Consider the following 72089-nt stretch of genomic DNA (forward strand, 5'->3'; position numbering starts at 1 on the left):
AACGACATGTTATTTGCTGTATGCCATTCATTTTATAAATCAAGCAGGATGAATACAGTAAATGCACTCTATTGTTGAGGCTCATAGGCCTCAGAGCTAATGTAGAGGATAAAAAATGTGAATCCAGAGGATTAAATATGTGCTGGTATTTTAGATGAGCTGTATTTAGTGGATGCCTGGAAATCTCTTAATAACCACAGAAAGAGCTTTTCCTATTATTCTAAACAACTGAATTCATATTCAAGACTAAGTTATACTTTGATGTCTTCATTTTACCTCAAAATACAAAAGAGATCTAAAAATTTACCACATAGTGAATAGATCATTAGTAGAACTGGGTATTAAAAGATAAAAAACTCAGTTTCTTAAAAATAATCTTGCTACAAAGAAAATGTACCAACAATAAAATAGAAAAGTACTATGCATGTGTGGCCCTGAGTTTTTGACTCTTGGCAACTGCCTAGACTAGTCCCTGCAGTTTTCTTGGTAAGATTTCAAAGATGGTTTTGCCCTTTCCTCCTTCATAGGGCTGAGGGAGAGTGACTGGCCTAAGGTCATCCAGCTGGCTTCATCCCAAGATGGGACTAAAATTCACAGTCACCTCTCACAGCACCAAACTAGATCCCCACTAAAACACATTTTTTTCTTTTTATTAACTTTTAATCCCTATATTCGTGGTGGAGTCAGGGCAACTGAATGAAGCTGAGAGTTTACTAGCCGGATGCCCTTCCTGATGCCTACACAGAGTTCACAGCAGATATTTTCTCTTTGTGCCCTGATAGAGAAATGTCTGCCACTATCTAGGATTGAACTCTCAACCTTCAGAATGGGAAGTGAGCATCTTCACCTCTAGGCCATTGTGCCTGGTTATCCCCACTAAAACACTCCTTTGATGTAAAGGAAAAAGGCAGAACTACTGAGACCAATTAGTAGGACTGTATGAAAACACTTGTTACAGGAACTGGTTAGTGAGCACAACACAAATGAAGAGATTAAAAATTAATAATGGAGATTAAGGAATTAGATCTACAGCATATAAACAAAAGATGAATGAAAATGTATATACGGCTTGAGGATAAGAGGAAGGAATTTATTTTTTTATTTTTGTAAAGATTTACAATGAAATGCAGAATATAATTGGAAGTGCTAAGAATTCTAAATTGCTATCTAACTATATTAAAAAGAAAAGTTGTTGTGGTGAATTCAGAAAAAGAAAGGACAAAAAATACATTCATAAAAGTAGGATATGTAGAAATGTTTTATTTATTTTCGATTGTCTCGATTGTTATCTTTTATCTCTACTCTTCAACAAATCCAGAGAAATTAAAGATGTCATTTTGGTGTAGATATACTGGAATTTTTTTAAAAAAAAACCAAACATATAAATAATTTTAGTAAATCTATTAGCACAAGATGTAATTATTTTTTAAACAATTAATAATCATTTAAGAAGGGTTTAAGAAGGATAAGTTTAGTAAGAAGTAAGAATTTTAAACAAGGACAAGAATATTCTTATTTACCATATTTTGTCTCTTCAATAGTATTTTAATGTGAAAGTAATATTAGCATTCTGAAGAAGTGCTAAAATATTAGGTAAAGGAAGGAAATTGTTATCTTTAAGATCTATTATTATTAATCAAGATGAAAATAATTTATAGCTCTTACTAAATGACTTGGTAATAAAACACCAAATCATATCTTTTTGGACCCAGATGGGTGTATTAAAGCACGGCAATTGATTGACTTGCTAAGTAAAGCATTGATTATTATAATTTAAAAACAATAACTTAAAATTCCTATAATTTAATCTCATTGGATGCAAAGCTTTTGATAACGGTGAATTGTTCCTTAAGAAAGAATGAGCAGATAAATAAGGCATGGGAAATTTCCATTCAATAGAAATAACAAACAAGAAAGTCTATCATCTTCCCCATCTTTGTCATGGCACTGAATGCTTTGCTAATATAATATGTTCTGATAATGAAATTCATGATAGTAAAATTAAAGAAAAGAAGTACAAGATTCTGACTATTATATTTTTCTTTTTAGCAATAGGACTTAGACTTATATACTGCTCCACATTGCTTTACAGTACTCCCTAAGTGGTTCACAAATATCAGCATATTGCCCACAACAATCTGGGTCCTCGTTTCACCAACCTTGGAAGGATGGAAGCTTGAGTCAGCCCTGAGCCCCATCAGGATCAAACCTGAGGCAGTGGGCAGAGTTTGCCTGCAAATAACTGCATTCTAACTATTGTGCCATCATGAATTTTTAGCTGTATCGTGTGTGCATAATTTAATAATTATGCACTAAATACTACAATATATACTTGCAATTTAGGGTCAGTTCAAACTTTATTCCCAAATCTGATAATTGTGCAAATACTGCTGGAATATGTATGTATATTTGAGCAACGCTATGTTTTGTAAACTAAATGTTACAAAGTCAAACAATTGTAATCTTTTTTTACCTGTTTCAAAAATTGTACTACTATAGCTCCTAATATTTCCATAATTACAGAGAGAAAAATGCCACTTTAGTCCATATTTGTATATCAGATGTTGTGTCCTGCTATTTTATTCATCTTTTTTTTTACTTTATTTTGAGCTACTTTGTCATTAGAAATAAAATTTATTTCTGAATTAAAACATTTCTACATTTAGAACACAACATGTAAACTGCCTAAAGTCATTCTTGATGACGAGTTGGGTTCGTGTATAAATTTAATAAATAAATCAAAATAAATAAACATACTGGACATCATAGTTTGAAATTTTTACATGATTGTTCTAAAGAACTTCTGCACATAGAAATTTTGGGATATCAAATCCATGCTTTTTGCATCAGTTCCAATTTACCAGATCATGCATTTTAGTTTGGTTGGATAATTTTGGACAGTCTGTTTTGTTCAAAATTATCATCAAAGCATATTAAAAGCCAATGAAATCAGAGCCACCTTGAACATTGATCTCTTTTGATTGTTGATTTCTTCAGATTCTTCTCTGTTTTCCATCATGTTTATTTTCTACATTTTTTGTCATTGCACACTACATACTGAAGGTCCATCAATATGCTTAGGACATCCATCCCAAACTCTTTTATCATCTAACATAGCTGTGTGGGTGAACCCCTCTGAACTTATGCTTCAGCAAAGTAATGGACTGAATGAGGACCAAAAACTAAAACTCAATCTGGCCAAGAGGAAGATAATTTGTGAGTGGTCCATCTGTCAGCTAAGTCATTCTTTGCTTCTCTTGATGGATCTCCATAGGTCATAAAAGAGCACTCTTGAAGTGTTCCTAGAGGTAATGTCTCAATTTTATATTTTGTTTAACTTTATCGAATAAGTTTTTATTCAGTTTTTTTAGTGTGTCTTATTCACCTTTAGCTATTGAATAGATTTAAAAATTTAATATTATGTTTAAAAATTATTTTAAAAAGCAATAAAAGATAAACAATATCAAAGCCTTATAATTTTATTCTAGTAATTTACAGTAATAAGTATTATAATGTGTACATAATTTATATATTATAAATGTATTTTGAATTGTAGCATTTTTATACTATTTATAACATTTGTTCCTGATCAGATAATTCCTCTTTAACTAGCTCAGTCTCTCGGTAGAGGTTTGCAGTTAATAGAGGACTAAAGAAAGATATCCCTACCCTATCTTCTATCAAATTTAGGAGTGAAATTTACAACAAAAATGATTAGGTACCATTAATTAATGAAATAAGGAAAGAACTGAAAAGGTGGACAAAACTGTCTTGGTTAGATGAAGTGGCAGTTATAAAATGAATATATTACCTGAATTGTCATATGTGTTAACATCTCTGAAGATAGGTTTATGAGCTGGAGAAGATATTAGTCCAAAGGGAGAAAAGGACTAGATTCTTAAATAATGGAATTTATAAATCTATTAAGGAAGGAGCCTTAGTTTAAAGTTGAATTTTGGGTTTCTTCAAGTTGAACAACTACTTGACCACATGTAAGCACATTCCAATAGAGTAGGGTCAAATACGGAACAGGTAGAAAAGGAAAAAATAACCTATCCTCTTTTTATCTTTTTCATAAAAATAATTATGCTCAGCTTAAAGGCTGAAAAAATAAGGCTTAGCATTTATAGTTTAAAAAATGTGCAACCTGTAGTGGAAAATGAATGTAAGTACTTCAGTAATTTACATCAAACAAACTGGTTATAAATGCATTATGTGAGTCATTTAATCTTAACTGGAAAATTAAAGTTGAAGGAAATAGAAACAACTGGTAATGGCATGTAATCAGTAAAGGAATACCTTCCACTGCATGAAAGTCAATGTGCTCTACCCATATACTGTAGGTATCTCTTGAGATCTTAAAGAAACCTGGCAAAGGGCCTGGGATGTATGGAGGAACTTAAATTAGCATTAATTTGGCAAACATGTACTGTGAAATCAATTTTAGCCCAAGTGAGAAGCACTTGAAAGTGGACATAGAAAATATTGATTACTTATTATGCTTACTCTTAAATATGGTTCAATAAGAAGGAAGTGCCAGCAAGAAAATTAGAATGGCCTTATTTTCTTCTTTGTTGGTCAGAAATGTTGGAATACAATCTTTAAAGCATCTGGTGCAATCATTCAAAACATAATCAGTCTTCAATCTACTCAGCTCTTTCATCAATGTTTGAAGGTCCAAATGAAAATGTACTGGGCAAAGAAGGACTTGCTTGTTTGTTATTGCAGTCTAATTGCTTAGAATGTCTTCCTGGAAAAAATGAACAATACAACTAAATGCAAATATGATTTTACATATACATTGAATTGAATTGACATATGATCAAAAGATCCTATGAAGCAACAGGCAGTAGCAGAATGGGAGACTAATAGAATAAAAGCTGTAAGTAATTGTTCATACATATATTATTCTGACATTAATCTAGTTTAAGATATCCATTTTTATATTAATAATAAATTGGATTCTGATTCTTACGGTACTCTGAGATGAATGTGATAAAAGTTGAGGGTTTTGGTATTCTTGTCAACATGTTGATAACTTTATTTTTCTTGTTCAGTTTTAATTGATTTCTTTATAGCAATTTGGGGAAGTAAAATAATTAATTTTTAAAGAAGGAGAAAAGAATTTTAACCAAAGAAACTTTTTTTGGAGGAAAAATCTAACAAAACCAATGCCTGTAATTTTCATGGGGCTTCAGTTGCTAAGGAAACATCTTCAAAGAAGAATCTGTGACTCTTCTACTTTTCAGTTGTTCTGGCAACTTAAGGGAGAAAGAACCTTTTAAGAAGTCATTTCAAAGTTGTAATAACTCGGTATTTATCTTGTCAACATAAACCATAAACAATAACAATCAAAGACATGTTTCAATGTCAAGGAGGTGAGGTGTGTAAACTTGATGGAGGCAAAACTTCTGAAAGTCAGAGCAGGAAATTGGTATCAAAAGTCCATTCCACCAGTAACTATTATTACTATTATTCCATCATATCTTATTAGTTTTCAACAATGCAGTATGTAGTGAGACCCCAGTCACTTTCATCTGGAGAAGAATAAATTTCTTGTCCACTAAAAATCATTATATCAAACCCAGTATATCTGAAACTAGAAAACTGCCCAAAAGATTCAGTTGTTTTTTTTCTTGAAAATGAGGTTAATTAACAGGAAGATGAAAAGGAAGGTTGTAAGAACACTGGCAAAAGTCCTGTTGATTCATACTAATGACCCATCTTGCCCAATGAATACTTACATGTAATGACCAGTCAAATGCCAGAAGGAACCCAAACACAGATCTGGAAGGTTGTTATCTCTCCATTACCATTGTGCTCTAGTAGTTATCCTTTAAATCAGTGGTTCTCAACCTTTCTAATGCTGTGACCCCATAATACAGTTCCCCATGTTGTAGTGACCCCCAACCACTTATACATCACCGGGTGCCAGGGGCGTGGCCAAAGAAAAGGGGAAAAAATGGCACACAGCCTTGTTTGGCGACCCCCGTGAAATGGTTGTTTGACCCCAAATGGGGTCCCGACCCACAGGTTGAGAACCACTGCTTTAAATATATAATTTACATGAAAATCCCACAGAATGGTTACTGTTTTGTCAACTTGGCTTCCCCTGAATGTGTTGAGACCAGGCAATGTACTTAAGAGATTCAGACAAACTGGAAGAAGGGTAATACAGGTAGTCCTTGACTTACCAACACAACTGAGCTCCACATTTCTAATATTAAGTGAGACATTTATTAAGTGAGTTTTGCCCCATTCTATGACCTTTCTTGTCACAATTGTTAAGTGAATCACTGCAATTTTAAATTAGTAACAAAGCTGTTAAGTGAATCTGTCTTCTCTATTGAATTTTCTTGTCAGAAGGTCCCAAAAGATGATCATGTGACCATGGGTTATTGCAACCATCATAAATATGAACCAGCTGCCAAGCATCTGAATTTGATCAGGTGACCATGGGGATGCTGCAACAGTCATAAGTGTGAAAAATGATCACAACTCACATTTTTTCAGTGTAGTTGTAACTTTGAACGGTCACTAAATGAACTGTGGTAATTCAAGGACTACCTATAATGAAGATCAGGGAGTAAAAACATTATTCTGAAATGAACTAAATATGAGTAGCCTTCAAAAGAAAAGATAAAGGGGAAAACGTTATAGAGAAGAAAGTGATGGTTCTTAGGTTTGATTCTTAGGGTACAGATTGGTTGATTGGGTCTTAGATTACAGGTGATTGGTTGCTAGGTTGATTGGTTCCTAGGTTACAGAAAGACAGGTTTCAATTGAAAAAAGGGAACAGATAGAAGCCATTCAGTTGGATAACCAATTAGCTAGAAAGATAGAGGGATTGGATCAGTGGTGGGATTCAAATATGTGATCAACCGGTTCTCTGTGTGGATGCTGTTCCCTGAAGTCCATTCTTGGCCTGGGCAACAAAAAATTAGCTACTGGTTCTGCTGAACTAGTGCAAACTGGCTGAATCCCACCACTGGATTGGATGTATTCAAACTGATGACGAGTAGCTATTTTTCAGTGATGCTTTATCTTGGATTCCTGAACTGATTTTTGCTTCCAATTCTCCAATTTTAACTCCAAATTATAATCTACCACATCTGGAGAGTATCATATTAAGTTGTCAGTAGCAAATTGATCTCTCATACAAAAGTGACACATCTGCCTAATCATTTGCATAAATCAATGTCTCCATTCAAATACCCAAATATATGTATATTGAATTAATCAGTCTTTAAATCCACTTGTGTGAAGTATACCCATCCTTATAAGCTACTGTAAGCAAAATTTTATTCAAAGCTGTGCATTCTTTCTAAAGTATCCTATCATCCCCAAGCATGAAATTAGGATTAAATAAACTGCAAAATCAGAATATCTTTAAATGTTCTACATCCAGTTTCATAGGCTGGTGCAATAGTCTTTCTAGAGATATAAAAATAGCAAGAATCTTTATTATTATTATTATTATTATTATAAATTTTTACAATTTTACAATAAAAACCCCTTCCCCGATCCCTCCTAACCCAACCCAAAACCCTCCCCCATTCTTCCCAGAGCTGAATACAGGGTTAACTATAACTTATAAGAAAAAACTTTTAAACCCAAATAAACCTCAAGCAAGTATAATCACATTCAGTAAACAAATTATTAAATACTTTAACTCCATTATATATAAAAAAAACAGAAAGAGAAAAAGAAGAAAAGAAAAAAAATGAAAATAATAATAATAATAATAAAAACTGTTCTGCACTTTTAAATAATATCTTAAACTTTAAATATAAATTATTCAAAAGCTAAATAATATTTTCTTACATCATACTTATATTGTATAAAATTTATCCATCTTTTCCACACCAAGAGATACTTCTTTAAAATAGCAAGAATCTTAATATTTGTCAAAGGTTTTGAAAATCAGTATTATGGCTTGTTGTGCACTCAGCCAGATGTTTAAACTAGATTTTGCATTTTTACCCTATCAAATCCTTCCCAGGGACCTGAGACAGGCAGATTATATTGTTTAGTAGGGTTAAAGATATTGTCTCAGGATATAAACTGTACTAAGTAAAGCTGCCTTTTGTAATAGACTGATGGTGATTTTGTCAATGTTAGTGGTGTTCCATTGGCCCTCCAGATGTTTTCAGACTGCACACAAGGTACCTATTACTATTAGTACTACCTTGTTTTCTTTTATTGTTATTTGCTAACAATCCACTATTGACTCTTAGGGTCTGTATAGATCAGTGGTGGCGAACCTATGGCACGTGTGCCAGAGGTGGCACTCGGAGCCCTTTTTGTGGGCACACGTGCCATCACTCCAGCCCCCCCTCCCCCTCGGCCCACTCCTCACCAGAAGCCCCCCTGGAGGAGAATCGCCCCGGGCATGGCCCGCAGCCAAGGACATAGCCAGGCAGCAGGGACAAGACTCCACCCTCGAGCCCCATAGTGTGCAGATGATGCTGCAGGGGGTGGGTGGAGGCCATGGCTACCACGCACTGCAAGGCTGCCTGGGCAATCCGCTGTGGCGGGCCATGGAGGTGGTGTGTGGCCCTGCGGGCAGGTGGGGCAGGGGGCGGGCAGGGGCGGAGGAGGCAGGGTGAGAGGCAGAGCGGGGTCAGGGGGCAGTTTGGGGCACTTGGTCTCTAAAAGGTTTGCCATCACTGGTATAGATAATTCTCTATATGAGGATCTCTCCCTAACCTGGTCTTTCATGTTGTTTGTTTGTTTTATTGTTATCCATAGTATTCTCAGGACCAAAAGTCAAAAGCATCAATTGTCTTATCCAGATTCTTCAAAGTCCAATATACACTTCCACTGGATGTTACAAGGACACCCACTGGTGTGCTTGTGTGATTTTTATAGACAGATATAGGCAGGTTATGGCACCAGAATGTCTTTTCTAAGTCCTTCCTGGCTGCTCTATCAAATGCTGGTCTTTAAAATGCTGAGGGATTATTATTCATGTCTGCATGGGATACGTCAGTGATGGCAAGCCTTTTGAGCTTGGCAGGTCAACAATTGGGAAATGCCTAACTTGACTCTGCTGGTGTGTCACCACCACCATCACTACCATCACCCCTTAACCAAAGAGAAATAATTCATTACTTCTTTTAAAAAAAATACAGCCCAATCATGTGTGGTGCTGTGTATTTTATATAAAGAAACATCAAATAATCCAAAAACGAAAAAAGAAATACAAGTAAAACATATTCATTTATGGAGGGGGCAGAAACTGCACAAGAGCACAATCCATTCTCACACGGCCTCTACCGCCTCCAAAGCTCAGGTGAAAATGGGACGTGCTTTCAAGAATACTTTTTGTTGGGTGATGGTGAACGCTGGTGTGTCACCCAAAACATGATGGCATGTCTTCTTTGACATGTGCGTTATAGTTTCACCATCACAAAGGTAAAAGTTGGGGATAAATCTTCTAGGCATCCATAACATTGGTGAGAATGCAGGAGGAAAAGTAAGTAGGAAGATTAATGAGGTTATTTCCTTAGTTTTTTGGTTTTAAAGTGTTGGTTTCACTCATTGTCACTATTTATCATCTTTCTCTTGTCCTGTGGCAAAGAAGATGCCCTAATGTTGTTACTAATTTAAACTGCAATGATCATTTCACTTAGCAGCAGCAGATCGTTGTGTGCTTCACTAAATCATTTTGATTTTAAAAGTAAGAGCGGCAGACCTTCTATTTTCACTGATGCTGTTTAGTATTCTCAGGTTGTACATATAAAGACCTGTCAGATGGCAATTCATCTTGCTGTAGCTTACAGCCTACTGGATATAAAGGAAGAAAGCATTTATCTTTCTCCATTCTCTCTTTTATTGCAAACGTACCTTTTTATAACTTCCAGTCTGGAGCCATCGCTTCGGTTGAGAGAGATCAGATTCTTGTTCCCCTCCACCTCCCTATTGAGCTCTGTGTTCAATATTTAGCAATAGCAATAGCACTTAGACTTATATATCACTTCATAGTGCTTTACAGCCCCCTCTAAGCCCCCTTTACAGAGTCAGCATATCACCCCCAACAATCTGGGTCCTCATTTTACCAATCTCGGAAGGACGGAAGGCTAAGTCAACCTTAAGTCGGTCAGGATCTGACTCCCGGCTGTGGGCAGATTTTCCCTGCAATACTGCATTCTAACCACTGTAACCATAGCTTTCTTTATTTTATTTATATATTTGGCAGCCACAAAAACAATACTTTGGGGGCATTTCATGCCTCATCTTTGAGCACAAGCCTTTTCTGTCACAGATTTTCAGTGCATTCCCTCCAGTCCTGGATTGAAATACTGGAATTTGGAAATTTTATCCTTCTACCAGCTGCTATTACTCCAATCTACACTGGGAGTGTTTCTTGTCTTCTACTGATCAACCCAAAACACTTGTATCAGGAGTAGGACTTATTTCCTACTAGTTTCATTTATTGACATTACTGGAAGAAATAAATTGACACGAATTATAACATACAGTGTACAGGCAGCTCAAAGTAACTGGCCAACATAGGCATGCTTAATCAATCAGTAATCTAACACATTCAGCTGAGATACATACTTTCTTATATTCAAATACAATATGCTAAGTCAAAGCACTGTGATGGCTTTTGCATACCACACTCAACCATGATGTATTCAACCATACTGGCACCCATGTAGCAATCACCACTTGTGTGTCATTTCAGGGATAGGTGTTACTAGTGATAACTCAAGAAATATAGATGAGTCCCTAACCACATCAGGCACAACTTCTTTCTGTTATTTCTGTTCTGAACTGTTCAAGATGACTTCTCCAAATATTATGAGGAGGATTTCAACAGTATAAGAAGATTCAAGTCTTTTTTGATATTTCTAGTTGTCCATTTATATTTCTCTCTATACCAGTGGTTCTCAACCTGTGGGTCGGGACCCCATTTGGGGTCAAACGACCATTTCACGGGGGTCGCCAAACAAGGCTGTCTGCCATTTTTTCCCCCTTTTCTTTGGCCACGCCCCTGGCACCCGGTGATGTATAAGTGGTTGGGGGTCACCACAACATGGGGAACTGTATTATGGGGTCGCGGCATTAGAAAGGTTGAGAACCACTGCTCTATACTCTCTTGATGGTGCAGTTTGCACAAAAAATTAATTGCTCTTTTTCAGCATGAAAAATAGCTCCATTTGTTCTGGTTGATTATCCTAAATGTTTCTTCTTACATTAGGTTTGAAGGTAAAGTTCAAGTTGAAAAACAACATTCCTGGTGTCTAATTTATTGTTGTATGCATTGTGTTACAATAAGCAACTGGAAAATTTTCAAGGTTTCGGTGTGATTTTTTTTTTCCTGACTAGACATTTCTCACAAAACTTTCTTGAAACTTTGTACAAAACTTTCAGCCAATCCATCCATAGCTAGGTGATATAGTGTTGAGATGACATGCCAGATTCCATTCTTTTTCATTAATGTTCAGCTACAGATCAGCTACTGTACAAATTGTCACTCCAATAGAAGAGAATATCTGTAGTTCAGATATTATGGTTGAAATTATGGAATCCTTGGTGCTCTCTGAGCTTGATTGTTTTCTTGCAGGTGTTTCATTGCCCAACTAGGTAACATCTTCAGTGCCAGTGGGTTTTGCTCTCTATTTATATACCAAGACACTGCCTGTCAGTGCTGGTGGGAATATTGTTTTCTTCTTAGTAGTTCTTTGATTAGACTGTTGTCACTGTTTGATTGTTTGCTGAGTTGATTGGGCGTATAATTTGCTGCTTGATCATCATTCATTAAATGTTTTGGAATGCCTATCCAATTCTCTTAGTATATCTTTGGGGCTCTTGTTGAAGTCATTGGAATCATATTGAACTTGCATTCAACATACATAAAACTCTAAAGAACTAAACATCATCTGGACCATATATTAATTCTATATTAATACTTCAGGCAAAGCAAGATATTCTCATAGGTGAAGTGGTACTGATTTTAGCACCTTTTTAATGTATTGGTGATTTGAATAATTTGGCTTTCTGATCAGTTTCCAGTCATCAAACAAAACTGCAACAGATCACCTTCATCATTATAACAAGATATCCTACATATAGTTTCTCCAACATTCAAGTTCACAGCCTTGATTCTCAGTACCCACGTAATAAAAGGATAATACATCACAACACTGATAAAACTCCATAAACTGGTATTTTTGCTGTTGTATTTCCAACATTCTGGGCTGCCATATAAATTGGAAACACTATTTAGTTTCTCTTATTTTCTCTATGAATTTTCTCTATTGTGATGGAAAGACTCTCACTCTCTGTGACAGAAAACTTGTCAAAGGCATCTAATGTGGATTCTCAAATTGTTTGCTTTGTGGAGGTAAACAAGCCAATCTCTTCACATTTGTCTGATAATGTGTGTCCTTTTGAATTTTATTATCTGTTCTCCCTCAAGGAACAAAATCCAATGCTGCATTCAAGCACAACTGCAAACAGAATCTATTCTGGGGAGATTAAAGATTGATAGCAGTGGCTGTACTGTAAGTGCAGTGACCGTGTCTGGTATCACCATTTTCTTTGTATTTCTTCAGTTCTTATTTGCACTATTTTGTCCACTGCCGTGCTGTCTTCTCTTGTTGTAAATATGTTTATGGGATGGACCCCCATGAGTACATTCAGCAAGAATCAGTTATAAAAAGGATCGTGTCTGAAGCAGGCCTTGATCTTGGGACTTTTAACACTGCTTAATTTTTCTCGGTCCATTTGTCCATTAAAGCTGTGATTGCAATCTGTAATACTACATTTGAAAAATTCATGTCTATCTCATTCTTCTCTAAGGTAACAGGCATCCAAACTTTGCAAGCCTATCTCAAGACAGCCACTGGTGACAGTGATGTCATTTAAAAGCCTGTCTGAATAATCTTACCTGGAGTTCTCTCTGCCAAAGTGCTAGCAATAGTCTAAAAACATAATGGTAAATACATGGTAAAATCCGATTGGGGAAAACTCTACTTAGCATTAGGGTTAGGTCTCCATGAACTTGAAGAGCAAAATGGACGTCGCTAAAAAAACTCTCAGTCCTTGGGTAAGGTTAGGAGAACATTGGCTTTTCTAGCCTGCCCTATTTTGTTTCCTGGTAAAATACATGGGAAAATCCCATTAAGGAAAATTCCACTTAAGGTTAGGGTTAGGTCATTATGAATTCGGAGAGAAAAATGGATAACGCCAATGAACTCAGAGTACCTGGACATGTTTAGGATTTTTCGCTCCTTCCTAATCTAGATTTCCTAGAAAAATACATGGGAAAATCCCATTGGGGAAAATTCCACAAGGTTAGGGTTAGTTTCCCAGGAACTCGGAGAGCAAAATGGACATTGCCAAAAAACTTAGAGTGCTTGGGTATGGTTAGGAGGGCACTGACTTTTCTATCCTGACCTATATATGTTTCCTGGTAAAATACATGGGAAAATCCTATTTTGGAAAATTCCACTTAGGGCAGGGGTGTCAAACTCAATTTCACTGAGGGCCGCATCAGCATTGTGGTTGCCATTGGGGGGCCGGGTGGGTGGGCCTGGCCTACTGGGTGGGCGTGGTCAGCTCCATGTCACTCACGTCAGGGGTACCTGTGCGGGCCTGGGCAGGAATGAGGTGCATCTGAGGGTGGGGAAGGGTGGGTGGGACAGGGGGCGAGCGCCAGGGCATGGTCCACTGGAGCAGCCTTACTGAGCCTCAGGTTGTGTACAGGGTCCCTGGACAGTGGCATGGACTGCCAAGAGCTCTGGGCAGTGGAGGTCAGCCCAGCCTGGTCCTTGAGCTCCCATGGCATCAAAACCTCACAGCCCTGCCTAGCCTAGCCGCACTTCCCTGAGGGACACCCAGCTGCACTTACCTCCTCCTCAATTCTTCTGCTGCTATGCTCACTCTCCTTGGCCAGGTTGCTCGTAGTAGGTGCAGGAGGACAAAGTGCATGGGTCAGAGGGAGGCCTACTCCCTCTCCATGTGAGGAAACCTGGCTTTGTAACCAAAGCATCCTCAGCAATAGGATGGGAGACCACCAGGGAATGGCAAAAGGGCAACAGGGCTGCTGGCGGCCAAGTGCTAAAGCAGGATTTCCCTCAGACCCTCCTTCCCTCCCTCCCTCTTATTCCAATCTCCTTCCTTCCTTCCTTCCTTCCTTCCTTCCTTCCTTCCTTCCTTCCTTCCTTCTTCCCTCCCTTCTCTCCTCTTTCTTTCTTTCTTTCTTTCTTTCTTTCTTTCTTTCTCTTTCTTCCTTTCATAACTTACTTACTTACTTCCTCTTTCCTTCTTTCCTTCCTTCCTCCCTCCCCTTCTTCCCTGCCTCCCTCCTTTTCATTCCCGTCTCCTTCCTTCCTTCCCTTACTTTTTTCCTGTTTCCCTCCCCTCCTTCCTTCCCTCCTTCTCTCTGTGCCCAGGAAGGGACGAGGAGAGGGGAGAGGTTGGCAGCACTTCTCTCAAAGAATAAGAGTTGGAAGAGACCTTTGAGGTCTTTAGTCCAAGCTCCTGCTCAAGCAGGGGACGTATACCATTCCAGACAATGGAACATCCAATCTCTATTAAAAGCCTCCAGTGATGGAGCATCCACAACTTCTGAAGGCAAGCCTTTTCACTGGTTAGATGTTTTCACAAGTCCTTAATTCTAGGCTGGTTTTCTTCTTGATTAGTTTCCATCTATTATTTGCCTTCTGATGCTTTGGAAAATAGGTTGACCCCTTCTTCTCTGTGGCAGCCCATCAAATATTGGAACACTGCTATCATGTCACCACCCCTAGTCCTTTTCACTAAGCTAGACATACCCAATTCCCACAAACATTTGTCATATGTTTTAGCCTCCAGCCCCCTAATCATCTATGTTTACTATCCATTTAGATCAGATGGTCTCCCTGGTTTTGTTTATAGAACAGTGGCAACAAGCAGAGCCTTCTCAGAGACAGCACCCCCATTATAGAACTTTCTCCCAAGGAAAATATGAACAGTGCAACTCTCACCCATTTAGAGGCAACTCCAAACACACTGTTCAGCCAGGCATATGTTAAACAACAACACATTTTATGGTCAAACGGCACTAAGTAAATTACTACTACTATTTTTCTTTCTTAAAATACAAACTTTTAATATTGTTTTAAGCAGTGCTAGTGATGCTTTACAATAGCTGTCTTTGAGAGTTTTCTTGTAAACCACCCTGGATTTCTCAGAAACTTTTAATTTCAAATTAGATGTTGATTTAATAAATTAGGCAGAAGAAACAAATGTATGTGTATGAGAGACAGAGAGAGAGAGATTCCCTTTTTGTAAGTTTGCTTACTCTGCAACTCCCTGCTCTCTCTCTCTCTCTCTCTCTCTCTCTCTCTCTCTCTCTCTCTCTCTCTCTCTCTCTCTCTCTCTCTCTCTCTCTCTCTCTTTCTCCCTCCCTCCCTTCCCCCCCCCTCTCTCTCTCTCTCACACACACACACACACACATACACAGGTTAATAAAAAGAGGAGGGGGAGAAAAGTGGAAGCTCTCCTTTTTTGTGTCTCTCTGTCTCTGTTACACACATATACACACACCCTTCCTGTTTTCTCCTCCTCCAACAAACTTGGAGTGTTTAGATATGATTAGGAGGGCACTGACCTTTCTATCCTGACCTATATATGTTTCCTAGTAAAATGCATGGGAAAATTCTATTTTGGAAAATTCCACTTAGGGTTAGGGTTAGGTCCCCATGAACCTGGACAGCAAAATGGACATCGCCAACAAACTCAGAGTGCTTGGATATGGTTAGGAGCCATTGACTTTTCTATCCTGACCTATATATGTTTCCTGGTAAAATACATGGGAAAATCCTATTTTGGAAAATTCCATTTACCGTTAGGGTTAGGTCCCCATGAACCTGGACAGCAAAATGGACATTGTCAACAAACCTGGAGTGCTTGGATATGGTTAGGAGGGCACTGAATTATTGAGCCTGCCTAATCTAGATTAACTGGAAAAATATATGGGAAAATCCCATTGGAAAAAATTCCACTTAGGATTATGGTTAGGTCCCCATGACCTCGGAGAACAAAATGGACGTTGGCAAAATACTCTGAGGCCTTGGGTCTGCTTACAAGGGCATTGACTTTTCTAGCCGGCCTTATCTATATCACCTGGTAAAATACATGGGAAAATCCTATTGGGGAAAATTCTACTTAGGGTTTGGGTTGTGTACAGTTAGGAAGACACTGACTTTTCGAGCCTGCCCTATATATGTTTACTGGTAAATACATGGGAAAATCCTATTTTGAAAAATTCCACTTAGGGTTAGGTCCCCATGAACTTGGACAGCAAAATGGACATTGCCAACAAACTCAGAGTGCTTGTGAATGGTTAGGAAGGCACTGACTTTTCGAGCCTTCACCTCTTTATGTTTCCTAGTAAAATACATGGGAAGATCCCAATGGGGAAAATTCTACTTAGAGTTAGGGTTAGGTCCCCATGAATTTGGATAGCAAAATGGGCATCGCCAACAAACCTGGAGTGCTTCGGTGTGGTAAGGAGGGCACTGACTTTTTGAGCCTGCCTAATCTAGGTTTCCTGGAAAAATACATGGGGAAATCCCACTGGGGAAAATTTACTTAGGGTTAGGGTTAGGTCACAATCAACTCGGACAGCAAAATGGACATCGCCAACAAACTCAGAGTGCTTGGGTATGGTTAGGAGGGCACTGACTTTTCTATCCTGACCTCTCAAAGTTTCCTGGTAAAATACATGGGAAAATCCTAGTTTGGAAAATTCAACAATCAACTCAGATAGCAAAATGGGCATTGCCAAAAAATCGCATAGTGCTTGGGAATGGTTAGAACAGCACTGACATCTCTTGCCTACCTTATCTATCTTTCCTGGTTAAATACATGGGGAAATCCCATTGGGAAAAATTCCACTTAGGCTTTGGGTTAGATCACAATCAACTCTGAGAGCAAAATGGACATTGCCCAAAAAATTCGGAGTGCTTGCGTATGGTTAGGAGGGCACTGACTTTTCGAGCCTGCCCTATCTATGTTTCCTGGTAAAATACATGGGAAAATCCCACTGGGGAAAATTTACTTAGGGTTAGGGTTAGGTCACAATCAACTCAGATAGCAAAATGGACATTGCCAAAAAATCACATAGTGTTTGGGAATGGTTAGAATAGCACTGACCTCTCTTACCTACCTTATCTATCTTTCCTGGTAAAATACATAGGAAAATCCTATTTTGGAAAATTCCACTTAGGGTTAGGGTTAGGTCCCCATGAACTCGGAGAGCAAAATGGACATCGCCAAAATACTCTGAGGCCTGTGGTCTGGTTAGGAGGGCACTGACATTTCGAGTCTGCCCTATCTAGGTTTCCTGGTAAAAAAAACATGGGAAAATCCCATTGCGGAAAATTCCACTTAGGGTTATGGTTAGGTCCCAATGAACTCGGACAGCAAAATTGACATTGCCAACAAACTTGGAGTGCTTCGGTATGGTTAGGATGGCACTGACTTTTCAAGCCTGCCTAATCTAGATTTCCTGGAAAAATACATGGGAAAATCCCATTGGGAAAAATTCCACTTTGCGTTAGGGTTAGGTCCCCATGAACTCGGAGAGCAAAATGGACATCACCAAAAAAAGCATAGTGCTTGGGAATGGTTAGAACAGCACTGACTTCTCTTGCCTACCCTATCTATGTTTCCTGATAAAATACATGGAAAATCCTATTTCAGAAATTCCACTTAGGTTTAGGGCAGTGGTTCTCAACCTGTGGGTCGCAACCCCATTTGGGGTTGAACGACCATTTCATGGGGGTCGCCAAACAACGCAGTCCGCCATTTTCCCCCCTTTTCCTTAGCTGTGCTACTCCCTCTTATTCTATTGGCTTTCGAAAGCCAATAGAATAGACTCTCTTGAATAGAGTCTAATTCTATTGGCTTTCAAAAGCCAGTAGGAATTGTCCAGGCTGTCTCTGCCCTGCTGAGCCCGCCAAAAGTCCCATTCTGCAAACAGTGCTGCAAGTTGTCTGCAGAGAAGGCAAGCTGTCTGGAAATTTCCACCCCTCCCTGCTGAGCAACTACTAAAAATGTAAGTAAAAGAGGGCCAGGGGTGGGAGGTGGGAGGCCGGCAGGCGCAGGGAGGGTTGCTGGCGTGCGTGGGGTCCAGCGGGTGCCTTACCTCCCTTGGGCTGGGCCAGCTGGTGGCCCAGCCGGTGGTCGGCCTACTCCATCTCTGCTGCTTGCCAGCTACGCCTCGGCCGGCACAGGGGGTGGCACCACGCATGCGCGGTGTTCCCGGGCAGGGAAAGTCCTCGACTTGGGTAGTCCTTGACTTACGACCGGGTAGTCCTCAACTTATGACCGGTTGGGGGTTGCGGCATTAAAAAGGTTGAGAACCACTGGTTTAGGGTTAGGTCACCATGAACTCGGAATGCCAAATGGACTTCGCCAAGAAACTCAGTGTGCTTGAGAATGGTTAGGAGGGCATTGACTTCTCTTGCTTTCCCTATCTATGTTTCCTGGTAAAATACATGGGAAAATCCCATTGGGGAAAATTCCACTTAGGATTAGGGTTAGGTCCCCCTAAACTCAGACCAAAATGGACATCATTGTTCTGTCCCAGCCTACGTGAGTCCTTGTTATAGTCACAAGGAGATACCCCTCTTTTGAGAAACAGGCAGGAACCGCAAGAAAAAGCCAACCCCTTTTATTCTCACAGACCTTAGTCAATGTCCAGGGCAAACAAACACAGTCCACAGAAACTTGATCCTCAACACAAATGGCTGCCTCCTACTAACCCAGATGAATAAACCAACTGTATTTTTGTGTGGCTCTCCTGTTGCTGCAGATTAATAAAGCACTTATTTACAAGAATAGGTGGATGGGAAGAAGCATTACTTAGTTTTCTTGATTTAAGGGACCTTGTGGTATGAGACCATTAATATGTAAATCTGTGAGAACATTAGCCTCAATTAGGTCAAGTACTTTTTATTTATAGTACAATATATAATAGTATGTTATTGTTCTATGTATATCCTACCTTTCCTCCAGGAATTCAAGACTGCATACATTGCATGCATCTCTTCTGATTCACACACAGACACATAGACATGTACACATGAACTCACACACACAAACACAATTCTGCTCATTTTCATGGATGGGATGGATCTGAACCTGGGTCTCCCTCTTCCTAATCCAAAACGTTAACCACTGTTCTAATCTTGCAAGCAGCAAATGACATCATCCATACAATGTACATCAGGGTGTCAACTTCACTGCCACTAAAGCAAAAAAGAGACTATAATTAAGCATTGCTTATTTTCCTACTATTAGTTGCTGTCACCAGTTGACCACAGCTGGCATCTAAAACAATGGTCTTCAGCTTTAATAACATAGAAGACTGCTTTGTGCTGAGCCAGACAATGAATTCATTTTGTTCACTTGTGAACATACCTAATATTCCTTTCACCTCATATTTTTCCCACCACAACAACTCTGTGAGGTAGATTGGGCTGAGACAGAGGGATTGGCCCAAAGTCATCTAGCTGGTTTTCCTGCCTCAAGTGGGACTAGATCTCCCAGTCTCCTGGTGATTGATCCAAAGTCCTCCGGAAAGCTTTCATTCTGAAGGCAGTAATAGAATTCACAGTTTTCTGGGATTCTAGACCAGCACTTTAATCACCGTACCAAACTGGCTATTGATTGTTATGGTAACTATGAGTGTTGTTCTTTGAGGCCACACACAGTTTTCTAAGAGGTTTTGATGATGCCATGCACAGTTTTCTATCAGATTTTGGTGATCACAAGGTCATTTCATAAAGATTTCCATAGCAGCTGAAACTGCATCTGAAATTTACATTGCTCTGAGCACTTGGGTTCTTTTTGCCATGAAAAGGAGAAATTCATGAACTTCAACTACCTCAAAACACAATTTATGCAGCTAGCTGGATTTTATTCTTGCTATCCCTGTGTCACTTTGGATTGGTTAGGGTGGAAAGAAAAAGAGAAGAATATTTTTGTTTGATGTGGTCAGGCCTACATACATGAGAATTATATTTCCTTGAGGGAGAGAGAGTTGGATTATTGTTGTTGTTTCAAGGCCCAAACAATACATGTAGTCCTCAACTTATGACCACAATTGAGTCCAACATTTCTATTGCTAAGCAAGGCAATTGTTAAGTGAGTTGTACTTCATTTTATGACCTTTTTGGCCACAGTTGTTAAGCAAATCACAGCACAGTTAAGTGAATCATGTGGTCATTAAGCAAATCTGGCTTCCCTCATTGATTTTTGCTTGTCAGAGGACAGCTAGGAAGGTTACAAATGGGATCACATGATCTGGGACAGTGCAACTGTCATAAATACATGCCAGTTGCCACGCATCTGAGTTTTGATCATGTGACCATGGGGATGCTGCAACAGTGTAAAAAAATGGCCATAAGACACTTTTTTCAGTGCTGTTGTAACTTTGAATGGTTGCTAAATGAATGGTTGGAGCTGCCCTGTTCATTTCATGGTAAGATCTCTGGCTTAATCAAATGGTTTCTTCCCTTTACTTTCTAAAAAGTTTTGAATAATTCTTTTTGCAATTTGTGTTTGAAAAGAGGGCAGCTCCTGCAGGGAGCTTCATACTTTTGAAAATGAAGATTGTAATTCAAGATGATCAGATCTGATTAGACAACACCACAGGAGACTGAAGACTTTCTGTATACAGTACCAACTTACCTCCTTCATCCACTCTCTCAGCATGAAATACGCTTGAAAAGAAATCAGCACCCAATTACAGATTTAAAGCTCTTGCCTTCTACAATGGCAGCTTCTTTAAATCTAAGTAACATGCTCCAGACAGATAAGACAGATTTCTTACTGTCCAAATTTTTAACAGGACTGCAATTTGAACTTTGCATTCAAATCCCAGTGGGTTCTATTTAGGTAAACCTTCAGTTATTTCAGTGACCTTATGTGCGTTGCACTTTGTCCTATACGGATAATCCTCGACTTATAACTGATCACTTAGTGATCCTTCAAAAGATCCAAAGATTGTACAATAAGTATCCAAAGAAGGGTACTTAAGACCTGGATTATTCCAATACTACTGTGCCAATAATTGAAAGAAGAAATTAAATAGAATACAAGAAAGCTTATATAAAACAGTCTGGAAAATGCTAAGTCTCCCATTCTGTATATATCTGGAGGGAAATGTCAATGGAGATTCTCTGTCATCCATGTCATGGTTGTCCTAAATCTGCTTTTTCAAAAGGCAGTTGGACTTTCTTTGTTTTGCTTATGGAAGAAGCTTCCAACCACTTCTGAAGAAGCTTCTTGGATGAGAAGTGAAATGTTGTCAAGGAAAAACAAAGTAAGTCCAGTGCCTTTTAAAAAAAAACATCTTTGGCTCTGGAGGGAAGTTTAGTTGTAAGAAATTGAGAAAGTCCTTCCCCAGTCTAGAGGTTAGAAGTTAAGGCAGGATTCTTGGAAGGTGCAAGTTCTCCCCAGTGTAGGAGATTCACATCAGTATAAATCTCTGAACTTTTCTGGCTATTTACCACCAACTAACTAATAAATATGGCTCCAGTTGGAACGAAAAGTGATGGAGGTGAATATGAGAAGTATTCCTGGAGCTGCTGTATATCTGTAGATGCTATTTTTGTTACAAGGAAGGAAGGAAGGAAGAAAACCAAGGTAAGGAAGACAATGTGGGATGGCAAAGGCAGCCAGGAATGTCCTGCATGAAAGGAGAAACAGACTTGCGATGGAAAAGGCAATGAGTCCAGAAGAAACAGAGAGAGAGAGAGAGAGAGAGAGAGAGAGAGAGAGAGAGAGAGAGAGGGAGGGAGGGAGAGGGAAATCAGTAACTATTGAGAGCTGATAGAATAATAGAATAGAATAATAACTTTATTGTCACTTTGAATGTACACTAATCGGCATACCTTAAAATGAAATTTCATTGCATACAGCTCGCAAAGGGTCACCACCTCTAATATACACTACATAAATATGAGAAATAAAATACAGAATTATGCATACACCCACATATATTATATGATACAGAGAAACAACAGTCTAGTTCGAGTTATGTATACATATGCATGGCGAGAAAAATGAATCTTATGAGTTTACTAGACTGATGGCTTAGGGAACAGAGCTATTACAGAATTGGGTAGTCCTGCTAGAAATACTTTGAAACCTCCTCCCAGAGGGGAGCAATAGAAACAGACTGTGAAGTGGCTGTGTGGGGTCTCTAACAATGCTTTGAGCTCTAAGCGCTTATAAGCAGCTTCCTGAATACCAGGAACTGAGCTTCCTATGATCTTCTCGGCTGTCCTCAGCTGGAACACCACCAATAACAACAACAGTACAGCAACATCTAACCATGTGTTAAAGTTAAGACTGAAAGTAAAAAGCAGATCAGAGGGTTTCAAGAAATCTCTGCCACACTTCAAGGAGAACAGCAATAACAAACATTGGCAGACTGTGCAACAGCTGGAGTCAATCCCCAAAAACTAAAAAAAAAAAAAAAAGTAAAGCTCTGAAAATAAGTACATTGGCTAATGGAAAATTACTTGGGCTGTAAGAGCAGTTAGGTATAAAAGTAGAATATAACTCACTGCTTTCCAAATCTGTGTAAATTACCAAAAAATGGATTAAAAATCTGTTTCCCCCCCCCCCTTTGGCTAACAATACACGAGCCCATTACCTAATCACAACAGGGACATTTATATTGGCTTAAATATATTTATTTATTTATTTATTTATTTATTTATTTATTTATTTATTTATTTATTAAATTTATATCCTGTCCATCTCATTATCATGCTACTCGTTTTACCTACATTGGGTATACTTTAGTAATAGTAATAGTAGTAAAGTTGGAAGGGACCTTGGAGGTCATCTAGTCCAACCCCCTGCTCAGGCAGGAAACCCTACACCATTTCGGACAAATGGCTGTCCAGTCTCTTCTTAAAAACTTCCAGTGTTGGAGTATTTACTGCTTCTGGAGGCAGGCTGTTCCACTGATTAATTGTTCTCACTGTCAGGAAGTTTCTCCTTAGTTCTAGGTTCCTTCTCTCCTTGATTAGTTTCCACCCATTGCTTCTTGTCCTGCCTTCAGGTGCTTTGGAAAATAGCTTAATTCCCTCTTCTTTATGGCAGCCCCTGAGATATTGGAACCCTGCTATCATGTCCCCCCTTGTCCTTCTCTTCGTTAAATTAGACATACCCAATTCTAGCAACCGTTCCTTATATGTTTTAGCCTCCAGTCCCCTAATCATCTTTGTTGCTCTTCTCTGTACTCTTTCTAGAGTCTCAACATCTTTTTCTGATAAGCAATTTGGATAATGAAAGAAAAAAATTGAGAATCAGTGCTTTAATGGCTAACCTCTCATCCTTTCAATATTGACCTCACTTTGGCTCTCAGAACAGATGGCTATATATGCTGTCTTTGCAGCTTAATCTAGATAAGGACTAAATCCATTCTTTCTAACCAGTAACTTTTATTATCTCAGAATAAGGGAGTTGGGAGGGATCTTGGAGATCTTCTAATCCAACCCTCTGCTCAAGCAGGAACCCCTATACCAGGGGTGTCAAACTTGCAACATCACATGATGTGTCATGACGTATTGTGACTTTTTTTCCATTGCCGGTAATGAGGTGAGATGGGCGTGGTTTTGCCATGGCACATCTGGCCCACGGGCTGGCAGTTTGATACCCCTGCCCTATACCATTTCAAACAAGTGGTTCTTAATAACCTCCAGTTTTTAACACTCACAACCTCTGGGGACAAGTCATTCCACTAATTAATTGTTCTTACTGTCAGGAAATGTCTCCTTATTTCTAAGTTGGTCTTCTCCTTGATTAGTTTCCATCCATTGCTTCTTGTTTTGCCTTCAGTGTTGTGGAGAATAGCTTGAGCCCCTCATCTTAAGGCAGTCCCTCAAATATTGGAATATTGCTATCATGTCACCCTTAGTCCTCCTTTTCACAAGACTAGACATACCCAATTTCTGCAACTGTTCTTTGTTTTAGCCTCCAGTCCCCTAATCATCTCTGTTGCTCTTGTCTCCATTCACCTGGCTTTGCTGATTTTTGAAATTTACAGAACAAGGGGATTAATTCCTGCTGTTTGACTATGTGTCCACGTTCTAATCTAAGTGAAGGCACCTGTTTTCATCTCTATTAAAAAAGATCCATTTGCTGCTGAACTTCATTATTAAGATTATCCTGCTTTTATTATCTGCATTAGATCGTATAAATATGTACTCCTTGGCTGTGAAAAATGTATTGGGTAGAATTATTCTAATAACTAGAATCCAGTAAATTCTTTTGGCACAGTTATTTCCTTCTGGTGCTGAGTTAAAAAAGGTTTCTTGGAAGTTCAGTCCATGAACAAGAGATAGGTTGCAAGAAACATACCGCTTCTGGATACAATGGCAGTCACACCCAGAGGTCTCTTATCTTCAATGATATCTAATGTGGTATATTCCATGTTCCTATTCTGATATAGACATGAATATCAATGACATAGAGGGAGAGGACAATATGAGTTACAACCTCATATTTAAAAAAACACACCTCTATCAAAATCATGTATGCATATTGGAACCAGAATGTAGTCAAGCTTTGTTTTCCTTGAACTTGAAGAAAAGGCAAGATAAAAATCTGATAAAGTTCAGGAAGTAATATTTTAAGGTGGCTCTCCTGTTGTGATATGTAGTTGCTATACATCTTTCTGTATTTCTGGCTTGTATACTCTAATTTTTTTAAATGATTTCTAATATTTAGTAATGATTGTCTACAGCAGTGGTTCTCAACCTGTGGGGTCGAACGACCATTTCACGGGGGTCGCCAAACAAGGCTGTCTGCCATTTTTTTCCCCTTTTCTTTGGCCACGCCCCTGGCACCCAGTGATGTATAAGTGGTTGGGGGTCACCACAACATGGGGAACTATATTATGGGGTCGCGGCATTAGAAAGGTTGAGAACCACTGGTCTACAGTTTTATAATGATTGCTTTTAAATTGTGGTTTGATTTGATTGTTGTATGCCCCCCCCCCAGGTTGCTTTTGGTGAGACGGGCAGCTGCAGATTGAGATAAACTACTGGCAAAATATTAGAATAACAGAAAATAGACCCAAGTTCCTTACTGCTTGACTGACACCAGCAGTGAAAGTGAATGCCAGTATACTGATAGCAAAAGCTGGTCCATTTTCTTGCTGTCTTTGAAGCACATTGCCTTAGTACTTCTTTGTTTCTTGCCTTCCTTATTTCATTTTGTTTGAAGCTTAAATCACCATGACTAGCTTTTTCCCAGCTATTCTTTGAACATATCAATAAATTATGACAAATGAACATGCAGATGTGGAAGCTGAAGAATTTCCTAGAGTTCACATTGCAAATTTTACTTGATTTTTTTTTAAAAAAGTGGAATATTTTAGAAAACTTATTTTCTAAGTTTACATCTCCAATAATAAACTTATAAGCTAGGTTTATGCAGCTGGCTAAGCTTCCCATCCCAGACAACAGTAACTACCCTTGTTAAAATTAACTAAGAGTCCCATATGTGAACACAGCTGCTTGGTCATTAACTAACCCGGTTAAGCATGTTGTGGAATTCCAGGAAGTCTCATTATAATCCCTGCAAAATTGGAGACATTCATTACTCACTCAGCTGATTATTTATGACAGGGGTTCTTAACCTTTTTGTGCCATGGACCTCTTTAATAGTCTAGTGAAACCTACAGACTGCTTCTCAGAAAGATGTACTTAAATGCACAAAATACAGAGATATAGATGGTATTGCAAAGGAAACCAATTATGTTCAAACCTTTTTGGAGTCTAGAGGCCATAAATTACTTGATTGCCTACATTCATTATTGAATGAAAAGCTACATTTCAGTTAGAGGTTAGTGAAAATAAGCTTGTAAATTTTTTTTCACATCCAAGTTCACAGACCCTCCTGAACTTGATTAAGAACCCCTGATTTATGAGAACAAAAAGCAGACTCTTGAGTCAAGTCTGTCTCCTGTTGACAGTGTGAACACATCTGTGCAGTTTTCTTCGCAACAACAGGAAAATAGTTTGCCACTGGTTTCTTCTAGATGTTTTTTAAAAAAACAATCAGATCTGTAGCCTACAAGCTTTTATTTGTTTGTTTGTTTTTATTTAATGCCATCCACTTCACCTACAAAGTAACTCTAGATTGTTTACAAACTTCATAAAAGCAGAGGTACAAAACACTAAATAAACCAAAATTAAATAAGTTACAAAACAAGCAGTCTTCCAAAATTTGAGAAGCTGCCACAAAGGTCAACCTATTCTCCAAAGCACCTGAAGGCAGGACAAGAAGCAACGGATGGAAAGTAAGCAAGAGAGAAGCAAGCTAGAACTAAGGAGAAATTTCCTGACAGTTAGAACAATTAATCAGTGGAACAACCTGCCTCCAGAAGTTGTGAATGCTCCAACACTGAAAGTTTTAAAGAGATTGACAAGCATTTGTCTGAACTGTTATAGGGTTTCTTCTTCAGCAGACTGTTGGACTAGAAGACCTCCAAGATCTCTTCCAACTTTGTTATTCTTAAGAACCAGAGTGCTATGGGGTGGAGGTATGACCTTCTTTCTAATGCAGTGGTTCTCAACCTTTTTATACGGCGACCCCGGTCATAAGGACACACCGCGCATGCGCGGCGCGCGTGCATGGTGGCGCCCCATGCGCGACACGTGTGTGCAGCGCCCCCCATATGCGGTGCGCATGCGTGGCGGCACCCCATGCGTGGCATGCATGCACGATGGCACCCCCATGTGCAGCGCGCAGGTGCGGTGCCGCCAGCTGAAAAAAAATGGCGGATCACGTTGTTTGGCGACCCCCATAAAATGGTCATTCGACCCCAAATGGGGTCACGACCCACAGGTTGAGAACCGCTGTTCTAATGCATTAACCATTTCAAACATGGAATGCCTTCATCGGGACCCTAGGCCAGTTGGCAGAGCCAGATTTTGAGGCTCTTGCAGAAGTCCACAAGAGTGGAGGCAGATCTCACCTCGAGAGGCATGAAGCTTCAGAGAGCAGGGAGCCATGGCAGAAAAAGCCCTTCTCTTAGATCCTGCCAGCTGGAATTCTTTGGCTGAACAGTCCAAAGCAAGTCCCTTTGCCAGAATGAGTGGAGTAGGCCAATCCCACTGGGGTGACACAAGTCCTAAGGTAGCCTGTACTCATGTCATAAAGAGCTTTAATGGTCATATATCCACAAGTTCCTTGGGTATTTCTTCTCTAAGCACTTACTTGGCTCATTCTCCTTAGCTTTTTCCACAGAACATCTGCAAAGATGAATTTAGCAACACAATTTGGTCAAATACTACTGTAAGGTGACCAACTTTTTTACAATGAGAAGGAGGACACAAATAAATTGAAGAAAAAAATATCGTAAATAAAACATTTTATTCATTGCAACAGTACAGAATACACTATAATATGATAAATGCATAATAAAAAACATTTGTAACAATAACATTTTATATTGTAATTATGCTTATATGCCTATTAATTATTATTTAAATGAGTACAAAAGAAGGACTGTCCTCCCTAAAGGAGGATGATTGGTCACCTTAATTACTGGTGTATGTGTGTGTATATAGGTCTGCTTTTTTATTAAAACTTTTAATGTTTTATATTTAAAACTTTTAACGTTTTATTTTTCCTGGTGAAATATATATTCAGAACAAATTTTTCTCAGTGACTAAAATCACCAAAAAATTGTAACAAATGAAGTTTGGCTGGATAATATTTAGACAGCAGGCTCTACAGGAATCAAAGTAGGTGAATTGATGAAAGCAGAATTGTGGTACTGTAATGTAAGCTCTGCCTCTTTTCTATGTCTATTGTGATTTTGCATGTGTTCTTGAGACAATACGTGATGTTTTCTTCAGTCTGTTAAAGGCAGTGATTGCTTACAGACACTTTTGCATTTAGGCACCTCATGAGGCTTCTGTTTATCTTGATTTCTGTAGAGATCAAGTGTTATGGAACAAATATTTATATTCCTGTGACTTCCACAAAAATGTAGTCTTTTTAGTTTCATCTTCAAAATCAGCATGAAGATAGTATTAGAATACCAGATTAGATTGGAGAGAACTCAAGGTCAACTTTTAGTAACTCAATGGACGTGTCCATGGAGTTTTCTTGGCAACCAAATTGGTTTCTCATTGCCTTTTTTCTGTCTAGCTTATAGCGCTGGTATTCCCTTAAAGTCCCCCACTGAAGTACTAACAAGATATGACCCTATCTGTTTGCTGAACCCAGACAAGGTTGTCTGAGGCCACAAAAAGTCATGTCCCTGTTCTCTTCTGAAGCTGAATGGTCATTAATCTTATAGTCAGCCTACCTTTCCTCATGGTGTTTTGATGATAAGGTGGATGAGAACCAAATATAGTAACTTGGAAGAACAGTGAAACAAAAATGTGATAAAGATCTAAATATTTAGTAAAGAGTACTAAATGATCTATCATGAAGTATAAATGAAATGAATATAGCCATTCCAGAAGCAATGCATTAGGGTAACAATTGTAGCTTCTTGGGAAGGAAGGAAGGGAGGGAGGGAGGGAGGGAGGGAGGAATCCAGAGAATGATTGGGATGATCTCTATGGATGGACAATTTCTAAAATGTAAGGGATACATATTGCTCTCTTTTTATGACCCCATAATCTCTTAATTTGGGTGATTGGATGGAGCTGAACATTTACTGGCTGGATGCCCTTCCTGACACCACACAGAGTTCGCAGCAGATATTTTTTTTTTCTTTGCGTCCTAGGAGAGAAATATTACATTAAAACCCAATCCTTGCACCCATGAAAATTCTTTAATCTTTGCTAATTAGTAGCCAAAGAATATTCCTGCTATCTAATCCAAATCCTACAGCAATAAGGAAATAATAGGTCATTGTTTTTGCAGAATGAACATTTTTAACAGGATAAACAGAGTATCCAGGCATGAAGTAAGTCTGCTTGGTTGTTGATATTTATTTACATGTTTGAATTCTCTTTCCTGAAACTATGCCTTATAATGGCATTACCATAATGGTGTCTTCCATTAGGCACCTGAAGGAAGAAGGTATTTTGAAATGTGACTGCCTTCCATTTCATTTCTGTCGTCAGTGGAACACTGCCATCTAGAGGAATTTAAATCCAAATGTTGCTTCTCACAAACCTCACATTTGCAATCAAGAACTAATATTCATTGGAGTTGAAAATGTAAGTGTCAAAAATTAGCCCTGGTCGATCAGTCTGACAAACTGTGCTATTTTACAAATTGTCCAATATCATGGCTCACCAACAAAAATATTATATTAAACCAGCTGCTAGTGGTGATTAGAGTTGGCTCATCTCTCATTTCATGGACTTACAAAGCACATAAGGTTCCTTTTTGTTGCAATATAATTATATGTTCTCATAGTTTGTCATGCTGCAGGCCTCAGTCATTTACTGATCCGCATGAGAAGTTTGTGCATTTTCTGCGAATTCATCTAGATGGACCGCTGCACATCTTTCTGTACAGATGTTACCGGCAGGTCTTAATTTAAAAGAGAAGCCCGCTTCATACAATCAATGCAAAGCCAAATCACGTTGCCTTAACTCAAAGGCATTCCTTCTATTCTTTCAACTTGAAGACCTATTCATACTTCGTCCCTGTTTAAGGGCTTCAATATGATGAGCAAGAAGGGAATTAAATGTAAGCAGATAGGAGAAATGTGAGATTGATCCAGTAATTTGCCCATTAAAAAAGTGCTGGCTTTTTACCAGCTTGAGCAGGCTCCCAGCATTATTCAGTTACTCTTCTCCCCATGATAAGGTAATATATTGCCTTTCTTGCTGAAATCAAGATTGGTCAATCAGTTTGTAGCTTAAAGGCCATGTATGCTCTGAAAGATCGCATTACAGAAATTTGAAGGGATTTCAAATAAGATTATATGGGGGGGGGACTATTTGAAGCGAGAACAATTAATCAGTGGAACAGCCTGCCTCCAGAAGCAGTAAATGCTCCAACACTGGAAGTTTTTAAGAAGAGACTGGACAGCCATTTGTCCGAAATGGTGTAGGGTTTCCTGCCTGAGCAGTGGGTTGGACTAGATGACCTCCAAGGTCCCTTACAACTATTATTATTATTATTATTATTAACCTCTATGAATCTGCCCAGTCACCATCTAAATTGGCTGTTGTCTTTTTTTTTTCCCCCATCATCAATAGGTATCTTTTGTGCTGTAAATTCTCTAGTGGCCCCTATATACCACAAGCTTTTTTTCCCTATCAAATAGAAACAGGTATGCAGAAAAAGGATTAAACCTTAGTCAAATATTTCTACCTATGAAACCACTCAGGAAGACTGATCACAAATAGCAGAAACTGAAGAAAAGAATGCAGGGAAGAGCAACCAAGATGAATAGGGGGCTGAAGACTAGAACACATGAAGAATGGCTTCAGGAATTTGGGTATGTCTAATCTAGTATGGGTGACATGATCAGTGTTCCAGGATTTCAGAGACCATCACAACAAAGAGGGGATCCACCTGTTCTCCAAAGAATCTGAAGGTAGGACAAGAAGCCATGGATGGAAACTAATCAAGGCAAGAATCAATCTGAAACTAAGGACAAATTTTCTGACAGTGAGGATACTTAACTAATAGAATAGCTTGCCTCCAAAAGTTGTGGGTTCTCTGTCACTGGAGGTTTTTAAGAAGAGATTGGACAATATTTTGTCTGAAATGGTGTAGGGTTTCCTGCTTGAGCAGGGGGTTGGAATAGAAGACCTCCAAGATCCTTTTCAATTCTGTTATTCTGTGACTATCTATCCAGTTACTGTAGTCTATGGTCAAAAAATAATGAGACTTGAAGTTAAAATATAGCCAAAAGGGTCCAAGATTCACACCCCAGTCTGAAAAAAGAACTTTTAGTTATAGATTGAACAGGTGTAATCTCTCCATGAGATTGAGAATTCTGGAATAGACGAGGATTTTTTGTTTTTTGTTTACCAAATGTATATTGGTAAATCCATTAGCTCTGCTGAGATCTCTGAAAGAACAAGTATAGGGAAGAAAAAAATATTAGAATACCCTGCCCGTTTATATGCATTGGCTGAATCTGCATTTAAGCATGAAATGTCCTGGAAAGAAAATGAGATATGCATTATCACTCACTGAAATAGGTAGTCCTCAACTAACAACCACAATTGGCAACAGAATTCCCATTGCTAAGCAAGGCAACTATTAACTGAGTCATGCCCCATGTTGCAACCAAGTGTTAAGTAAATTACTGCAGTTTATAAGTGAATCTGGCTTCTCCTTTGCCAACTGGAAAGGTCTCAAATAGTGATCACATGACTCCCGGATAGTGAATCTATTGTAAATACATGCTGGTTGGCAAGCACCCAAATTTTGATTGCTTGACGGTAGAGATGCTATGACAATCCTAAATGCAAGGACTGATTATAAGTCACTTTTTTTAGTGCAGTTGTAACTTTCAGCAGTTGCTAAATGAATGGTTGTAAGTCAAGGAGTATTCGTATTTCAAAATGTCAATTCTCCATATTGACATATTAATTGCTGGGCTGCTGGGCATTGTAGTTGAAGACCATATGGAAGGCCACAGATGATTCTCTTTGTCAAAAGATTGACACAAGTTGCCTTGTGGCCTCCTCTCTTTCTGCAGGAAATAGCTGCCAGGCTGAGGGGTTTGAAGACAAAAGTCCCACAGCATGATCCAAAGCTATTACTCTTTCCTGCAGTACTTGCTAAAGAAAGAATGTCTCCATCTTCTTCCACAGGAGAAGATTGAGAGAGAGACTGTAAAGTAATATGGTTGGTATACTTCATTCTTAGAAGCAAAGCGACCATGAAGATTCATGAAGCATCTTCAAGGGAATGCTTTGCTCAAACCTTGATTGAAGAAAATTACCCCTTTGGAGAGCCCTAAGCTCTGAGCTCATGTTCGTCATGGTATTCTTCTAATAAAGTCATAAAAATTGAAAGGGTCTCATAGGTAATCTTGTCATGCCACTACAATGCACTTGATATACCTAGACATAATGGAGAAATGATGTTTTTCAGTGGATTCTATTTTTTTAAAATGAGAACTTGGAGAAGGAAAAATATCCCCACCAGCACAGATAAACATCCTTGCCAGTTGTCATGAGACAAAACAGTACAATATTCTTGTACATCATACACTGTTTTGATATATAGCAAAAGAAAAAGAAGCTAAATGTTTTTTAACAGGTTGTCAACATTTGTTTTCCTCAGAGCTTGGATCCCAAAACTGAATGTTTCCAAGAAAATTGAGGGGAGGGGGGAAAGAGTCTGCAAATTTAATGAGTTCCCCATCTATCCCCTCATCCAAATCGTTGATGAAGATGTTGAAGAGCACTAGGCCCTGAACAGAGCCCTGGGGCACCTCACTATCCTTCCATGTAGATGCAGTTCCATTGAGGACCACACGCTGAGTATGATGAGTATGATGTCTTCAGAATGGATAATGGGTGCTATCTTGAACTATCTGGAGAAATGACTAGATAGATACAATATTTTTTAAAAACTAGGAATGTCAAAAGTGTACATACCATGAAGGAAAGATATGCTGAAAATTGAAACATTTTGGTATTAAATATGAAATGATTTGATAATATTTAGCATTCCAATACACAAACATACATGACTGTGTGTGGGTAATTTCTGAGTGATCATTTCAACCTTGGAGGTTTTGCTTCCTCCTTTCTACAAATGATTCCTTGATCACTTCTGAATTTGTCTTGTTCTGCCTCTTTGTCAAAGTCAAAAACTTCCCTTTAGTTGTACTCTGCACTGGTGATTTTTTAAACTGCTGAGAGCACACTGAATAATTCTTCTCAAGCTTTTAACTCACTTGATATTGCAGATGCTTTGAAATTTGTTGTTTTTTTTTTCAGAAAATAAGTCCAAATTCATTCCTTATACTTCTAGAGTTCAGGATGCCGAATGATGATAGCAAATGATAGCAGTATTTCAATATCTCAGGGGCTGACACCTGGGAAAAAATTTGGGTGAGAAATGTCAAATTTACACAAGCACAGAATTTAAGGGAGAATTTTTATAAAATGTTTTATAGATGGCACCTTGATCCACAAAAAATGTCTTATATGTACCCTGACGTGCAACCCAAATGTTGGAGATGTGGTTATAAGGAGGCTTCCTATTATCATATTTGGTGGTCATGCAGAGAGATAAAAGCATTTTGGATCAAAGTATGGTGGAATATCCAGAGAATTTTTAGAAGGAGGGTAAAATTTACTCCGCAATTATTTTTGTTAGGTATTGTTACAGATTGTGATACAAAGGAGGTTGTATTGATGTTAAATTTGATTACAGCCGCTAGGCTGTTAGTAGGACAATATTGGAAGAAGGAATCCTTGCCTACATTGCAGGAATGGTTTCTTAAAGTAGCTTATCTGGCGGAAATGGCAAAGATTTCGGCTTTCTTAAAGCAACAAACGCAAGAGAAGTTTCTTGCTGTTTGGGACAAATGGATAAAATTTATACAATTTAGATTGGGTATACAAAAATATTATATAGTTTTTTCATAAGTTTTATTTTTATATATATTATAGATAATCTTTTTATATATATAAATATAAAGTTCTTAATTTAATTTTTATTTTTACTTTTTAAGCCTATATTCTGCTCTGGGAAGCTCAGGGGGGGGGAGGGAGGGGGGGTTTGGGAGGGGTGGGGGTTTTTTTTTTTATATATATGTATTGTTTAGTTTTATTTTTTTGTATATGTTGTCTCTTGTTTTGTATTCTTTTTTCTTTTTTGTAAAATTTATAAAACTTTTAATAAAAAAAAAAAATATCTCAGGGGCTGCCATAAAGAAGAGGGAATTAAGCTATTTTCCAAAGCACCTGAAGGCAGGACAAGAAGCAAGGGGTGGAAACTAATCAAGGAGAAAAGCAACCTAGAACTAAGGAGAAACTTCCTGACAGTGAGAACAATTAATCAGTGGAACAGCCTGCCTCCAGAAGCAGTAAATGCTCCAACACTGGAAGTTTTTAAGAAGAGACTGGACAGCCATTTGTCCAAAATGGTGTAGGGTTTCCTGCCTGAGCAGGGGGTTGGACTAGATGACCTCCAAGGTCCCTTCCAACTTTACTATTATTATTATATTATTATTATGATCTTAAAATAATTATAAATTAGGAGAAAAAATCCTAATGGTAAATGTATTGTGATATCATCTATCTCCAGCCTACAACACAGTCCTTTCAACAGTTCCAAGAAGACTCCACACCCATTTGCACTACTCAGGTGATCCTGAGGACACAGATAAACCTCCAGGTAGCACTAATGACTCGCTAAAAGAGTGCAAATGACCAGCTGTCTGCAAGGAATATAAATCTTTCCATTCCCCACTATCTAGTCAGAGCTGAAGAAGATTCTTGGATGAGAAGCAAAATGTCGTCAAAGAAAAACAAGAAAGTCCAGTTGCCTCGCGAAAAAAATATCTTTGGGATATTGAGAAAGCAAAACCAATGATCCAGAGAAATGGTGCAGCCCCCTTCACTGATTTGACCCCAAGCAACAGTAGTTGCTTCAAGTTGGATTTCTAAATTGAGCCCCTGGTAGCCTAAATTCCTACTTCCAAAGTATGTTTTTACAAAATACTATTGACCAGGCCAGCCCTATTTTTAGCCAGTTTTTGAGAGAGCATTTTATTTCAGCTTGTCATTTAAAGGTTAAGTGTCTCCCTTGATTGGCAGAGCTTGTTCACCGTTCATGAATACACAATGTTTCATTCTCGATGATGATGATGATGATATCCATTCAGTCTTGTCCAACTCTTGGCAATTCTATGGTCCAGGTCTCTCCACATCTTCCGATCTTGCACTTCTTTGTTGAGTTGTTCTATGCTCTGGCTGGTGTCATCTTTGATGGTGACTCCAATTCTAAGCCATCATAAAGGATAAATCACTTGGTCAGACTAAAGCTCCATAGTCTTGGGCCTGTCCAGTAGAAACATCAATTGTTTCTCTTTTTGAAAACACTAATTGATTGATTGATTGCCTTCAAATTGACTGACTCTTAGCAACCATGTCGATAGATTTTTCTCCAGGATAATCTGCCCCCACATCCTTTAGATCTTTAGATATTCCAATGATACATCCATTGTCTTTTTACATCTTTTTTTATGCATGGGCAAAACACAGGAGTTCCCATACATTATAAAATGATCTTTCCCACTGTTTTTGATGCATCTTTCCATATCTCTTCCATATCGTTTCCATATCACTTCTGCCCAATATTGGTGCCTCCTTGCTTTAGATGGAAAGCTGGCATAACCTTTACACCATGGGTGACCCTGCTGGGATTATGTACTCATGATATACAGCTCCAGCATTTTTCACTTATCCCTCCCAGGAACAACCTTTATGCCACAATGAGGCAGCACAGCAGGACTTGGGTAGGCTTAAGCACAGATGAAGGCTTTTAAATACATAGCTGAACAAATTCTATAGTGCTGTCATTTATGAAGACATCCCACAGATACTGAATTGACAAATGGATGTGTGCTGCTTCTGAATTTGCAAGCAGCTGTTGTAATGCTTTCCATCCTCCACATCAGATTGCAGAGAACTATAAATCCCCTCTTGCTTCTATGGCACTGAGTTCTCTGACTGGCATCTGCTCATCAAGGGGAACTTAAAAAGCTCCAGCAGAGACATTGTAGGCATCATGAAAACATCTGTGGCCATAATGCCAACAGAGATGGTGTTCGCATGACTTCCAAGAGTAGATAGCCAGGTGTGAAGGTTGGCATAACAAAGACATCAGCTGGGCTTGTAAGAACCCCCAGCTGATAATAGCACTTCTGCAACTGACAGTTGCCTTCAACTAGGTGAAGATTTGGAACAGAGATTATTACAATTTGAAAATAAAACTTGCAAATGATTTCAAAGGAGGCTAGTTTGCATATCACTGCTTATGTACTCGCTGTCTGCTTTTCTATCCCAAGGGGAGATGAATTCTAAAAAACAGTATTAAATTGTAGCAACATAAAACAACAAAGCAATAGCATCCAAAAAGAAAATAAATAACTATGCCATGCCAGTGTATGTCTATTGCTGCTGTATGCTATTCATTTTCCTCAAAGCTTTTGTATTTCCACCATTGACTAAAAAACAAGATGATGGAGCTGGAAGATTGCACCATAAGCTAAACAGCCTTTCTTGGAGGCTCATGTGTTTTACTTCTAGGTATCTGTAAAACATAGATGCAATGCAGCGTTGTATAGTTATTACAGAAGCTTTCCCAAATCTGGTGCCTTCAAGATTTATTACTCCCAGACCTTGCTTATGATGGCTGGAAGCCACCAAGTTGGAGAAGGCTAGCAAGAGTGTTAGTTCATTCAGATTCTCCACTCAGCTCCATCACTGAATATTTTCAAGAGACTGGACAAACATTTGTCTGGAATGGTATAGGATCTCCTGCTTGAGCAGGAGGTTGGACTAGAAGACCTTTAATGTCTTTTCCAACTCTGTTATTCTGACATTGTGTTATCCTGTTATATGAACTACCATAGAGCCAGTGTGATATAGTAGTGTAGTCAAGTTGTTGGACTAGGAGCAGGAAAACTGACCTTCTAGCCTATTCTCAGCCACAAAAACTCACTGAGTAGTTTTGGATCAGTTATTCTCTCTCTCAGCCTAACTACTCATAGAATAGAAGGAGTGAGTTGTACATGGAGCTTAAAACACCTGAATAAAATATTATATGGGATACACATCTAAATAAAAGCCAACAATACTGGCATCTTCTATGTTCAACCATGAAGCTCACTGGGTGATCTTGGATTACTAATACAACAAGATTAATTTATTACAGGTAGTCCTACACTTATGACTGTAATTGAGGCCATAATTTTGATCATAATTTGTGACAGTTGCAAAGCAGGTCACCATGTGATTGTGACTGATTTTACAACTTTTTTGTGAAGGTTGTTAAGCTAATGCAGTGGTCATTTCTACCAGGAAAATCAGGAGAATCAGGAAGTTCAAATGAGCAGAAAGACTTAGTTCAAGCCTAAGGTCTCCACAAGAATCTGAACTACTAACAGTCAAGGCAAATTGATGGTAGATAAGAGTCAATAGAATTCAAGGTGGGCTGGACTTAGATCTCTTGTGGACATGCAGTGACTCATGACTGATGACTTATTTGACCCCTCTCTCAGGCTCAGCTTGCTTATTTCCTATACCATTGTTCACTATGAGGCAGTTTTTATCAGAAAGCAGAAATAAATGCCAGAGTCTGGCAAAACTGTCGTAAATTGCTGAACATATGATGGTTGGGCTCTACAAACATTCATAAATGTGGGTCAATTGCCAAACACCTTATGACTGTGAAGGGGAGAGAGTCAATGTTGGAACTTCAAATCCAAGTCATAAGTCCCATTTTTGGGATCTCTGGTAACTTGCAATAGTTGCTAAGCAACCAGTCATAAGACAAGGACTACCTGTATTGAATAGATTATGCAAAGTCATGTTCTATATTGAACCTTAGATTAATCAGATGAATTCGGTTTCTAAAACTTGCAAAGCTGCATGCTCACATAGACACAACTTAAACAAGGTTACATTCACCAACCTGAACATGCTGTGTTAATACATCTTGACTTGACTTGGTTTAGTGTACAACAGGGTATATGAATATGCTTCTGATTCAAGGTCTAACCTATCCTGCTGCATATTTATGAGGCATAATGAGTGTAGGGTTCTTCATCTGATGATTAAAAAGCTGTAAGTATAATTTTTAAAGTTGTTGGCGATGGTGTTGCTGTATGCATTCAGGACTCGGCTCTCAATAAGACTACAAGGGATGAATTACTACTTCAGATTCTCTGTTTTAAATTAGGGCTTTAAGTGTAAAAATATCATTGTTTCATTTAATACTCCTCCAAACTTATTTTTGAGGCAGTTTACAATAAATGTCAAAAAATAGCTAATTCATAAAACAAAAACTAGGAAATGTACAGGAGTAATAGAAAACAATTATCAAAATAACTGGAGTAAAACAGATGGACTGTTTCTCTGTGGAAGACTGTCCATATTAGTTTGCCGTGAGCTGATTAATTCTCAATTCCCCCAAGTAGTGACAGACATATTAAAGTGGAGTAGTCACCTAAGCAATTATCTAGAATTTTTCCCCCCTTTTTTTTTGGTGCCTTCAAATAAGTGCTGACTCCCGGCGACTACCTGGACAAGTCCCTTCAGCTTTGTTGACAAGATTTCAGAAATGATTTACCATTGTTTGCTTCCTAGGGCTAAGAGGGTGTGACAGGCCCAAGGTCACCCAGCTGGCTTGGTAGCTAAAGCAGGACTACAGCTTACAGACTTCTAAATTCTAGCCTGGTGTCTTAATCACTACATGGCTTTTGATTATTTAGATTATGATTTGGTTATCTGCCATTTCAAGCATATATCTAAACCAAGGCCTGCATCAGAATACTCTATATGGATCTACCCTGACAGAATCATAGAAAAAAATGAACAAATTGTTGGAGTTCAGCATCCTAGTAGGATCTGCTTAGAACAGAAGTCTTCAAATTCGGCCCTTTTATGACTCATGGACTTCAACTCCCAGAATGCCTCAGCCAGGCACACTGAAGTTTATGAGTCATAGAAGGGCAGAGTTTGAAGACCCCTGGCTTCGAATCAGGGTTTACACTCTAATTAAAGTGACTCTGAGGATAAAGATAAACCCCCCAAGTGGTTTTAAGGCCATAAGAGAATTAACAATCAACCCTCATAATGCTAGTGACCAGATAACTACAAAGAATATAAATATGAATCTTTTCATTCCCCACCAGTCAGTTAGAACTGAAGAAGCTTCTTCAGTAACCTTCCAACCAAAGTGGTACCTGTTTATCTACTCACCTTTGCATGCTTTAACATTGCTAGGTTGGCAGGAGCTGGGATGAGTAACAAGAGCTCATCCTGTCATGCAGCACTTAGGGCTCAAACCTGGACTGTTGTCTTTCCAGCTGACAAGCCCAGTGTCTTTAACCACTGAGCTTTCTCACCTCCCCTGTAGGGAAAATAGCACATGCTAATCTTTTAAAATTTAAAAAATCATTAAATGTTTTTAGAAGCAAATATCCAATTAAAGGTGTCAAATTATTATTTTATGCCTTCAATCTATTTTTTTCCCTTTGGGTTATGGGGCACGATCTATCAAAAATTAAACAAATAAGCACAAATTTGGAGAAGAAGTTCTTCCCATATATTCTCTTCATTAATTTTCAGTGTTAAGCAAGGAACAATTTCAACTTTGCATAGGGTTCACAAGACTACCACAGGCTGATGGACAAATAGCATTTTTAAAAGCACTTCTTGCTACACTAGGCATTAAATGTTACTGCATCACCATCATTTAAAACAGAAGATATAAAAGTAACATACAAATGTTAATGCTGGAAAGTATATCGATGGTATTCAGTGCTCTTTAAAAAACCATTTCTGAATTTAGAAAGTTGTTTGCAGGCTGTAAATGTGTACAGAAAGATTTACCGACTGTACAGAAAGGTTGATCAAATAAACTGTTTGTGGTTTTTTTATTATTGTTCTGAGTAAACATTGTGGTCTCGTCTTGTTCCAATAACAATTTCAACTTCTTATAGTAGTTGTTCCGAACTCTAATATCCCCAAACCTAGAATGATCTCAAATCTCAAATGTCCTTTTAATTCCCAGAGTAGCCAGTTGCAAGTCTTTTTTCTCTTCCATTTTAATATCACCATACAATATGGAAATATATGGGATATATGGAAAAGTATTTCCAACATTGTGGATCAAAGCTCTGCTTCCAGGTTGTGAGACATAATTTGAGCACCACTAATGAACTACAAGGCATTCAAACTGGTCAGTCCTAGAAGAAATCAACCCCAACTGCTCTTTAGAAGGCCAGATCCTGAAGTTGAAACTTTGGCCACCTAATGAGAAGGAAGGACTCATTGGAGAAGGGCCTAATGCTGGGAAAGATGGAGGGCAATAGAAGAAGGGGACAACAAAGAATGAGGTGGCTGGATGGAGTCACTGAAGCAATAGGTGTGAGCTTAAATGACTCCAGAAGATGGTAGAGGATAGGAAGGCCTGGAGGGATGTTGTCCATGGGGTCGCAATGGGTCGGACATGACTTCGCAATTAACAACAACAAAATGGATCTTGCCCTATTCATTAAGGGAAAGAACAACTTGGAACAATAGCTGAGAATGACATTAGAGAGACCTGTGGCCCCCAACTCCCTAATAGGTTCTACAGCAAAGTAAAGATGATGCCAGAAGCAGCCATGAGAGATAATAATAAAATTGGCAGCCTCTTTTTGCCCCATTGCACTGGAGCTCTGGGCTGGGTGCTTGGGAACCTAGTTGCCTCTTGTTATACAAGGAACAATAAGGCCATAGAAAAACCTTTTTCTATACTTGTGACACATAATTACTCATGTATGTCACCCACTGTTGCTCAACAAGTCATTGAGAGGACTTTATGCAACTGTCTGGAACATGAGCACTGAATATCACTGGCAGATTCTTATATCTGATCTAGTGGCTCTTATCTGATTCAAGATGTGTCTTCCTCTGGAATAAAGCATCCAGAATAGTCTTGTTTGAGCATTGATATGTGTCCATATTTTTTAGTCCTGACTTCTTCCTTAGTCTTTGATTCCAAAATTAATCTTCAGTATACTATATAATCTTTTGTGCACCATTGCTAGTTCTCACCATGTTTGTGGACTGCTATCTCCACCCCAATCCTGCAGTATCTCTGGAACTCATGGTTCTTCCTGTCCAGTCCTTTCATTTATCTCACAATAACCTTGCTATGTGTGCTACTCTGGGAGTGAAATTGTGACACACAAGGCTAATGGATGTTGCTTTCTTCATCTTCAATTTGGTACCTTATCTGACCATCAGATTATTCAGGGATGATAGTTCAGAGGTTCCATTTGACTTGTTTTGTTCTATTAAAGGTAAGCCATCTAGAACAGTTCTTGTGAAGCTAATATGTCCTTTGATTGCTGCATATCCTTTCTCAAATGATAAAATTGATGATGAGTGTACTTGGGGTTATTCATCTAATAAATAGCCACCATCTTACCAGTGGCCAACAACAGCACATCTATCCCTTATTTGGTTCTCTGTGTCCTGTCTGCCTATAATCCAATCCAATGCAATGCAATCAGACCAAATTAAGATGAACTCTTATGTGGTCACTGAACATTTGAATTTCCATAGTTTAACCTTGTTACCTGTCCCAAGCAGCAAGACGGCCTAGAGATGGAGCTCTTGGCTCACAATAAAAAGGTGTGATTCTAACTAGTGACAGATATTTCTCTGTCTGGACACAAAGGGAATATATCTGCTGTGAGCTCTGCACAGGTCTCAGGAAGGGCATCCACCCAGTAAATGCTCAGCTCTGTTCAGTTACATTGATTCCACCCTGATGCAAGGGATTACAGGGTTGTTAAAAGAAAGAAAAGCCTTGTTACCTGTCCCAATTTGGTCTGTTTCTGCTCCTCCCTCCCAGTACTTTACTTTGGACATTATCAGCTGGCACTCTTAAGATCCTTCTGCCTTCACAAATATCATGCTGATCCATTACCCATATAAATTTCATAGGTGTTATTGCCATCTTTGGTACGATCTGTGATTGAACGGTTTTAGTACAACCCAGTGGGAAAATTGGAGTAACAGTGGGGGAGCTGGATCCTGTCATTTGCAGAGATAACAACTGCCCTGCCCTGACATTTGATCACCCGGAGCTGAAATGTCAATAGTCATGCTGTGACTAACTATAGGTAATGCATGATTTTTGCATTGTGTTTGTGGCATTTTGTGCTGTATCGGGATGAATGACTTTGAAGAGATGACATTTTGCTAAATGCTGGAAACTCTAGAGAGAAATTGGTCATAGTTAAAGGAGGAAAGGTCTTATGGTGTGACTTAACAGCCATCCAGCTGAATGACCCATTGTTCAAAATATAGTGTGATTATTTTTTTTAAAAAAAAAGATAAACAAATAGGTGGAGGAAAAATGGCTTTGTTTGATATTGTACTACATAGGAATGGAGTTTAAAATACTTTAAAGAAAGAAGAATTAACAGATACTACTAAACCCTCATTGGATGTATCTGTTTCTACTTTATATCTTCAAATTAGCCCAAATGGTGCATTATATGACAATAATGTTTGAATCGAAGTACCTAAAATCTTAAATCTGCTAATTTAAAGAATTACCTTGGACTCATTATCTGAATGAAGCTTCTTGGATGAGAAGTAAAATGTCTTCAAGGGAAAACAAAGTTCAGTTGCCTTTTGACAAAGGACCTTTGGGACAACCATGACCTCGATGACTGAGGATCTCCATAGACAAATACCACGGATGCTGGCATCCCAAAGAATACCCACAATATGTTATTCTTGGATTTTCCAGATAATAATTTCTTCCCATTTATATCCCATTTGTATCATAACACTCACAGAGATCCATTAAGTCAATACAGGTAGTTTTCAAAATCATGGTTCCAGTAGATGAGATCAATTAAAAGAATTTTAAGGCAAGGAATTGTTGCTCAAAGAACATTTTTATTTGGCTACAAAATAACAGCACTTACAAAGGTGAACCCAAGACTAAATTTCCCTCCCTTTGGTTAAAAAGTTGCAAGTTGCAATTCCCACCCCAATTAGATGTCATAAATCACATTCATGAATTGTTAGAAAATTTGGGCACTCCTCCCAGCTCTCCTGCAAGTCAAAATGTTATCAGCAATGACCTTGGTTCCCATACATTTGAATTGTTTTGGCTAACTGAGAACTACATTCCCCTCCCTTCTTCTAGTCTAAATATGTGGCTTCAGTTCAGTTTGTCACAGAATTGACATTCAACTTATGACCTTAATACACCCTGCCAAGTAAATGCTGGCTTTCAGCAAAAACATCCTAAAATGTAATCATGATCCTGCAGTATGCTGCAAATGGCCATAAGTGTGCTGGTTACCAAATGCATAAAATGCAGTCATGTAACCCAGGGGGGAGGGGGCATTTAGAATTTTGGAACCAGATCATAAGTACACCTGTGGAGGTTAGCCTAACTTCAAATGGTCACTAAACCACTGGTCAAAGTCAAGGACCTACTGGTAGCCATTAAACATTTCTGAATTTTAATCATAAGAATCAGTGGTATTTTATGTGGAAAATAATAGAATAATATGAGTTGGAAAGGACCTTGGAAGTCTTCTAGTCCAACCCCCTGCTCAAGCAGGAGATCCTACACCATTCCAGACAAATGGCTGTCCAGGTTCTTCTTAAAAACTTCCAGTGATGGTGCACCCACAATTTCTGAAGACAAGCTATTCCACTGGTGAATTGTTTTCACTGTTAGGAAATTTCTCTTCAGTTCTAGGTTGGTTCTCTCCTTGATTAGTTTCCATCTGCTGTTTCTTTTCTTGCTTTCTGGTGCTTTGGAAAATATGTTAATTCCCTCTTCTTTATGACAACACCTCAACTATTGGAACATTTGGGCATTGTCTATCCTTGTTCTAATTCTCTTTTGAACCTTGTCCTAATTCATCCATTCTGTGAATAAATCTGACCCTGTATATTATCTATTATTTGACTGATTATAAAGAGAGTATCTTTTTCTGCAAAGCATGCTCTGGTTCAAAAAATAAAATTCAGTCCATCACAAGCTTCCTATCTCAGTTGAGTTACAATATCATAGGCTAATCTCCAACAAGCTAAAGTTCTGAACATAGGTTAATTGGTGATATAATATATATTAAGTTCAGATAGGAAAGCCACCACCTCTGCTTTTGATTTTTCCCTCAAAGATCCTTTGGAGCTACAGAAGAGCCCATTGTTATTGAACCACATGAAGATAGCAGGAGAAAAATGGAAATAAACTATGCTATGATTTTTTCCTATGGTTAGTAGATACAATGATCAGCCTTGTATATGCTTGTCTTTCCTTTGTAATGCCTCAGACTATTTTTTGTTTCTAGTGCTTCAGGTTCTCTTCTAGCTTCACTTTAAGATGTATTTTTCTCTTTAAAAATCATTAACTAGTCAAAATTATTTTTATAAATATGAATCAGGGAAGTACAATTCAATATTTATTTTCTCCAAATCTGATGCTCATTAAAAAGGGAAATAAGAAAATTATTTTTGGATGATTTCACAAAACCAATGGCTTTGCAGTTGGTGTAAAGGAATTGAATGGCTCATGATGTTTAAAGTATAAGAAAATATAGCAATAGTACTTAGATTTATATATCACTTCATTGTGATTTACAGCATCCTCTAAGCGGTTTACAGAGTCAGCATATTGCCCCCAACAATCTGGATCCTCATTTTACTGAACTTGGAAGAATGGAAGGCCAAATCAACCTTGAGCCAGTGAGAATCTAATTCCTGACAGTGAGCTGAATTAGTGGTAATACTGCATTCTAACCACTGCACCACATGGATCTTATAGAAATGTAGAAATCTTTGTATTTTTAAAAGAATGTGATGGTATCTCCATAAATCAAGCAGAATGTTACTGCAGCCTATCCTCTTAACAGAGGAAATATTATATTCTCCAGTTCTTATTTTTTAATCTGCCAAGCAAATTATATGGATACCACCAACAGCCAAGCTTGATTTGAAAGACAGATGGCTCATAGATGCCAAACCATCTTCACATTGCTGTCTGATAGGACACACAATGATACCAACAGTTCAGAACTTAGTCAGAAAGAACACTCTGATGATAATTCAAAGATAGGTATGTAACTTTCTGCTTCTGAAAATATAAAAAAACCCTCCCTCGAGGGAGCTAGATGGTTTAGACCAGGGGTAGGCAATCTTGGCTCTTTTATGACTCGTGGACTTCAACTCCCAGAATTCTTGAGCCAGCCATGCTGAGGGAAAAGGGAGAGTTTCCAAGCTGAGCCATGCTGGCTCAGGAATTCTGGGAATTGAAGTCCACGAGTCATAAAAGAGCCAAGGTTGCCTACTCCTGGTCTAGACACACAATATATAAATAAATAAATAAAATAATAAAAAGCCTTCATCATAGTAATTAATGAGTCCCTTGGAGCTTTTTCAAAAATAAGATTTGCCTATTACATATTGAAAAAAATAAATTCTTGGCCTAAGTCACATAACTTTGTAATTTTCTGTCCTTCAAGCTGCAAAGCTTCTATAGAAAAAGTTGCTCTGATAATTTGTCCTAGTTTCAAGGAATCTCCAAAGACATCACTCTCAATACAATAATGTGGATTTTTACAGCCCATATTTGATAGCGCTATATTTAACCATTGGTTAGTCTGTGGTTCAAAGAATTGTACAAACGAAGAAATGTTAAGATGAAAAAGGCAGAAAACAGAATAAACAAAATTCCAGTCCTCATTTATTAGTAAATTCACTGAAGTGGTGGTTCTGTGAATTGTTTGAACTTCTTTCACTCAAATTACTTAACTGAAAGGTTAACAGTCCTTTTACAAAAAACATCCATCTGACATACTATCTTTTCTTTCTCACCCACCAAGAGCTGACATATATGGATTTACATTTCTTAAAGTGGTTGCTAGAGGCACTTTAAGAGAAACAAATCAAATAACAAAGAAAGCTTTGTAGTTTTCCTTCCTTTCTTTCTTTCTTTCTTTCTTTCTTCCTTCCTCCTTCCTTCCTTCTTTCCTTCCTTCCTTCCTTCCTTCCTTCCTTCCTTCCTTCCTTCCTTTTTTCCTTAATTAACACTTAAGTGTTGTTTCATTTTATCTTCACAACAATTCTATGAGATAAATTAGATAAAAAAGAATGATTGCCTGCTAACTCACCCTGTAATTTTCTATCTGAACCTCATTTTTCCCAAATCATTCAAGGACTGGATCCCATATTTCTGGTAAAAGCTGACTTGATGATGATAAATACTGCTCTGTTGGGTACAATTTTGCCTTCCCCATTTATTTTTTTTTCAAATTCAAATTCAGAAAATCTTTGACTCAACACAAGATCTCACTTTGAAAGAAGCATTAATCCTATTTCTATCATAATCTTAGAGTTGAAAGATCTTTAACATCTGGAGGTGTGCTTTGCAAATAACAATATCTATCTCTGAATTATTCTGGACAATCTACCTCCCCACTCTTTATTCCCTAATTGCTGATCTGAAGCAAGTGAGTGTGTTAATAATCTTGGCTGACAGCAGATTAATGGAAGCTCTAATACCTTGTAGTATTTAAACACCTCTAATATAATCAATTCCCCCTGGATGGAATTGCTTGGTGTCTCTGTAGCTTCCTGTAGGAGCAATATCCTCTGCTTTTCAAAAGCTCTTGCCTGATAAGCTAGACAAGATATAGAAATTATTACATTCAAAATTTCATACTACATAGTAGTAAATACCTTACCTGCTGGCATCATGGATGAATGGCATGGTACCTTTCAGAATATGAGATATCAAAAAGCTGCACTGTAATTTCATCTCCTTTAAAATTCATTTTTATTGAGTCCTTTCCAGGCATTAGCCTGTTCAAATTACAGCTCTGTTTGTGCTTGCATTAAATTGTTGATTTTCCACATCTTGATCAAGCAAGTGCCATAGCAGAGCAGAGAAGAAGGGGTGGCATCATCTAACGTGCTGAAAAGGATTGTGTAATCCATCATGGATGTGCAGATCATTGGCAGGGTCAAATTCACCATGTCCTCTTTCTGCTCTGCTAAAGATAGTCCTCGACTTATGACAGGTCATTTTACAACTGTTCGTTCAAAGTTACGACAACTCAAACACTCCTGGTGATTGGTTGTGCCATCCCCCCAGTAACATGACCACATGTCAAGCAGTCAGCTGTAGGACCCATTGCAGAATTCCATGATTAAGTGACCACGATTCACAAGGTTTTACCAGTTTCCAGGTTTTTTTGCCACTTTCTGGCAAAAATCACCCATTCAAATGAATGATGCTGTTTAATGACTATAGTGTTTGCTTAATGACTGTGGCATTCACTTAATGACCATCATATTTGCTTAACAGCCTTCATGAAAAAGGCTGGAAAGTTACTTCCAGTCATATAAGTGCTTTGACTTATTACCGTAATGACTTATGACCAGATTTAAGATCCCAACAACAGTTGTTAAGTCAAGGATAACAATTTCTCAATTCTTTATTGCCATCACCAGCTATTTTCCACCTTTCCAATCTATTCCCCAGTGCAATATTACAGTAGAACCTGGGACTGTACTGTGGAATTTATTGGCCATACAATAAAATAAATAAATAAAAGAAACCATTTTCTAATAAAATGTGCAGTTTGTTTCAGAGATTCACTGCCATGCTAATTTATGGGAATGTAAAAGCAAGTGGTAGCACATAGGCTGATCTTCTAAAACAGGGGTCTTCAAACTTGGCCCTTTTATGACTTCCAGCATGCCTGGCTGAAGAATTCTGGGAGTTGAAGTCTACAAGTCATAAAAGGGCCAGGTTTGAAGACTCCTGTTCTTAAATGTTAAGCAGAACTGGGCTCTGCAGAGTTACTACTTGGGTAGGAGATTTCTTAGCAATCTCCTCAAGGATGTAGCCTCAGCTGGGGAGATGAAGAAATAAAAAGAGAAATCCCAAAGGCAACAACAAACTACATTCATATTCTTGCTGAGAAAACTACTGCTGTAAAAAAATTTTTGGTGCAAATAAATGGGGGAAGGGTGAACTTGAAACTTCACAGATGTCTGAAAGCAAAAATAATCTGTTTTTGTTCTTAAATGAACCCCTAAATGTATGTCCTGATACTTTACTGGTTGCTAGCATCTCATATAATGGGAGGAGGAGGAGGAGGAGGAGGAGGAGGAGGAGGAGAAGAAGAAGAAGAAGAAGAAGAAGAAGAAGAAGAAGAAGAAGAAGAAGAAGAAGAAGAAGAAGAAGAAGAAGAAGAAGAAGAAGAAGAAGAAGAAGAAGAAGAAGAAGAAGAAGAAGAAGAAGAAGAAGAAGAAGAAGAAGAAGAAGAAGAAGAAGAAGAAGAAGAAGAAGAAGAAGAAGAAAGTAGTAGTAGTCTGTGAACTTTCTGTCTAATGGACAAGTTAGCTAGATATTTCTAAGCAGTTAAAAATAAAATTTTCCAGATGAGATTCAAGAAATGATGTTGTTTGGATGAGGCAGGGCTTGTATACTGTCATGTTCTTATTCATTCTAAAGCAGGATTGTGAGCTTTTTAATGGTTTATATGTTTTTGTGAAACTGCCAAGAGTCCTCCAGGATTTGCAGCAAGGTAGAAATGAAATAAATTAATAAATATGCAAAAGCTACAGCTATGGGATCCCTGAATAAAGAGATGGATATTCAGCAATTAGTGCAAATGATGGCAATGCCTGATATACAAACAATGGGAGGAAATTTCATAGATTGAGTGCCACAAGGAAGAAAACTTTCATGCACTAATACATCCCTAATTACTAATAGCAGTGTGCAACCACTCAAATGGTAGGCTGTTTTACACTGGATGAAACATCCAACCCAAACATGGATATGCTCTATGGCTTCTAATGCCCTGAAAGAATAGAGACATTATCAAGTGGGTTGACCTTGGAAATCAGATTTTTGACATGCCATCAATGTGATGGGATTGTCATCTTCATGTGTCAGGGGCTACGGAGCATATACAGAAAGGAATAACCTCTGCCAAATCCTCTGCAAATCCTGCATGAATTGCAAAATGTGTTCCAGCAAAAAAAAAAAAAAAAGCTGCATAGGTCCTCCTCCATCTCTACATGGAGGGGAATACAGAAGCTTCGTTCCTTGATCTACCCAGCTGCACAATTATTATAAGAGCAAACAAACATTGTAGAGGAGAATTGGGAAGCAAAGAAGGCAAATCAAATCAACCAGTCCATGTGATGAATTCACTCAACGTCTAGAGAATGAATCTTTGTATCCTCTCTCAAAAATCATAGGGCTGGAAAGTCTTTGGAGGTCTTCTGGTCCAACCCCTTCCCATGGCAGGAAACCTTATATAATTCCAGTCAAATGGTTATCCAGTCTATTACTGAAAATCTCCAACAGTGGAGCACCCACAACTAGCAGGCAAACTCTTCCACTGATTAATTGTTTTCAGTGCCAGGGCTTTCCTTCTTAATTCCAGGTTGTCTCTCTCTTTGACAAACTTCCACCCATTGTTTCTTGTCTTGCCCTCAATTGTTTTGGAGAATGTTAATCCTCTCTTTAGTAGGCAGGAAGTTAAATAGGAAGGATGTGATGCCTGCAAGCAAACACGTGCAATGTAATACCCAGTTTACTCTACTGAAATGGCAGAAAGAAATGAAAATCGTAATCTCAGCATCCCCTTGGAGAATAAATTCCAGTTTTAACAGAAACCTGGAAAAGTGCATGGGAGAGTAAGGGAAATAAAGTATTCTTTTTTAATAAATGTAGCAGACCATCAAGTATTTTGCAGCTGTGTTTTTATTTATAGATAAAGCAGAAAGACGTTAATAGTTAAATATTGGAATACTGGAATCATTCAATACCAAGCAGATAAATAAAAGAAGAATGCATCCCAGATCAGGCTTTTATTTGAGATTCTTCCTTTAAACCCCTGCTTCCCAATGAATCTGCAAAAGTCTTTTCCATCTATTTGTCTGAGATCATCTTGTCAAAGACAGATTTTTATATCTCTGCTTCTCTCCCATCACAGGGAGAATCTATTTTAAAATTTAATCGTTGCTTTCCTCTTTATTTCTCCCACACTTTTCTCTCTGTGTGTGAATGTGTATGTCTGGGGGGTATATGTGTGCACACAAATACACACAGAGAGACACTAGTGGGGGAATTTCTATTTCTGAATCAAAATAATGACCCTTTCAGAGAAATATAAGCTTTGTGCTGCATTTTCAGCATATATTTTTTGATCTCAGAACGTATTGCCACTGCCTTGAATAAATTAACTGGCTCGTACCATCAATTCAGTCTCCATCCTGAAATTCCCCAATTGAAATCTATGCAAGAAGAAAATTCAAATGCATTTTTATGATTTGCAACAAAATGCTGCCATGTATACTACTGCATGGCAGAAGCTGTCTTTTCATGGTGCCAGCAAGCAGCCTAGACAGAAATCCGCATAATAAAAAGATACCAAATAAGAAAAAATATATGCTACATAATAATAAATTTAATATAATTAACATTATATGCTCTAAGGAGCCTGAGCAAGCTGTTCCCTCTCCAGTTCATCTTTCATCTTTTCTAGCTGTATAGCTATAGCTATATCATCTATATCTATATATATAAAACCACTATCCATCCTGCACATTGCAGGACCATTTCTCAGCAATTACAGATAACTTTTTAGTAACAATAATTGCATAGATATTGGTGAGAGACATTCTAGAGCAGGGGTGACAAATTGCCAGCCCGCAGGCCAGATGCATCACCAGGAAACCACGCCCACCCCATTACCGGCAATGGCGAAAAAGCTCTGATACGTTGTGCAACATCACGTGACGTCGCAAGTTTGATATGTCTGTTCTAGAATATGTCTGCATGAACTTTGCATGCATCTTTGGAATAATCTGCACAGACTACATGTGTGAGAACAAAACAAGCAAGAAAACCCTTCTTTTTCTAGACCTTACCTTTTTAGCATTATTTCCCAGCAAAGAAGATATCAACAAATTCCATCCAAAACAGACAATTTGGTTGTTACAGTGATTATTTCATTTTTCACCTATTCTCCTAAACTGATGCTTCTTTGAAGATGAATTTAAGACATAAATACTAGTATTTCCATGTCAGAAGCATCGAAGTGCTTCTGTGGTGAAATGATTTGCCATTGGCATCCCCATTGCCTGGGGGATGCCCAGTTGGGGGCTCCTTCCACATCCCAGTGAAGTGGTACCCATTTATCTGCTTATAGTGGCTGACTTTCAATTTTTTAGGAATTGGAGCATGTGGTGGGACTTCAGCCCATCCTGCAGCACAAACAGGTCCTGAATGTGAGGCTGTCAATTGCCAGCATTCTAACTTTGTGAGCGCAATGCTCCCACTATAAAAGATATTAAGGAGAGACCACTAACCAACACCAGGATGGTAGAATAGGCTGAGAAGTTTGGGGGAATGTTTTATTTAACACCATCCAACTCCAAACTGACTCTGTGTGGTATATCATAAAACCAAACAAAATAGAAGAATGACAAAAGACTAAGAAAAAAATAAATAACAAGAACAGATGAAACATTTCCATCGCGTGCTCAAGAAAACATAAGTATGAGTGAGACAGTACCAAGGAAACTTGAAGGAGAAATTTATCATGTCAGAAGGCAAATATTTCACTCGATTCATGTCTGCAGTCCCACAGGCAACAGAAATGAACAGTGGCTTTTGATTTGTAACTTGGAGAAGTCTTTGCAAGCCTAAATTAAGATGTGTGAATACCAGCTTGAGTCTCATATGGCATAGCAGCGTAAGCTGTCTGAGAACAAAGTTCCATTGACATCAATGTACACACATTGAAATGGAACCCATATGGCACTCTGCATAAGTAAAGAATGCCCTCTCAATAATCCTGCATAAAAGAAGAGCAAGGTAAAAAAAAAGCAAAAATGTTGAACAGAGGACTTAATTCAATATTTAGAAATTGTTCCAGAGAACTACTACTACTACTACTACTACTACTACTACTACTTCCTCCTCCTCCTCCTCCTCCTTTTTCTTCTTCTTCTTCTTCTTCTTCTTTCACCACCACCACCACCACTACCAAGTACAACTAAGAAACACACAAAAAAGAAGAAAAAAATGCACCCATAGTTTTCTCAAAGCCTTCAGCAATTCTTTATGGTAGTAAGTGGGCTGAAAGTTTGTTCATTTGGTCTTCAGGTCAGGGAAGTCTCATCCCCACTCAAGATGATCTGGGCTGCAAAATTTTTGACCATCCCTAGATAGCAAACATGTGTTATCTTTTCTTTGGGACTGTCTAGTGCAGGGGTCCCCAACCCCCGGTCTGAAGATGGTACTGGGCCACACAGCTGGAGGTGCGCTGAAGGCATGTCTACCACCTCCGGGCATGAGGTGAGACTGCAGAAGTCTGGGCAGGAGCAAGAGAGTGGCTAGACAGAAACTGTCTTGCTCAGTGCAAAGTCCTCTGGCGACTGCCCCTACAATTGGCTACTCCTTCTCCTGCTACTTCTTCCTCCTTCTCCTCTTCTTCTTCACTTTCCTCCTCTTCCCCCTCCTGGCACCCCAGCTGAGCTTGCGCACCCTTCAGGTATACCCATTGGCTCTGTAATTCATTCTATCCTCTTCCCATCTATCCAAAAGAAGAAACTTGCAAGAAATTTTGAGATCTTGCAATCAATGAAATCCAGTAATTTTTCCCTATCTCTTTTCATCCCTCCAAGATACATTGCACAAATGAACAGCCATAATGAGCATAATCCAGCATTTTAATGTATCTTGGATCTTACAACTTGCCTGGTTTTCATGATACTATAGGTTTGGGAGTTCTAACTGTGAAACTTCAGAAAATTGAAACAATGCTTGGATGATGGGTGTCCATAACTACCAGTATAAGACAATAGCAAATATCTCAGTGGGGCAAAGGATCAAATCATTAGAATTTTCCTGCTCTTAACATTCCTTCAAAATAATATCAGATGGTTAATGCTGGAAAACCTATTGATCTTAACCTTTAAATAGGGTCTTTTGGTAGCAGGAGAAACAAGTGCATGAGGGGCTTATCTTCCATATAGTTGTTTCTTCTAAAAAAAAATTCCAGATATATTTTCAATCATTTTGTTTCCTTTCATAACTTTTGACCTTCCAAACCTAGAGGGTTATCTTCACTTAACCTTGAAAATACTGGGAAGAGTATCCATTTTCCATAGAAGATTGCGTGTTACCAAGCTATCGTGCTATTTCTCAAAATACCAAGCAAAATGAGAAAGCAGATACCAAATATGATTATCCTTTATATTGGCTTCTGGGATGAATAAAATAGAACACTCTGCGTTTTTGTCCTACAAAATGCTCCATTTTTAAGCATTGTGATTTCATACTGCATTCATACACAATCTTTTCCTTGCGTCCCCTCTTTCAAATTTATAATTTAAGGCACTTCTGAGATTCCACCTTCAATCTTCAGTGAATGTAGAATAAGCTCAGTCCATTTCTACATACTTTGGGTTGAGGTCCCAAGTTATGGGCAATCCATAACCCTTATGGAGTTAATAAAACTCAGTAGCTCATGTATTTGCATCTGTCACATGCTTGACAAGTTTTCTGTTACTGAAATCCTAAGCAGATATCATTGTAAAGAGAAGGCTTATCAATCTCTTCGAAGACTGCTTTTGGTGCATCAGAATTTAAACAGGTCTGTTCTGTAAGACTCATTCCAAAACAAAATATATTTTCCTACTCATACTAATTAATATGCATATATTACCGCATGAATTGACACATTGTCTCTAGCATGGTGAGTCAAAGGAAAAGAAGGATTAAATCTTTGTGGGTGCTTTTTATCATGCTGTTATTAGACCCCCAGCCACATAGAGGGATGACATTTTAATGCAAGACAGTCAAGCTAAAAACAAGCACTAAGCAGCATTAATGAAGAAGACTTTAAAAGGGTGCTTCTCTTTAATGGTGCTTTGAGCAAAGCATGGCCTGGAAGCTAATGCAGTTCCTCATTTCTAAATGTCCCAAGTGGTCACATTACTTCACTTCATTCTAGCAGCTAGAGCAGTGGTTCTCAACCTTTTTAATGCCGCGACCCCAACTGGTCGTAAGTCGAGGACTATTCAACCGGTCATAAGTCGAGGACTACTCAACTGGTGCAGCACCGTTTGCAGAATGGGACTTTTGGTGGGCTCAGCAGGGCAGAGACAGCCTGGACAATTCCTATGGGCTTTTGAAAGCCAATAGAATTAGATTCTATTCAAGAGAGTCTATTCTATTGGCTTTCAAAAGCCAATAGAATAAAAGGGAGTAGCACAGCTAAGGAAAAGGGGGAAAAAATGGCGGACTGCATTGTTTGGCAACCCCCGTGAAATGGTCGTTTGACCCCAAATGGGGTCCCGACCCACAGGTTGAGAACCACTGAGCTAGAGCAAAACATCAGCTGATATCTGCACATGCTCAATTGCCCTTTCTCCTGATTCTGCTTGAACTACTGAAGGGAGAAGCAGAGTAGCACAAAAAACAGGCCAGTAAAGAGAATTGTAGCCATTCACATAGGTTTATAGGTCAGAATAGGATAACTCGGCTCAGCCAACTCGCCACGGGACAACTCACTGCCGAACAATTCAACAATTCAATTTAATTATTTAAAATTATTTTTAAAATTATTTTAATTTTTGTCATTCACATTTTATTTTGTCCCTCCTTTGGTATCCTTCCTTTAATGACTCTGTTTGACTATTTCTTCAATATTAGTATAAATTTTGTCCTGCAACAAGTTGTCCCATGGCAAGTTGGCTGTGGCGAGTTGGCTGCAGCAAGTTGGCTGCGCCGAGATGACCATGGCAAGTTGGCCTTGGTGAGGTGGCCAAAGCAAGTTGCTGGGTTACTGATAGAGCACTAAGGGAGAGTAGGGAAGATTCTCTGGTGGAGGATGTCTCAACCTTGGTATGTGTGGCTTAAAATGTGTGGATTCAACTCCCAGAATTCTCCAGCAAGCAGCTGGGTGGGGAATTCTAGAATCCACATACAGGAAGTCCTCAACTTACATTTAATTTAGTGACTGTTCGAACTTATACTGGCTCTGAAAAAAAGTGACCATTTTTTTCACACTTAGGACCATAGTAGCATCCCCACAGTCATGAGTTACAAGTATTTCTACATGGGGAAACAAAGAGTCACCATATATAGAATGTATAATTCATCAAACTGATAGGTTCATATTATAAAAAATGATGAAACAGACTTAGGGAGACAAGGATGGTTATCTTCTATTAGTGAGGGACAGTCACAAAATAGCTGACTTATTCTCCAAAGCACCTGAAGGCAGAACAAGAAGCAATGGGTGGAAACTCATTAAAGAGAGGGATCCAATCTGGAACTAAGGAGAAATTTCCTGACAATGAGAGCAATTCATTAGGGTTGTGGATGCTCCATCACTGGAGGTTTTCAAGAAAAGATTGAACATCTGTTGTTCTGTGATGGTACAAGACCTCCTGCCTTGGGCAGAGGGTTGGACTAGAAGACTTCCAAAGTCCCTTCCAGCCCTATGATTCTATGTTTCTAAGACTTCAGTTTCACACAAAGCAAACCTTTTTGAGTAGAAGGTAAAAGAGGAAATGATTTTAATGACATCAATGCAGAATTAGGTTTTCATTCTGAAGAAAACACTCTGAATGTCATGGTTCTGACAGATGAAACTCTTCAAAGGAACTCGGGGCATTGTTTACCTTAAAGAATCTTTTATTTGAGAAACAAAGTATCAGCACTACATAGTTGAAACCAAAAACTAAATTCCCCTTCCCTGAATACAAAGTAACAAAGCACAATTCCCTCCTCCAATAAACAGTCATAAATCACATTCCCCAATTAGCGTGAAGCACAGGCTTTCTCCCCAGCTCTCCAGCCCACCAAAACTCTATCAACTCTGGGCCCAATGACCTTGGGTTCCCACTGCAGAGTTATTATTGTTATGACTAGTTGGACTCTTATCCACATTCCCCCCTCACAGCATCAACTAACTCTAAAAGCAATAGAGGAAAAATGGCTGCATTTCCATCTGTTGTCAAAGCAAGAACATCCGATGTTAGTAGCATTGACACTGAAACTAAACAGTATGGTATCAGCAATATAACACTTGAATATTTCATACTCTAAAGCTTTTTCTTTTTTTTTCCTCCAGCCCGATGTTTGCAAACTATAATAGAGGCTGTTTCAGAAATGGAAATCATTAACTCAAAGGACTCAAATACAATGGGCAATGAAGCACTGGTTATTTTAATAGGCATCACAATTGACAAAGAGACTCATATGCACGGGAAATTTACTGAACATTATGTTGTACATTTCAGCATTTGGAAAGTTTTCCACAAAATCTGATTGGTATGAACACTGAATTGTATGCTTCTGGGCAGAATAATTTTAAATGTTTGTTGATAGTGTGATGATCTTCAATAAGAAGAATTCAATATTCTAGGCATATCATTGAAACATTTCAATTGAACTAGTCAATCTGTTAATGTGACTATTTTATTTTCAAAAGTCAAGCAGGTTTCTAACATCAGTCTATAATAAATCAACTCAATAATCTGTAGAATGTCAGTAATATGGGCATATCAATATTATAAGTTTTTGGAAGTGAGGAAGAAGGAAAAGTTTTTTTTCTAGCTTTGCCAAGCTCATCAGTCATAACCGTTCTGAGAAAGTGAAATCCTTCCCTTATTAATCTGATGCTGAATTATTTCTACCTGGAGATACCCTTGGTGTTCCTTAGAACTTTCCTCTCATACAAAGCTCAATAGTCCACATTCTGGTGGGGGAGATCCACAATAGCAGTGATACCTCAACACTTCCAGTGCTGCATTGGTTACCTGTTTACTTCCAGATAAAAGGTGCTAGTTACTGCCTATAAAGTTCTACAGGACTTAGCTCCATGATTCCTACATCTTCTCTAGCGATAATTTAGCCATCATCTTTAATCAGTCTGAACAGGGATGTATGTCACCTCTTTGGCACCTTAATGGAAGAAAAGTTTGGAAGTAGGACATCTAGATGGTAATCTCAGATCTATGCAATACTTCTCTTAATATTTGTAGAGCCTCCACATTCCTCTCCTTTGTTAAAGCTCCAAAATCCTGGTTTCTTGGTACAGCATTTAGAGTTTCACATGGTGACCTTAAATGTGTTTTGTATCTTTCCTTTCAGTCATTAATACTGTTATAAATACATCTTCCTGACTAAACCCAATAGTAATCTAATGCTGGAAATCTAATACTGGGACATCTTTTGGTTCTGCATGTCTCTCTGTATAATGCTATTTCAGAACTCTAACTGTGGTATTGCCACATAAGGAGAGATCAATGGAAAATCTATTTATTTATTTATTAGATCTCGTCACAACCAAATTACTCAGCTCCACACAAGGAGTCACTTCATTTGGCATATGGTTCAGTATATGAACTTATCATATAGGTCAATCCATTTCAATCATGGGAGTAAAATTAACCAAAATAGAAGCCCTCAAAGTCATTTCATTATTCAGAATATCCTAAATATTCCTGTTTAACAGGTCACGGGCTTCCAAAGACAAGAAGCAATGGAGAGAAAAAACTATCAACACGTGATGTGTATAACTCAGTGAGAAGAAAGTAGCCAAATTAATACTCCTCAGAATATTTCAAGGTACAACAATTGTAACTATTTCTATGCTGAAGGCAGAGTAAGTCACCATCAACATATCAACCATTACAGGTTTCCCAAAGTTGCTTTTCCAAAAGGCAACTGGACTTTCTTTGTTTTTCCTTGAAGACATTTTGCATCTTATCCAAGAAGCTTGTTTCAGTTCTGACTGAATGGTGGAGGATGGAAGGGTATATATTCCTTGCAGTCCTTCCATCCTCCACCATTCAGTCAGAACTGAAGAAGCTTCTTGGATGAGAAGCGAAACATCTTCAAGAAAAAACAAAGTCCAGTTGCCTTTTGAAAAAAAGGACCTTTGGAACAACCGTGACCTGGATGACCGAATGTCTCCATAGATATGTTACAGGTTTCCCATGTATTGGATTCACTTTCACCCCAGACTGCCACAAATATGGGATGAAAAGGCCCTTTCTTTTCATTGAAATGAATGAAGTAGTCTGCATTCATGAGAGATCATATTAAGGTTGCACAGATACCCATACAATAGCTAAAGACTCTGCAGAAGCCCACCTAGATTTCATCGAGGATAAGATTCAAATTTCTAAAATACCATTGATAAAGTTTCAAGAGGAAGCAAGAAAGTGTGAAGAATAATGACTTTAGTCTGGTGAAGTTTGGCATATCACAAGTGAAATAAATAAATAAATAAATAAATAAATAAGCATTCTTTCCCCTTAATAATTCCATTTCAGCCCATTGTTTTAAATAGATTGCACCTCCTATTGTTTTTAATGCTCTTTCAAAATCACAGGTTTGCAGTTTCTCAGTGGGTTAATCCATTTTGCACACTCAGAACTCTAGAGCTGCATAGTAATTTTCTGTGGCGAGCCAAACACCTTGATTCTTTTGTGTTCATATAAAGTCCATCTTAACTCATAAAACCCGCAGTTAGAATTCAGCTCCAACGCTGTGAAGTACAACAGGGTGTGCTGCTAATCAAACATAATTGCCATGGAAAAATCAGAAGCAAAAACATGGTTTTTGATGCCACTTACAGGCTAGAACAGAATAAGCAAACCGGTGTTTCCCTCCCCCCCCCTCTGAAACAGGCTTTGGACTTCAATTCCTATCTTTCCCAGCCTGCTTGGCCAGTGGAAGGGGTTTGCATTTGCACAATAGTTTGGCATCTTTCAATTAGCGTTTTCATGGTTTAACAGCTTTTGCAAATCCAGCCTTTCTGGAGAATTTATGGTTCAATATGTTGAAGCCAGAAAAGGGTTAATTCAGAAAGTAAACAATAAAGAAATAAGGTCTGTGCCTATGTTTTTAGAATATGTGTGAGGCAAATTTTTAGCATCCAAGGATTTCCCCCCCCCCCCAGGAACAACCCCACTTTCAAAATGGGCAAATTGTAAGGCAAAAGTGGACAGAAGATGGCAGCTCCAATCCAGTTGGACTTCTTCAATAAAATATGAATTCACTATCTATGGAGATTCTCAATCATCCAAGTCATGGTTGTCCCAAAGGTGTTTTTCCAGAAGGCCACTGGACTTTCTTGTTGTTGTTTTCCTTTGAAAACATTTTACTTCTCATCTAAGAAGCTTCTTTAAGTTCTTGGATGAGAAACGAAATGGTTTCAAAGAAAAAAAAAAAACAAGCAAGTCCAGTTGCCTTTTTTGGAAAAACACCTTTAAGCTATGAATTCAATAAAACGTGAATCTTCTGTAAAACATGAATTTCTATTCATGTTTGCAAAATCATTGTGGAATGTTGGTGTCAAACTGCACTGCTATGTGGAATGATGAGAATGATAAGGCATTATTGTCAATTTGACGGACAGACAGAAGATTTGTACACTTGGGATAGTTGTTAAGAGAATGTGATGTAAACTTCAGCAAGCATAGATGGAAAATATATAACTATTTGTAGACCCATAGAGCAAAGGGGGTACCTATTAGATTTGTTTGAAATATAGGTATCAGCATTCAACTAGAGCAGGGGTAGGCAACCTTGGCCCTTTTATGCTGGCTCAGGAATTCTGGGAGTTGAAGTCCACGAGTCATAAAAGAGCCAAGGTTGCCTACCCCTGAACCAGGGCATGTATGTTTACTGTTATGTTTACTGTATGTTTACTGTTAATTTAATATTTGTTATATTCAGTTGTATACACTCTTTTTTATTTATTTTTTCTTATAGTATATCTCAGGGTTAGGCAACCATGGCTCTTTTATGACTCGTGGACTTCAACTCCCAGAATTCCTGAGCCAGTACAGCTGGCTCAGGAATTCTGGGAGTTGAAGTCCACGAGTCATAAAAGAGCCGAGGTTGCCTACCCCTGATATATCTTGTTTATAGTTCTTGTTTTGTTTTTTATTCTGTATTTTATATTTCATCTTCACAAAAAAAAAAATATTTAAAAAGAAATAATTATTGTATTAAATAAGAGTAATACTGGAAAGACATACATCCCATAATCTGTCTATGGAGATTCTCAGTCATCCAAGTCATGGTTGTCCCAAAGATGCTATTTTTAAAAAAAAATATGGCAACTGGACTTTATTTCTTTTGCTTTGAAAACATTTTAGTTCTCATCCAAGAAGCTTCTTCAGAATTCTTCAGAAACTTCTTGGATGAGAAGGAAAACATCTTCAAGGAAAAACCAAGAAAGTCCAGTTGCCTTTGGGGGTGGGGGGAAGCACTTTTGGGATCCCTTAAACTACTCACATTTTGTTTAGGATTCAAATCTTGCCAACCCTCCAACTTGATGGAGAGGGAGTTTGATCCATTTGGAGGACCAATAAGATTCCGTGGTATTCTTTCTCTTTTGTGATGAAGAATTTTCAGGATTTTGAGGGTTGTAAATGGGAAGGAAGGAAAGGGATTTTTTCACTTATTCAAACTCGCAGGTGTATTCCTTTCCAAAGCCTAACAAACACCATGTAGGATGATACAATATTTCACAGCAGCAATTTCCCACTAAAATCCTGGTTCCCCCCTTAATAAAATACCACAGCTGAAGATGTTCTCAGATTAATGCTGTCATCACATTGGCTTCAACAATTCCATTTTACTATTCCTTCAAATATTTAACCAAGGTAAGCAGCAAATAAATCACCAATTTTGCCTCTTGCGTACCCGATTGGTATAAATAGTTTCACAATAGCCATGTTACATTATTAACTTTATAAAAGGTTTCTCCGTTCTTTTTTTTAAAGGATAATGAGGTGACTGCTCTAAAGAAATTTTTTCTCACATGACAAAGAAGGATGAGACCTATTATGGGAATGGTATTTTAGACTTACAATTATTTAGATTTAATCAAATCACCCAAGAAGGTCAAATACTTAAATCAATTGATTAATATAGTTAATAGAACCATGTTAACTTGATTAAAAGATTAATGTGTGTGGATTCTAAAAATAATGTTCAAAAGGATTCTTTATATTGATAACATCCTTTAGGGAAGGAGAAAAACTGTGGGAAAATTTAATTAGTAAATCAAACTGATGTCTTCAGGAAAACAACATATAGGAGATTGTGATAGTTTTTTTAAGCCAAATTATTTATTGGTTATTTATTTATTGAATAAGCCACCCCAATCTATCATAGTTCTGAGCAATTTATCAAAAGAAGACAATAAAGAAGAATGAGCATAACTTAAAATGAGAAAGTTTGGTCTTGTGGTTAGGGCACCAGCTAGAAATCAGGACACCGTGAGTTCAAGTCCCACCTTAGCCATGAGAGCTGGATGACTTTGAACCAGTCTCTCACTCTCAGCCCAACCCACCTCACAGGGTTGTTGTTGTCTGGAAACTATAAGGAGGAAGGTGTGTTGGATATTTAGAATAGAATAACAGAGTTGGAAGGAACTTTGTAAGTCATCTAGTCCAATCCCCTGCCCAAGCAGGAGATCCTACACCATTTCTGACAGATGGCAGTCCAGTCTCTTCTTGAAAGCTTCCAGTGATGAAGCTACCACAACTTCTGAAGGCAAGCTGTTCCATGAGTTGATTGTTCTCACTGTCAGAAAATTTCTAGATTGAATCTCTCCTTGATCACTTTCTATCTGTTATTCTTTGTCTGGCCTTCAGGTGCTTTGGAAAATAAGTTGATCCCCTTCTCTCTGTGACAGCCCCCCAGATATTGGAACACTGCTATCATGTCTCCCCTGGTCCTTCTCTTCACTAGACTTGTTGTTGTTAATTGCAAAGTCTTGTCCGACCCATCGCGACCCCATGGACAATGTTCCTCCAGGTCTTCCTGTCCTCTACCATCTTCTGGAGTCCATTCAAATTCACACCTACTGCTTCAGTGACTCCATCCAGCCATCTCATTCTCTGTCGTCCCCTTCTTCTATTGCCCTCAATCTTTCCCAGCATTAGGCTCTTCTCCAGTGAGTCCTTCCTTCTCATTAGGTGGCCAAAGTACTTGAGTTTCAACTTCAGGATCTGGCCTTCTAAGGAGCAGTCGGGGTTGATCTCTTCTAGGACTGACCGGTTTGAACGCCTTGCAGTCCAAGGGACTCGCAGGACTCTTCTCCAGCACCATAGTTCAAAGGCCTCAATTCTTTTGCGCTCAGCCTTTCTTATGGTCCAACTTTCACAGCCATACATTGCAACTGGGAAAACCATGGCCTGGACTATACGCACTTTTGTTGGCAGGGTGATGTCTCTGCTTTTTAGTATGCTGTCTAGATTTGCCATAGCTTTCCTCCCCAGGAGCAAGCGTCTTTTAATTTCTTGGCTGCAGTCCCCATCTGAGGTGATCTTTGAGCCCAGAAAAATAAAATCTGTCACTAGACTAGCCATGCCCAGTTCCTTTAACCGTTCTTCATATGTTTTAGCCTCCAGTCCCCTAATCATCTTTGTTGCTCTTCTCTGCACTTTTTCTAGAGTCTCAACAGCTTTGTTATAGTGTGGTGACCAAAACTGGTTGCAGTATTCTAGGGGTGGTCTTACTAAGGCTTTATAGAGTGGTATTAGTACTTCACACAATCTTGATTGAATCCCTGTGTTAATGCAACTTATATGTTCACTGTGTTAGGTTATTTATAAAAAATATTAAAGGCAGGGAATAAATAAATAAAATAAACAAACAACATTTATTAGACCAATACACCACACAAGGATCTCTCATCCTCTCTAACACAAGATCTGATGTTGAGGACTTATTTATATCAGTTTAAGTGATATATATCAGTTTAGATGTCTATCTTCAGGGGATAGACTCTAAAGCAGGGCTTTTCAACCTTTTCATTGACTGTATCACTTTTAGGATATGGCAATATTTGAGTACTGCCTAGCAAGGTGTCAAAAACCTAATGACCAAAAAAAAAAAAAAACCACTGTTCAAAGTTGCAATTGCACTGAAATGACTTATGACCATTTTTCACACTTATGACCATTGCAGCATGCCCAGGGTCATGTGATTTATATTTGGATGCTTGGCAACTGATTCATATTTATGATGGTCACAGTGTCACAGGGTCATGTGATCCCCTTTTGCAACCTTTTGACAAGCAAAAACTTGACCCCAGTCAAAAAATTGATGACCCCCCCAAAAAAGCAAAAAAGTGATAAAGTACAGGTAGTCCTCGACTTACCCCTGCAGCTCCTGAGGACTCTCTCACAATAAGTCCTGCACTGCGCTTTGGCTCGTTCCCTCCTCCGCTACACTTGGCTAGGCTGGGCAGGGCCGTGTACCACCTGCCAGGTGCCAATGTACCATTGGGGGTACCTGTACCACTGGTTGAAAAGCCCTGCTCTAAAGCAGGGTTTTCAACCTTGGCAACTTTAAAATGCATGGACTTCAATCCCCAGAATTCTCTAGTCAAGATACTATTTTCCAACACCTAGCAACCAGATAGATAGATTTTCTCCATGACAATCCATCCCTAAACTGTTTTTTCAAATCTCCCAGCCATACACCAATTGTCCCTGCAACCAAATCCATCCACCTTGCCACCAACCATTCTCTTCTCTTTTTTCCTTTCACCTTTCTCAGCATTAGAGCTTTTTCCAGACAGCTGGCTCTTTGCATAATGTACACAAAATAGGATCATTTGAGCCTAAACATTTGTGCCTCAAATAAAACTCTAGGTTGATTAGTTCAATGAAAAAGTCCCATGGTGTTCAGAGTCTAAAACAATTTTTTAAAAAATCATTTATGAGCTCCACATTTGAGGAGTCCTACCACATTTCATCCTATAACTACTGGATTGATATTAGAAATCAAGAGACATACTCCTTTGTTAAAACGGTGGTTGAAGTGGTTTGATTTTTTTTTTAATATAAATGTTTTCAATTCACGCCCTTCAATAAAACTTCTGAGAATCACTTTTAGTATATCTACAACTCTCAAACATATTATCTGCAATTGCTGTGCCTCTTTATATTGGCAAAAAAGCACCCGCTGCTAACATTATCGTGTGATTTGTTGCATAACAAACAGGAGAAATAGAAATATATGATTGCCTTGAAGATAAAACTTCAGTTAGCTTGAGTGTATTCATAAGAAAGCCACAGATACGTATAATCCATAATGAATTGCTACTAGTTACTTCCAGCTTTTCACTTTGCCTCACAACTGTAATGCTCAAGTTAAATTATTATAACCTACTGTGCTTCATGATCCTTTTACTTCCTTGTCTACCAAGAAAATCTTCCATATTTATAAGAGTAGTAACATTAGCCAGAAGATTTGAGCTGTTGTAATGGAAAATTTCAGATTCTTCCATTTGAAATGTCCTAAGAGAGAGATAGAGAGATTTGCTTCCAAAATAAATATTACGATTCTATCATTGTTTTAGATTTAATTTTTTTATAACCTTTCCAAAAATCTGCCACAATTTAATTATATGAAATAATTATTTGCACTGACATAATTGCATGATTTTAAAACATTATATTAATATTTTGTAACCTGTGTTACTCGACCCAGCAATCAGTCTTTTGTCAACCATCTACAGTATTAAGATCTACCTTTTATTTACAGCACTCAAAAATTTCTAAAACTGATTGTTTCAGTTATTGGCTATATAGGATTTCTGCTACATTTGTTCCCAAATATTTATCAAAAGCACTTGTCAATTATTTATCACCACTGTACAATTGCCTATTCTTGCATCACAACTGACTGAAAAGAATGGAGACATTTGCAGCCAACATTCCAGGCTTCATGAGGAACTGTCTCACCCCAACTGGACTGGTCCACCTCACTGGTTCACAAACATGTAGAAGAGGAATAGTATGTCTCCCGTCAGTCAATGAATTCTGGCTGGCAGGTTTCAGGAGAAGGGCTTTTTTGTGGTGGCTCCCACCCTCTGGAACATTATGTCACTCAAGATGAGATCTGAAATGGCTAAAATTTCTGCTTATTTAAAGGACCATTCACAAGAGAGATATTTTAACGTATGGAGAAGATGGATAGAATATGTTCAGAAGAAATATGGAACTACAAAGTTTCACTTATTCTATGAGTATTGATTTTGTTTATAAATTTATGATGTTAAAGTTTGAAGAGAGTTAAGGGTTTTTATGATTTTGTTTATTGTATAATTAGTAAACTTAAATAGATTATGTTTAATATGTTTGTATAATCCTGTATTTTGCTCTGGGAAGTCGGGGGGGAGGGGGTGGGGAGTGGATGGGTTGAAGTTTAAGTAGTTCAGATAAAGTAGAAATAGTTTTATTGTATATAATATTAATATTTTAATTTTGAGAGAGGAACTGCTCGGGCATTTCCCCTGGACCGCATCAAGAGGGAGAAGAAGAAAGTGAGAAGTAGGAAGGTGGAGGTGAAGGAGGAGAGGGGGTGAGTGAAGAAAAAGAGGGAAAGAAGTAAGTTGGTTTGAGGTGGGATGCGGTTTGGGGGAAAATGGGCAGGCAAAACCGAATGTGGTGTGTATCAATTTGTTTTGTTTTTTATCTGAAGTATTTGTAAGATCGTTATGTATTGTAAAATTGAAAATAAAAATTTTTACAAGAAAAAAAAAAGATGAGATCTGCCCCCAATCTCTTGGGCTTCTGGAAGGGCCTTAAAACCTGGCTCTGTCTACTGGTCTGGGGTCCCCATGGGATGCCCCATGTTGGAAATTGTAATTGGACTAGGAAGAAGATCCCACCTGGAGTTTTCTGGTTTTTTATTCAGTCTCTCTTCATGTAATATTTAATGTTATAATGTTTTGTAGTTTTGTTTATTATGATGTTTATAAACAGTCCACAGAGATGTAACAGTGAGTTCGGAAGCATCTATGGTTAATAAAAAAACAAACATGCAGGAAACCTATCAACCAATATGAATTATTTATTACACCGAAATGCATCTTTTCTCAAAGATCTTATACCAATTTCCATTTGGACCTCCATTTTATCACCATGACAACAACCCTGTAAGGATAGATGAATGATAAAAGATCATGTCTGCCTCAAATTGTCTGGGGATGATTAGCTACAGTTGAAGGTGAATTTGAACTTGTGCCATCCAAAATTCAGTTCAACATCTTCATTGCTACAGAAGACGGTCATTTTCTGACATTATTTCCTTGTGTTAATTCTTCTGTTGCAAGACTGCTATTTGGAAAGAGAATGGGAAAAAAATGTAAAATGCCCATCTAACAGCTAAAACCCATTTGCCTAATTAAGCAAATCTATTTTAAAAGTTTCCTCTTCTGGACAAGGAATAAACTGTTGTTCTTGATGGCACTTTGAGGATTAAGTTGCTGTCTTTCATTATCTTCAGAGATTATTGCTTCTCTGTTTCGTGCAAGTGCAGCGAGCTAGAAAAGCAGAGATAATAGGGTATTATGGAAAAATTGGGCTTTGACATTTATATGATAAATTGGGAGTCAATTAAATGAAAATTCTCCATTAGATAAAGTGTACCAATTACTACACTGAAGAGCCTTTGCTAATATAATTGAAATTTATAGAGTGTTGGGCACAGCCCCGCAGGAGGAAATTATATAAATGATGGAGAGTGGCGTGTAAACATTTTAGATTCTTCCCATTTTCAGATTGCTTGTAGAATCTTTGGTCCAAATTAGCAGTTAATATTCAAAGAGATATACTGAAGTCAGGCTGTGAAAAAATTGGAAATTATGCAGCACACACACAAACACACACACACACACATATACTCAGATGCATATAGACAAATACTCCATTACACCACTGAAATTGATGTTAGGAGCTCTTACTTCAACATTTGAAAAGGGCCATATATCACAGTGAGCAAAAACCTGTCCCATGTGAGGGTTTTGGACAAAAAAATATATATGCAGATTTCTTTGTTTGCAAATTAAATTAGGCCTAAAATTTGTGTCTGTTTTATTTTACCACTGCAGTCATGTGATTCTCAACCCTGTTGATCTAAAACATCCACAGTAAATATAAAATATGAATTCTAGAATATATTGATAAATGTCAAATAAGTAGAGTAGCATGTGGCATTCTTATACAACGTTCAGACTAGTTTTAAAATTAGCAGGACCTGGGCTAGCTTCACTTCTTCCAGTCAAAGGCTTTTCCACAAACTGGGAACCATGGCAGTAAAATGCATCCTTCTCCTCACCTTTGTCACTCTTGATTTCATGGTAATGGGAAAGTGCATGTACATATACAGATAGGAACAGCATACACTGAATGGCATAACTGAGTAGCTGGCATTGTGCACAAGAACATCGGTACAAAATACGGGCTAGATCTTCCTAAGTCTAGATGGGAGATCTCCAGTGGTGGGGTTCAAATATGTGAACAACTGGTTTTCTGTGTGGATGCCACTTCTGGAAGTTCATTCTGGGCCTGGGCAACAAAAAATTAGCTACCGGTTCCGCCGAACTGGTGAAAACTGGCTGAATCCTACTACTGGAGATCCCACAAAAGATCATAGAGAATAAGAAAGTTAAGATCGTGTGGAATGTCCAGATCCAGACAAACAGGCAGGTTTGTACCAATCAAGCAGGCTTCGTGGTAGTAGACAAAGGCCAGAAGACAGTGGTGGTGATAGATATAGCAGTGTCAAGTCAGGAAGAAAGAGTATGAGAAACTGAAGAAATCCCGAGGCTTGAAGGATGAAATAGAGAGGATGTGGAAAGTAAAAGCCAAAGTGGTCCCAGTGGTGGTAGGAGCATTTGGAGCTGTGACTCCAACATACAAGAACAACATCAGAATTCTTTTCCAGAAGAGTGCACTGCTAAGAACAGCTAAGAAAATGCACAGAACCCTCAAATTCTTAGGCATCTCGTAGAGGACACAAGATTGAGGAAGACCATCATCTGCACCTTGTGAGGGTCTTTTCATGGTGGCCATGTGGAGCACATTGCAATAATTATGTTGCAGCTTCCTCTTCAGTTATGTTAGCTTTACAATTTCAAAAATCTCATATTTTAGCTACTAGATTCAAGAATGACTTTTGATTGTGGTAGGATATATGAGATAAAGCAATAAACAAGTACATCACTAAGATTTTCTTTTCTTTTCATTTTCTTCTTTTTTTGTGTGAGTGCTTCTTCAAGTCAATCTCGATGCTCAACAGTTCACTGAATAAGTCCCTGAAGTTTTCTTGGAGAGATTTTTGCATTTGGTTTGCCATTGTCTTCTGCCTAGGCCTAAGAAAGAGACATTGACATAAGATCATTCAGCTGGCTTCCATACTAAAGGCAGAACTAGATGTCATGGTCTCCCAGATTCTGGGTTGGTACCTTTAACCACTAGACCAAACTCACTCTCACACTACTGTTTAATATTTACTTGATCAGTGAACTATTCCTTCTGACCTCTGTTATTTCAAGGTATCTCCTTTCTGAATATTTCAGTATATACAGTATATTTTTTGCTATCCTGCAAGTATTGTTCTCCCCTGTTGTCTCTGCAAAACTCTGTTTTAGATCTTTTATTTTTCTGAGATGAGGATATAATAACATTTAAAAAGATATACAATTGAAATTCACACCTTGGGTCAAGTTTCTTTTCTCTGTTCTAGGGATCCTGACTCTGATTAGAAGGATTGTCTCAGTGACATTAATACTGTCTTGCGTCTTTGATTGTCTGTAACAAGGAACATAACATTATCTACCTTGGAGAGTATAAGCTTTACTATTAATTACTATAGGATTAATAAAAGTATTATGAGTTATATCGTTCATCTGGGGTCTGAATGCTTTAGTGTGTCTATTGCTAGCAAATGTACACTTATTCTCATAGCTTCATCAGGAAGCTGAATCTCTAGGCAAAATTCATATCTGAAGAACAATTTGTAGGAGGAAATGGTTGAATTATTTCCTACAATTTAATGGGGTATGGAAGAAAAGGAAATATTACAGACAAGCTGAATAAATAATCTTACTATTCAACTCACTGTGGCAGAAGTCACTTTTTTTTCCATATATACCCTCCACCAGCCCCTAAGCAGATGAGAAATTTCTTCAGAAAAGTCTTGTGTCCTCTGAAACATGATGGGGCTGAATAAGTGATAGCCCTTCAACTGTCCCTCAAATACTATTCCTAAATAATCCAATTTATGAGGTTTGAGAGTTTTAGAAGGAGGAGAAGATGCAAAAAGAGAGGATAAATAAGGTATATGTCAGGCTTCACACCAGAGCACTGCAGTAAATCTCAACTCTCCAGATGCTTAATCCCTTATGCACAATACTTGGCAGAAAATTCTCAAAGAAACTTAGCTAACTTAATTTCCTTTTTTGCAGGAAGAATGAATCCATAGAGTTGGTTTGCCCTCTGTATGGCAAAAAAAAGGCAAAATCTTTATATAGATCTTTGACCCAGAGGTTAAACTTCTCCCACTGCTCTGAATTCATGGATACATGATACATTAGATAGTGAGCTTGTTTCTGTACCCATTTTCTGTAATTTGGGACCTGCTGGTAATCACTCTATACCAGATTTGTCACTTCTAATATATGGGACAACCAAAATCTTGCTGAAAATTATGTTCACTTCAAAGAAAATATAATCAAGAGAAATGAAATCTTAAGTTAGGATAGGGGAAGAGAGAAAATTGGATGAAATAGAGTTCCTAAACTTCCTTGATCAAAGTTGGGGGCTGGCTGGACATTAAAACTTTGCTGAGAGGACTATAATTAAGCAATCTTGTTAATTCTCCTGGACCATCCAATACCACTGATCATGACATATATTTAACTATTAAAATATTTCTACTTCTAGAGAGCTTGACTGAGGACAGTGTGTGATGGTTTCATTCATATCATATCACATCACGATGAGCAGAAAGCGGTATTGGAAGATTTCTCTTCAATTACCTAGCACACTATGAAGTTCTTCCTAAAATTATTTCAGTCCCGCAAGCTCTGTAACATGTCCAGGCAACTGCTGACTAAAAACATCCAGTGTGCACTTCACACACAATACTCTCTCTCTTTTTCATCAAATCCTACTTAATCTGTACCCGGATTGGATAAAGACCAATAAACAGGAGGTCAATCCTGGTAAAATGGAGAATTGAGTTAGAGAGTTGAACTTTCACCCAGGTGAAAATCAATGTGTAACCTCTTCTGAAAAAAGGGGCTACAGGAGGATTATGTTCTTAGCCCAGAGCATTTTTATATCCACTCTTCTCTGTAGCTGAACCCACAACTGTATCTCTATTTTTATATATAAAAAAATTAAACTTCCTCAGAGGTTTTTATTCATTTTGCTTTAGTTCTCTTCTTATTGCCTTGAATTTTATGATTTTTTTTTTTACTTTCCAATCCCACACTTTTGCAAAATTGGGAAACATTGGCATTTCACTGGTCAAGAACCATGTTTTTTAAAAGTTTAAGAAATTATAAGTAGAGATAATGATTGGTCAGTTGATTTATGATAACACTAATCAAATCAAATCTTTATTACAATCACAAACCAGCATACAGTATGTAGTAAAATCGTGTTGAAGGAAAAGTCTTCATCATGGTTCAGTCCAAGCTGGGAATAAACAACATGGCGACTGCTTTAGAAAGAAGGTTGCAGTTTATTGAAGAGGAGAGCCAGACAGGAAGATAGCTCTGGAAGAAAAGAAAGCAAGCACATGTAGGGAGTGGGGTTTTATACCCTGTCGAGCCTTTTGTTTGGAGTTGTTCCTGTGGCATGAACTTTGACCAGAGTTTGAGTGTGCCATTTGGCATCTGTGGGTTAATCCTATTATGTCCTGTTTTAAAGTTTGGGTGTGGTATGTAGATTTTAGGTGTCTTTGTCTTTCTAAGCTTCTAGCTGGGAGCCTCCAACCTTCCTGGATTATTTACATCTGCATTTCTACAAAGCTGGCTTCTGCTTGGGGAGGGAGACTTGGGGCTAGTAGGAAAACTAGGGGGGGTGACTTCCCACAAATGACACCCCTTTATTTTGAACCTCTTGGAGAACAACAATTTTAACAGTGTGATTTGGTTCCTGTTTCCCAAAGGACAGAGTTTGGGGAAATCTTTGTCACTCTTTTTACTATGGAGGCCCTGTGAATATTAGATCAGAAACATTACCACCAATGAGTTAATGAGTACTGAGTATTTGTATATCCTTCATCCACTTATACCATATTGCCATGTCCTCAGAGTAACTGGTAACTTTTAAAAATAAAAATTATGGGTCACAAAAGCTGCTAGGGCTACAGGTCAGGAAGAAATTCAACTTCACTTTCTCCTGTGCTATATTAAGGAAAAAAGAAAGTAGAATATTATTCATTTAATCCAGGATTTATAGCACAGCTCAATATATATATATATATATATATATATATATATATATATATATATATATATATATATATATATATATATGTTTAAGAAGATTAAAAACATGAATCCTGGGAATATTCATGGCAAGAATGATCCTGGTGATCATTTTATTTCTTGCTATATATATATATATAGAATGCAAACACATAAGAATTTCATTGCTCTTTAAGATTCAGCTTGTTGACTTGCCCTCTAGGAACTGGCAAATCCTTTCTCTCTCTCTAAATAGAAGTACAGTTTGTTGCATGATAGTTATCTTTTGAGATAACAGCTTAAAAGCCAAGAATTTCTCTCCATTCGGTTGCCATTAAAGTCCCATGATGCTTTTCCTCATAGTGATATTAATGGCTAACATTTCCTTTCCCTTGTCCTGTGGTGCACTTGGCTCATCTCATTTAATATTTTATAACTCTTGTAACTCGTTTATAACAATACCAGATGTGGATCTTGTAGACAAAAACAAAGCTTTCCTTTATGTAATTGAAACTATGAAACTCACTCCAAACATACTTCAAGCTACATAAAGTCCCGGACTTGGGGCTCAATCAAACATTAAATTCATTTGGATTTATCTTTTTATTTAAGACAGAAGCAAGGAAGCCATGGTCCGCAGGGTGCATCCCTGGAGATACTAGATAACTTAGGTTGATAGCTGAAGCTTCTTCCCAAGTGGCATTTATTTTAAAATAAAGAGGTCTGTTACAAAACAATGCCATGTGAAAGGATTAGTCTTCCACCCAGTCAATTATGCGGTGCCCTTTTCCAAGCTATATCATTCTATACCTTATTCTTCCACCCCAATTCTTCAGTTTTCTCCTGGGAGAAAATCACAATTATATGCTCGCTACACAAAGTCAAATCCAAATTTTAGGAATCCCCATTTGTCATATTCTCCTATTATTTTATAACATCTAGTAACCATAGGCTTTCCCCAATGCATTCATCCATTTTTGGAATAAAAAGAAATCATTCATATAATCAGTGCTTTTTTGTAAAAAAAAAAAAAGGTGCCGGAACTCACACATGTCAAAGAACCCGT

Source organism: Crotalus tigris, unplaced genomic scaffold, assembly GCF_016545835.1.
Source record: "Crotalus tigris isolate CLP2741 ecotype Arizona unplaced genomic scaffold, ASM1654583v1 scf7180000018690.2240587, whole genome shotgun sequence".
Classification (NCBI taxonomy): domain Eukaryota; kingdom Metazoa; phylum Chordata; class Lepidosauria; order Squamata; family Viperidae; genus Crotalus; species Crotalus tigris.